This window comes from Phalangium opilio, unplaced genomic scaffold (genome assembly GCF_054372755.1).
Source record: "Phalangium opilio isolate 3A_F unplaced genomic scaffold, DU_Popi_V2 ptg001170l_1, whole genome shotgun sequence".
Classification (NCBI taxonomy): Eukaryota; Metazoa; Arthropoda; class Arachnida; order Opiliones; family Phalangiidae; genus Phalangium; species Phalangium opilio.
The window spans coordinates 11,428,838-11,500,926 of NW_028324255.1; the positions used below are offsets into that span (position 1 = coordinate 11,428,838).

The 72,089-nt window shown below is 38.9% G+C and overlaps 3 protein-coding genes and 2 long non-coding RNA genes across 9 annotated transcripts in view; 3 read left to right on the plus strand and 2 right to left on the minus strand.

The window, feature by feature from the left end:
* Nucleotides 1–15,007: 15,007 nt before the first annotated feature.
* On the plus strand, nucleotides 15,008–15,866 carry LOC149587272 (uncharacterized). Of its 2 annotated transcripts, XR_016380330.1 has the most exons (4): nucleotides 15,008–15,273; nucleotides 15,450–15,484; nucleotides 15,575–15,664; nucleotides 15,727–15,866. It is a non-coding gene; the product is annotated as an uncharacterized LOC149587272 (long non-coding RNA). The 2 variants fall into 2 exon arrangements; XR_016380329.1 differs by having other exon boundaries at nucleotides 15,450–15,664.
* A 12,743-nt stretch (nucleotides 15,867–28,609) lies between these two features.
* Nucleotides 28,610–31,021, plus strand: LOC149587273 (uncharacterized). The gene is made up of 3 exons (XM_089863737.1): nucleotides 28,610–29,430; nucleotides 29,497–30,443; nucleotides 30,542–31,021. The coding sequence occupies exons 2-3, from the start codon at nucleotides 30,201–30,203 to the stop codon at nucleotides 30,971–30,973; spliced, it is 675 nt and encodes a 224-aa protein (XP_089719863.1). The 5' UTR covers nucleotides 28,610–29,430; nucleotides 29,497–30,200; the 3' UTR covers nucleotides 30,974–31,021.
* A 231-nt stretch (nucleotides 31,022–31,252) lies between these two features.
* On the plus strand, nucleotides 31,253–35,880 carry LOC149587274 (uncharacterized). 4 transcript variants are annotated; one of them, XM_089863736.1, is made up of 11 exons: nucleotides 31,253–32,648; nucleotides 32,717–32,858; nucleotides 32,913–33,140; nucleotides 33,202–33,289; nucleotides 33,355–33,764; nucleotides 33,828–34,031; nucleotides 34,088–34,219; nucleotides 34,297–34,792; nucleotides 34,851–35,140; nucleotides 35,213–35,376; nucleotides 35,429–35,880. In XM_089863736.1, exons 1-10 carry the CDS (start codon nucleotides 31,305–31,307, stop codon nucleotides 35,344–35,346), a joined length of 3,468 nt encoding a protein of 1,155 aa, XP_089719862.1. In that variant the 5' UTR covers nucleotides 31,253–31,304; the 3' UTR covers nucleotides 35,347–35,376; nucleotides 35,429–35,880. The 4 variants fall into 4 exon arrangements, with proteins under 4 accessions (XP_089719862.1, XP_089719861.1, XP_089719859.1 ...); XM_089863735.1 differs by having other exon boundaries at nucleotides 33,355–33,386; nucleotides 33,450–33,764; nucleotides 34,851–35,376; XM_089863733.1 differs by having other exon boundaries at nucleotides 34,851–35,376.
* Nucleotides 35,881–42,156: 6,276 nt separating this feature from the next.
* On the minus strand, nucleotides 42,157–43,093 carry LOC149587275 (uncharacterized). Its single transcript, XR_016380385.1, has 3 exons — nucleotides 43,074–43,093; nucleotides 42,383–42,406; nucleotides 42,157–42,321 (listed from the first exon to the last, which is right to left on the minus strand). It is a non-coding gene; the product is annotated as an uncharacterized LOC149587275 (long non-coding RNA).
* A 23,942-nt stretch (nucleotides 43,094–67,035) lies between these two features.
* The window catches only part of LOC149587276 (uncharacterized), a 6,734-nt gene continuing 1,680 nt past the window's right edge, over nucleotides 67,036–72,089 (minus strand). Inside the window, exons 3-6 of the mRNA XM_089863774.1 lie at nucleotides 71,617–71,932; nucleotides 70,947–71,161; nucleotides 70,626–70,888; nucleotides 67,036–67,329 (exon numbers count right to left, since the gene is read on the minus strand). Coding sequence (XP_089719900.1) covers nucleotides 67,107–67,329; nucleotides 70,626–70,888; nucleotides 70,947–71,161; nucleotides 71,617–71,932 — 1,017 coding nt within the window. The 3' untranslated portion in view covers nucleotides 67,036–67,106. The remainder of the gene's footprint in view (nucleotides 67,330–70,625; nucleotides 70,889–70,946; nucleotides 71,162–71,616; nucleotides 71,933–72,089) is intronic.

A 72,089-nucleotide genomic window follows, 5' to 3' on the forward strand; every position in this document is an offset into this window, starting at 1 on the left:
CCGAGGAGAGATCAGCCACTGGCGTATTTGTTCTATTTTAAAAATGCCACGAAAAAACCCAAATTGGGTTTTTTCGTGGCATTTTTAAAATATGTGTTGCCTGAATAAAATGTGTTAGAATATATTTTTTACCTTAAATTGTTATATAAAGACTATCAGTTTGTCTCACTCTCTCACCAGTCAGTATGCCAAGATTATCACAGGAAGAACGCAATAGGCTCGTTGCGTTACATGAGGCTGGTCGGGGTGTTCCTTTTATTGCGCAGCAACTGGGCTGTTCAAAGCCAACCGTGAGGTCATGGCTAGCCGCTTATGGTGAAAATGGGCGATTGACAGACAAACCAAGACCGGGAACTCCACGCGTTACCACTGCAGAAGAAGACGACGTTATTGCTGCTCTTGTTGTGAATAATCCTACCACCACTGTTCGATCTGTAAAATCCATCATGGAATTGGAAGCGTCGGAAACAACGATTAGAAACCGATTACGTGACGTTGGGCTACACAGTCGTATCGCCGCGGAGAAGCCATATCTCAAACCAGAGCACGAACAAGAACGCCTAGCATTTGCGCGCGCTCACCTTCACTGGAGGAACGAATGGAATGAAGTTGTCATCAGCGACGAACCAACATTTTGTTCATCTACGGACCATCACGTAAGAGTGTGGAGAGAGAAAGGGACCCGATATGATGCGGCTAACATTCATTCAATCCAGAAGAGCGGACGGTTTTCTGTGCCAGTGTGGGGTTATATTTCAAAACATGGAATTGGCACCTTAGCGCGAATAGAAGGGAACCTTAATTCCGATAAATATATTGATGTATTGGAACATACCTTTTTTTAAGTTTCATTCCACAATTGTTGATTATATATTTGTGCAATATGGCTCAAGGCATTGATTCCGTGGGGGACGTGTATTCAGAAAATTGCAATTAACATCACTCTCCCTTTACTGGAATGCCATTCGGTAATTCGGACGAGCTATGCTCAACTGTTCACCTTCTCTTTAAAATCATCCCAATCATTCAAAACCCCCTATTTAGCAGTTGGAAATGGAAAGTGGAGAGTGCAAAAAAAACGCTTAGTAAAAAATTTATTGAAACAACAATATAAGATACGTTTTTTAATACCCATTGTATCAGATCAATAATTTGCGGCTTATGATTGAAACAAGACGTCGCGAGAGAGAAAGTTTTTAATTGCGGCGACTGTACTATCAACACCATCGTTAAATTTATTACTTAAATAATATAATTTTTTTTAAATATAATAATCAAATTAGCAACTTATAATTAGTTAGCTTTAAATGAATATGTTTCATTGATTAAAATTACATTTCTAAAAATTGTTAGGTAGATAGCAGTTTCATGTTTCATGTAGAAATTTCATATTTCCGTGGATTAAGAGATGAACACGTTGATTCCGTTTGTCGTTGATTGAAATTAGTTTTATTTTGATCATAAATTTCATTTTATATCTTTGAGTTGTTGATTTTATTGTTACAATTATCACTTACGTAACTGTTATTAGTCGATGAACCCAGCGAGAGCGGAAACTGCCAAAATGATTAGTTAATTTTGCAAAGAATCTGCAATTTAATTCTGTAAAAATCTACCTATTATCTTATTTCAGTTCCATTAAGTGATCATTTAATTTTGAACTTGCCAAACAAATAGTGAGCAATGATACCTCCGTCCCAAACTAGTTATCGTTTTAGGGTCATTCCTATTTTAGAGGCCGTTTTCCATAGTGGTAAAATTTTTAGTAGGATGGTAGTAAAAATAGTAGTATTCCCCCTACGAGGAAAAGCGGAACCTATGATGGAGAAAATAGTATGAATTGCTACATTGTGCTGACTAACCATAAATTGCCGCCTTTTCCAAAATATTGCTGACTAACCATAAATTTCCGCCTTTTCCAAATATTGCTGACTAACCATAAATTGCCGCCTTTTCCAAAATATTGCTGACTAAAAATAAATTGCCGCATTTTCCAAATTGTTTCTCACTAACCATAAATTGCCGCCTTTTCCAAAACATTGCTATATTACTGTCTTTTTCCGTGTAAAGAGGCGCATACTTAGCCTTTCGTGAATAAACAGGGAAAATTAAATGGGGTAATGCACTGGTCTTTTAACAAGGCGTTTTAAGTGTTCTAATTGCGAGGTCAATACAGAATGAACATGCAAAACGAAATGTTGGAATAATACATGGGCCTTTAACCTAATTGCGAGGCCAGTACAGATATGCCCTTACGTTCAAACGAGATTAGACCAGGTTAGGTTAGGTTAGGTTTAGGCGAGGCGGGTGAAATTCCATGTCGGGCCTTTCAAGTAGGCGTTGGTAGTGGCCTACTTGAGAGGCCATTAGAAAATAAACATGCAAAACGGAAACGTGTACAATTACACGCGCCTCTGAACTAAGCGTTTGTAGTGGCCTACTTGAGAGGCCAGTAGAGAATAAACACGCAAAATTAAACTAGGGACAATACATGGGTATCTTATCTATGTTTTTATCGTCGGCTACTTTGCCGTTCGTGAATAAATATTAAAAACGAAATTGAAGCATCACATTGGCCTTTAAAATAAACTAGGTGTCCTAAGTGGCCTAATTGCGAGGCCAGTACAGATATGTCCTAACGTTCAAACTAGATAAGTATAGGTTAGGTTAGGTTAGGTTGGGTTGGGTTGGGTAGGTTGGGTTAGGTGTCGGGCCTCTCATCTTGGCGTCAGTAGTGGCCTACTTGAGAGGCCAGTAGAGAATAAACAAGCTAAATGGAATCATGGACTATTACACTGGCCGCTCAACTAGGCGTCAGTAGTGGCCTACTTGAGAGGCCAGTAGAGAATAAACAAGCTAAATGGAACCATGGACTATTACACTGGCCGCTCAAGTAGGCGTCAGTAGTGGCCTACTTGAGAGGCCAGTAGAGAATAAACAAGCAAAATGGAACCATGGACTATTACACTGGCCGCTCAACTAGGAGTCAGTAGTGGCCTACTTGAGAGGCCAGTAGAGAATAAACAAGCAAAATGGAACCATGGACTATTACACTGGCCTCTCAACTAGGCGTCAGTAGTGGCCTACTTGAGAGGCCAGTAGAGAATAAACAAGAACTGGCCGCTCAACTAGGCGTCAGTAGTGGCCTACTTGAGAGGCCAGTAGAGAATAAACAAGCTAAATGGAACCATGGACTATTACACTGGCCGCTCAAGTAGGCGTCAGTAGTGGCCTACTTGAGAGGCCAGTAGAGAATAAACAAGCTAAATGGAACCATGGAGTATTACACTGGCCGCTCAACTAGGCGTCAGTAGTGGCCTACCTGAGAGGCCAGTAGAGAATAAACAAGCTAAATGGAACCATGGATTATTACACTGGCCGCTCAACTAGGCGTCAGTAGTGGCCTACTTGAGAGGCCAGTAGAGAATAAGCAAGCTAAATGGAACCATGGACTATTACACTGGCCGCTCAAGTAGGCGTCAGTAGTGGCCTACTTGAGAGGCCAGTAGAGAATAAACAAGCTAAATGGAACCATGGACTATTACACTGGCCGCTCAACTAGGCGTCAGTAGTGGCCTACTTGAGAGGCCAGTAGAGAATAAACAAGCTAAATGGAATCATGGACTATTACACTGGCCGCTCAACTAGGCGTCATTAGTGGCCTACTTGAGAGGCCAGTAGAGAATAAACAAGCTAAATGGAACCATGGACTATTACACTGGCCGCTCAAGTAGGCGTCAGTAGTGGCCTACTTGAGAGGCCAGTAGAGAATAAACAAGCTAAATGGAACCATGGACTATTACACTGGCCGCTCAACTAGGCGTCAGTAGTGGCCTAGTTGAGAGGCCAGTAGAGAATAAACAAGCTAAATGCAACCATGTTCTATTACACTGGCCGCTCAAGTAGGCGTCAGTAGTGGCCTACTTGAGAGGCCAGTAGAGAATAAACAAGCTAAATGGAACCATGGACTATTACACTGGCCGCTCAACTAGGCGTCAGTAGTGGCCTACTTGAGAGGCCAGTAGAGAATAAACAAGCTAAATGGAATCATGGACTATTACACTGGCCGCTCAACTAGGCGTCAGTAGTGGCCTACTTGAGAGGCCAGTAGAGAATAAACAAGCTAAATGGAACCATGGACTATTACACTGGCCGCTCAAGTAGGCGTCAGTAGTGGCCTACTTGAGAGGCCAGTAGAGAATAAACAAGCAAAATGGAACCATGGACTATTACACTGGCCGCTCAACTAGGAGTCAGTAGTGGCCTACTTGAGAGGCCAGTAGAGAATAAACAAGCAAAATGGAACCATGGACTATTACACTGGCCTCTCAACTAGGCGTCAGTAGTGGCCTACTTGAGAGGCCAGTAGAGAATAAACAAGCAAAATGGAACCATGGACTATTACACTGGCCGCTCAACTAGGAGTCAGTAGTGGCCTACTTGAGAGGCCAGTAGAGAATAAACAAGCAAAATGGAACCATGGACTATTACACTGGCCTCTCAACTAGGCGTCAGTAGTGGCCTACTTGAGAGGCCAGTAGAGAATAAACAAGAACTGGCCGCTCAACTAGGCGTCAGTAGTGGCCTACTTGAGAGGCCAGTAGAGAATAAACAAGCGAAGTGGAACCATGGACTATTACACTGGCCTCTCAACTAGGCGTCAGTAGTGGCCTACTTGAGAGGACAGTAGAGAACAAACAAGCGAAGTGGAACCATGGACTATTACACTGGCCTCTCAACTAGGCGTCAGTAGTGGCCTACTTGAGAGGCCAGTAGAGAATAAACAAGAACTGGCCGCTCAACTAGGCGTCAGTAGTGGCCTACTTGAGAGGCCAGTAGAGAATAAATAAGCTAAATGGAACCATGGACTATTACACTGGCCGCTCAAGTAGGCGTCAGTAGTGGCCTACTTGAGAGGCCAGTAGAGAATAAACAAGCTAAATGGAACCATGGAGTATTACACTGGCCGCTCAACTAGGCGTCAGTAGTGGCCTACCTGAGAGGCCAGTAGAGAATAAACAAGCTAAATGGAACCATGGACTATTACACTGGCCGCTCAACTAGGCGTCAGTAGTGGCCTACTTGAGAGGCCAGTAGAGAATAAACAAGCTAAATGGAACCATGGACTATTACACTGGCCGCTCAAGTAGGCGTCAGTAGTGGCCTACTTGAGAGGCCAGTAGAGAATAAACAAGCTAAATGGAACCATGGACTATTACACTGGCCGCTCAACTAGGCGTCAGTAGTGGCCTACTTGTGAGGCCAGTAGAGAATAAACAAGCTAAATGGAATCATGGACTATTACACTGGCCGCTCAACTAGGCGTCATTAGTGGCCTACTTGAGAGGCCAGTAGAGAATAAACAAGCTAAATGGAACCATGGACTATTACACTGGCCGCTCAAGTAGGCGTCAGTAGTGGCCTACTTGAGAGGCCAGTAGAGAATAAACAAGCTAAATGGAACCATGGACTATTACACTGGCCGCTCAACTAGGCGTCAGTAGTGGCCTAGTTGAGAGGCCAGTAGAGAATAAACAAGCTAAATGCAACCATGTTCTATTACACTGGCCGCTCAAGTAGGCGTCAGTAGTGGCCTACTTGAGAGGCCAGTAGAGAATAAACAAGCTAAATGGAACCATGGACTATTACACTGGCCGCTCAACTAGGCGTCAGTAGTGGCCTACTTGAGAGGCCAGTAGAGAATAAACAAGCTAAATGGAATCATGGACTATTACACTGGCCGCTCAACTAGGCGTCAGTAGTGGCCTACTTGAGAGGCCAGTAGAGAATAAACAAGCTAAATGGAACCATGGACTATTACACTGGCCGCTCAAGTAGGCGTCAGTAGTGGCCTACTTGAGAGGCCAGTAGAGAATAAACAAGCAAAATGGAACCATGGACTATTACACTGGCCGCTCAACTAGGAGTCAGTAGTGGCCTACTTGAGAGGCCAGTAGAGAATAAACAAGAACTGGCCGCTCAACTAGGCGTCAGTAGTGGCCTACTTGAGAGGCCAGTAGAGAATAAACAAGCGAAGTGGAACCATGGACTATTACACTGGCCTCTCAACTAGGCGTCAGTAGTGGCCTACTTGAGAGGACAGTAGAGAACAAACAAGCGAAGTGGAACCATGGACTATTAAACTGGCCTCTCAACTAGGCGTCAGTAGTGCCCTACTTGAGAGGCCAGTAGAGAATAAACAAGCGAAGTGGAACCATGGACTATTACACTGGTCGCTCAACTATGCGTCAGTAGTGGCCTACTTGAGAGGCCAGTAGAGAATAAACAAGCAAAATGGAACCATGGACTATTACACTGGCCGCTCAACTAGGAGTCAGTAGTGGCCTACTTGAGAGGCCAGTAGAGAATAAACAAGCAAAATGGAACCATGGACTATTACACTGGCCTCTCAACTAGGCGTCAGTAGTGGCCTACTTGAGAGGCCAGTAGAGAATAAACAAGAACTGGCCGCTCAACTAGGCGTCAGTAGTGGCCTACTTGAGAGGCCAGTAGAGAATAAATAAGCTAAATGGAACCATGGACTATTACACTGGCCGCTCAAGTAGGCGTCAGTAGTGGCCTACTTGAGAGGCCAGTAGAGAATAAACAAGCTAAATGGAACCATGGAGTATTACACTGGCCGCTCAACTAGGCGTCAGTAGTGGCCTACCTGAGAGGCCAGTAGAGAATAAACAAGCTAAATGGAACCATGGACTATTACACTGGCCGCTCAACTAGGCGTCAGTAGTGGCCTACTTGAGAGGCCAGTAGAGAATAAACAAGCTAAATGGAACCATGGACTATTACACTGGCCGCTCAAGTAGGCGTCAGTAGTGGCCTACTTGAGAGGCCAGTAGAGAATAAACAAGCTAAATGGAACCATGGACTATTACACTGGCCTCTCAACTAGGCGTCAGTAGTGGCCTACTTGAGAGGCCAGTAGAGAATAAACAAGAACTGGCCGCTCAACTAGGCGTCAGTAGTGGCCTACTTGAGAGGCCAGTAGAGAATAAATAAGCTAAATGGAACCATGGACTATTACACTGGCCGCTCAAGTAGGCGTCAGTAGTGGCCTACTTGAGAGGCCAGTAGAGAATAAACAAGCTAAATGGAACCATGGAGTATTACACTGGCCGCTCAACTAGGCGTCAGTAGTGGCCTACCTGAGAGGCCAGTAGAGAATAAACAAGCTAAATGGAACCATGGACTATTACACTGGCCGCTCAACTAGGCGTCAGTAGTGGCCTACTTGAGAGGCCAGTAGAGAATAAACAAGCTAAATGGAACCATGGACTATTACACTGGCCGCTCAAGTAGGCGTCAGTAGTGGCCTACTTGAGAGGCCAGTAGAGAATAAACAAGCTAAATGGAACCATGGACTATTACACTGGCCGCTCAACTAGGCGTCAGTAGTGGCCTACTTGAGAGGCCAGTAGAGAATAAACAAGCTAAATGGAATCATGGACTATTACACTGGCCGCTCAACTAGGCGTCATTAGTGGCCTACTTGAGAGGCCAGTAGAGAATAAACAAGCTAAATGGAACCATGGACTATTACACTGGCCGCTCAAGTAGGCGTCAGTAGTGGCCTACTTGAGAGGCCAGTAGAGAATAAACAAGCTAAATGGAACCATGGACTATTACACTGGCCGCTCAACTAGGCGTCAGTAGTGGCCTAGTTGAGAGGCCAGTAGAGAATAAACAAGCTAAATGCAACCATGTTCTATTACACTGGCCGCTCAAGTAGGCGTCAGTAGTGGCCTACTTGAGAGGCCAGTAGAGAATAAACAAGCTAAATGGAACCATGGACTATTACACTGGCCGCTCAACTAGGCGTCAGTAGTGGCCTACTTGAGAGGCCAGTAGAGAATAAACAAGCTAAATGGAATCATGGACTATTACACTGGCCGCTCAACTAGGCGTCAGTAGTGGCCTACTTGAGAGGCCAGTAGAGAATAAACAAGCTAAATGGAACCATGGACTATTACACTGGCCGCTCAAGTAGGCGTCAGTAGTGGCCTACTTGAGAGGCCAGTAGAGAATAAACAAGCAAAATGGAACCATGGACTATTACACTGGCCGCTCAACTAGGAGTCAGTAGTGGCCTACTTGAGAGGCCAGTAGAGAATAAACAAGAACTGGCCGCTCAACTAGGCGTCAGTAGTGGCCTACTTGAGAGGCCAGTAGAGAATAAACAAGCGAAGTGGAACCATGGACTATTACACTGGCCTCTCAACTAGGCGTCAGTAGTGGCCTACTTGAGAGGACAGTAGAGAACAAACAAGCGAAGTGGAACCATGGACTATTAAACTGCCCTCTCAACTAGGCGTCAGTAGTGCCCTACTTGAGAGGCCAGTAGAGAATAAACAAGCGAAGTGGAACCATGGACTATTACACTGGTCGCTCAACTATGCGTCAGTAGTGGCCTACTTGAGAGGCCAGTAGAGAATAAACAAGCAAAATGGAACCATGGACTATTACACTGGCCGCTCAACTAGGAGTCAGTAGTGGCCTACTTGAGAGGCCAGTAGAGAATAAACAAGCTAAATGGAACCATGGACTATTACACTGGCCTCTCAACTAGGCGTCAGTAGTGGCCTACTTGAGAGGCCAGTAGAGAATAAACAAGAACTGGCCGCTCAACTAGGCGTCAGTAGTGGCCTACTTGAGAGGCCAGTAGAGAATAAATAAGCTAAATGGAACCATGGACTATTACACTGGCCGCTCAAGTAGGCGTCAGTAGTGGCCTACTTGAGAGGCCAGTAGAGAATAAACAAGCTAAATGGAACCATGGAGTATTACACTGGCCGCTCAACTAGGCGTCAGTAGTGGCCTACCTGAGAGGCCAGTAGAGAATAAACAAGCTAAATGGAACCATGGACTATTACACTGGCCGCTCAACTAGGCGTCAGTAGTGGCCTACTTGAGAGGCCAGTAGAGAATAAACAAGCTAAATGGAACCATGGACTATTACACTGGCCGCTCAAGTAGGCGTCAGTAGTGGCCTACTTGAGAGGCCAGTAGAGAATAAACAAGCTAAATGGAACCATGGACTATTACACTGGCCGCTCAACTAGGCGTCAGTAGTGGCCTACTTGAGAGGCCAGTAGAGAATAAACAAGCTAAATGGAATCATGGACTATTACACTGGCCGCTCAACTAGGCGTCATTAGTGGCCTACTTGAGAGGCCAGTAGAGAATAAACAAGCTAAATGGAACCATGGACTATTACACTGGCCGCTCAAGTAGGCGTCAGTAGTGGCCTACTTGAGAGGCCAGTAGAGAATAAACAAGCTAAATGGAACCATGGACTATTACACTGGCCGCTCAACTAGGCGTCAGTAGTGGCCTAGTTGAGAGGCCAGTAGAGAATAAACAAGCTAAATGCAACCATGTTCTATTACACTGGCCGCTCAAGTAGGCGTCAGTAGTGGCCTACTTGAGAGGCCAGTAGAGAATAAACAAGCTAAATGGAACCATGGACTATTACACTGGCCGCTCAACTAGGCGTCAGTAGTGGCCTACTTGAGAGGCCAGTAGAGAATAAACAAGCTAAATGGAATCATGGACTATTACACTGGCCGCTCAACTAGGCGTCAGTAGTGGCCTACTTGAGAGGCCAGTAGAGAATAAACAAGCTAAATGGAACCATGGACTATTACACTGGCCGCTCAAGTAGGCGTCAGTAGTGGCCTACTTGAGAGGCCAGTAGAGAATAAACAAGCAAAATGGAACCATGGACTATTACACTGGCCGCTCAACTAGGAGTCAGTAGTGGCCTACTTGAGAGGCCAGTAGAGAATAAACAAGAACTGGCCGCTCAACTAGGCGTCAGTAGTGGCCTACTTGAGAGGCCAGTAGAGAATAAACAAGCGAAGTGGAACCATGGACTATTACACTGGCCTCTCAACTAGGCGTCAGTAGTGGCCTACTTGAGAGGACAGTAGAGAACAAACAAGCGAAGTGGAACCATGGACTATTAAACTGCCCTCTCAACTAGGCGTCAGTAGTGCCCTACTTGAGAGGCCAGTAGAGAATAAACAAGCGAAGTGGAACCATGGACTATTACACTGGTCGCTCAACTATGCGTCAGTAGTGGCCTACTTGAGAGGCCAGTAGAGAATAAACAAGCAAAATGGAACCATGGACTATTACACTGGCCGCTCAACTAGGAGTCAGTAGTGGCCTACTTGAGAGGCCAGTAGAGAATAAACAAGCTAAATGGAACCATGGACTATTACACTGGCCTCTCAACTAGGCGTCAGTAGTGGCCTACTTGAGAGGCCAGTAGAGAATAAACAAGAACTGGCCGCTCAACTAGGCGTCAGTAGTGGCCTACTTGAGAGGCCAGTAGAGAATAAATAAGCTAAATGGAACCATGGACTATTACACTGGCCGCTCAAGTAGGCGTCAGTAGTGGCCTACTTGAGAGGCCAGTAGAGAATAAACAAGCTAAATGGAACCATGGAGTATTACACTGGCCGCTCAACTAGGCGTCAGTAGTGGCCTACCTGAGAGGCCAGTAGAGAATAAACAAGCTAAATGGAACCATGGACTATTACACTGGCCGCTCAACTAGGCGTCAGTAGTGGCCTACTTGAGAGGCCAGTAGAGAATAAACAAGCTAAATGGAACCATGGACTATTACACTGGCCGCTCAAGTAGGCGTCAGTAGTGGCCTACTTGAGAGGCCAGTAGAGAATAAACAAGCTAAATGGAACCATGGACTATTACACTGGCCGCTCAACTAGGCGTCAGTAGTGGCCTACTTGAGAGGCCAGTAGAGAATAAACAAGCTAAATGGAATCATGGACTATTACACTGGCCGCTCAACTAGGCGTCATTAGTGGCCTACTTGAGAGGCCAGTAGAGAATAAACAAGCTAAATGGAACCATGGACTATTACACTGGCCGCTCAAGTAGGCGTCAGTAGTGGCCTACTTGAGAGGCCAGTAGAGAATAAACAAGCTAAATGGAACCATGGACTATTACACTGGCCGCTCAACTAGGCGTCAGTAGTGGCCTAGTTGAGAGGCCAGTAGAGAATAAACAAGCTAAATGCAACCATGTTCTATTACACTGGCCGCTCAAGTAGGCGTCAGTAGTGGCCTACTTGAGAGGCCAGTAGAGAATAAACAAGCTAAATGGAACCATGGACTATTACACTGGCCGCTCAACTAGGCGTCAGTAGTGGCCTACTTGAGAGGCCAGTAGAGAATAAACAAGCTAAATGGAATCATGGACTATTACACTGGCCGCTCAACTAGGCGTCAGTAGTGGCCTACTTGAGAGGCCAGTAGAGAATAAACAAGCTAAATGGAACCATGGACTATTACACTGGCCGCTCAAGTAGGCGTCAGTAGTGGCCTACTTGAGAGGCCAGTAGAGAATAAACAAGCAAAATGGAACCATGGACTATTACACTGGCCGCTCAACTAGGAGTCAGTAGTGGCCTACTTGAGAGGCCAGTAGAGAATAAACAAGCAAAATGGAACCATGGACTATTACACTGGCCTCTCAACTAGGCGTCAGTAGTGGCCTACTTGAGAGGCCAGTAGAGAATAAACAAGAACTGGCCGCTCAACTAGGCGTCAGTAGTGGCCTACTTGAGAGGCCAGTAGAGAATAAACAAGCGAAGTGGAACCATGGACTATTACACTGGCCTCTCAACTAGGCGTCAGTAGTGGCCTACTTGAGAGGACAGTAGAGAACAAACAAGCGAAGTGGAACCATGGACTATTACACTGGCCTCTCAACTAGGCGTCAGTAGTGCCCTACTTGAGAGGCCAGTAGAGAATAAACAAGCGAAGTGGAACCATGGACTATTACACTGGTCGCTCAACTATGCGTCAGTAGTGGCCTACTTGAGAGGCCAGTAGAGAATAAACAAGCGAAGTGGAACCATGGACTATTACACTGGCCGCTCAACTAGGTGTCAGTAGTGGCCTACTTGAGAGGCCAGTAGAGAATGAACAAGCAAAATGGAACCATGGACTATTACACTGGCCGCTCAACTAGGCGTCAGTAGTGGCCTACTTGAGAGGCCAGTAGAGAATGAACAAGCAAAATGGAACCATGGACTATTACACTGGCCGCTCAACTATGCGTCAGTAGTGGCCTACTTCAGAGGCCAGTAGAGATGGGGTTTACTGATTTCCGTGTAGAGACAGACGAGATTAGGAGTGGCCTTACAATAGGGCGACTATAGACACCTAGTTGAGAGGCCAAGATGTGGGGAAGTTCACTTTGGTGACATATGTTTCGTTATTTTGAGCGCATTAATAGTACAAAATGAATTTCTTTTGGGAAATTTCGCTGAGAACATTAGGTTAAATAATCAAAAACTGTTAAAACAGTAAAATCATACGAAAACGTTGCTTCTGAAATATGCCTAATGAGTATTCAAATAGAGCTGTTCATAGCATTTTCTCCGTCATCGGTCTAGCTTTTTGATCTAGGAAAAATACTACTATTTTTACTACTATCCTACTAAAAAAAATCCCACTATCGAAGGCGGCCTCGTAAATAGGAAAGATCCTAGTTTTAAAACGCTGACTCGAATTTCATTTTATATCTTTGAGTTGTTGATTTTATTTTTATAATTATCACTTACGTAACTGTTATTAGTCGATGAACCCAGCGAGAGCGGAAACTGCCAAAATTATTAGCTAATTTTTCAAAGAATCTGCAATTTAATTCTGCAAAAATCTACCTATTATTTTATGTCAGTTCCATTAAGTGATCATTTAATTTTGAACTTGCCAAACAAATAGTGAGCAATGATAACCCCGTCCCAAACTAGTTATAGTTTTAAAACGCTGACTCGAGTTTCATTTTGTTCATACATTTAATTTTTTTCATTCAGTTGATGATTTTTATTAGTAAATCAACCTAACGAGAGCGCGATATCTTAGAATATAAAACCTTGACCCTAACTTTTAAGCAGACGAGTCTTCAAAAACGATATCATTGGTGAAATTAAAAAATTCTCTCTGCTTAGCGCGCCTTCCGTCGGGGAAAAATTTAATTTCTTTTTTGATTAATATGATAATATTAATTGTAATGTTTAAGTTCCCAAGTAGAAATCTAATCTTGCCTAGGATTAAAAAGATATATAATAATTATAAACTGCAAAAAAAATTGCAAGCAACACAGCGCTATAGGCAGTCTGGCGCGCGTGCGAAGTCTGTCTGTCTCTCCTCTAACGCCATACGATACAATATATATATACGACTGCATCCAGTGGAGAGCGCGTCGGGGGGGGGGGTCCATATCCTTCTACCTCTCTCTTCTCTTGACTCTAACTTAACTCGCTCTCTGTTATAAGCGAGCGTAGCTACGTGGTAGCGCGCGCGGGCGGGCGTCTTCACTGACGTCTCGAGAGCGTTGACGTTGGTGTGTTCGAGTCCCTTCTGGGATTTGGAAATTTACGAAATAAAATAAAATGAAATTCAACTACCCAGCTCCATCTGTTCGCATTTTATTTCAGAATTTGAATTCCGCACGCGAAAAAAAGGGGAAAAAGAGGGGAAAAAAGGGGGAAAGGGGGAAAAAAGGCGCCCAGCGTTCCAGCAAGCATCAGGACAGTACTTTCGCTGATCTAAAGAGCGCAAAAGTAAAAAGAGGGTACGCGTTCAGTGCTCGAAACCACAATCTTCCGAATAAATGGAACGAAGTGTAGGAAAGTAATCAATGGGGGTAAGCAAAACGAAAGACTTTCCTTCTTTCCGAGCCATATAGTATTAAGGCATTTTTATATTTTTGTATTATTCAGCCTTATCCGGCAGGTGATACAATTGGGCCAATCACAGCGTCTTTACTATTGCTAAGGTCTATTGTTCTAGCAAACTCGGGCTCTGGGGACCAGGGAAACGCCGGAGCGGGGCGACTCACAACCAATCACAAGAGAGATGAACCGGATGCGAGGAACCGCTTTACAACCACGAAATAATCCCTCTTTGACGCGTTTGATATCAGATACTGACGACCAGGTTTGGGGGGGAAGGGGGTCGGCTGCCTTTTTCAAAAAAAAAAAGAAAAAAATCAACAGTCCGTCGACATTTCTGCAGTCCTTCAAGTGCTAGTATAATGCAAAAAAAATATGTCCCCCTATTGAAAGGTGGGCCGATCAAATAATATTAATTTAGTAATTAGCCAACTCACGTTTTTTTAAAACACGTTCGACATTGGGATTTCCATTCTTTTTCATGGGGAACGCATATAGAGTCGAAAAGATTTTTCTACGAGATATATGAATTTTTGGTTCAAAGGTTTCACACATGCCGAGCAATGTCGTAGCCTCTAACATTGTATAAACTGGAAAGGATGTAGTTAGTCGGTTGTTGATCAAAGCGTCTAGTTCCTCGATTAAGTGTGTTTGTCCGTGCACTTTAATTGAATTGTGTCTCTCTATATTTTCTTTCAACACTTTTCTGGGTAATCCCTCTATTGCATTCTAAAAGAAAGGTATGAGGAGTAAAAATAAGAGATTCGGAATGTTTTTCTTCGGAAAGAGTATCCAACTCGGCTCTTCAAGTGAAGAACAATTTTGCGTCTATAACAACTGCTAAGCATTTTCCTACACAAAATCAGCAGACCATCATCAAATTCTTAAAACTAAATACATCAACCTGAACTCAAACGCCGCACAATATACTTTTCTAAACCTAAGGTTAATTTAAAGTAAGAGGTCCGTTGACAGTACGTAACCTTGGCCTTTTTCGAAATATTAAGGAGAAAATATTAAAAAAAAATAAATAATCTCATAAAAAATTATTTAACATTTAATTAGTCTTAGAAACAAGGACTACTGCACCGCCTTTGGTTTAGTGGCGTCTTATAAATTCTACAGGGCCGGTAGGCCCTTGTAGATATGACTTGACACCCTTTTGTAACGTTAAAGCAAAATTCACATGCTTTTACTAAATTTCCTATGGAAATTAACATGGCGTTTTTCGTGATTTACCCCCACTTCGAACAGAAAAACTACAGCGAAGTTACTTTTCGGAATACTCTTGAATTAACAATTTAGTATTCAAGGTGTGCTATCGGATAGTTTAATTTAAATCAATTAACTCTAAGTATGTTAATTTTAGTTAATTCTGAAAGTACGTCAAAAATTACTTTTTGGTCAGACTATCTAGCAGTAGACGCTGACAAATTACTTTCATCCGAGCTTGAGCACCTTTATATGTATTTTCTAATTAACTGTAGCACCCTTAATAAGAAATACGTCGTTATCAGGTCGAATTTTCGTCTAGAAAAGTAATTCAGGTAAATGATTACAGTTAACAGAGGTTTTTATATCATTTAAAGTAAGTTTTTGAACGTTCTTTACGGCCAAGGCTTAAGATGTATTTTAGTTTGTCTATGTAATATAGTCTTTATAGTGTCTTTCCCCTTAAAGATAAAAAAGCTAATTTCCAGCTCTGTATTACAAAAATACGCAGTCTGCTTCGTTTTCTGCTACCAACAAATATAGGAGGTATACAGGGTTTCATTATTTGTTAATCTCACTAAAATGCTACTAATTGTGAAGATGTGTGATATATTTCCTTAAACTAAACCAATGTAGAGGAATTTCCATGTTTACATCAGCACAGATTCTCTCAACGTAACCACGTTGGAAACGATTCGTTAAAACAATTTTTTTCCTGGTGAAACAGTCCGTATATGATATTACGTTTTATAAATTATTTGTTACCAAGAGTGGATTGTTTAATTTAGAAATATAAGTAACAGTGGTGCTGGTTAATCCAGGAGAACATTGTCTTTACGTAATTAGTCAAATAAATTCCATGTGCAGATTTTTTCAACGTAACCACGTGGGAAACAGAGGGTTACGTTCGCTATTTTCACAGTCCTTATTGCCGTTTTTTTATATGTCAGAATTGCTATGAATTGTTTAGGTATTTGATTTAATTACTGGTATTTAAGCGAAACTATGGAATCACATCATTCATTAACATTGTAACCTTTGTAGTGATCCGTTGTAACCAGGCTTGGAAATAAGGTTTATTTCTGAACTAGTACTCCGGACCAGAGACCCCTGATGTCTTAAATATGAAACTGGTCCCGGGACCAGTGACCCTTCCCCTATTTATTTTTCTACTGGTCCCAGGACTTGTGGTCGTTCTCTCTTCTAAAAAATCTCTCTCGGCTTAGGGTTGTATACACAACTGGACTCCTGGAGTCGAAATTTATGTTAAAATGAAAATAATTAAAGAGGTCCCATATCAATTTTTAATAAAAGTAGGAATTAATAAACTAGTCATTGGGACCAGTGACCCTCACGTTTTGAATAAAAAAAAGTGGTCCAAGCTATTAATTAACTGGTTAGACCTGTAAACCTGTCTTATTTCCTAGCCTGGTTGTAACGGGCTCCCCGGTACAACATATTTAATTGTTAATCTTCACGTTACCGCAAATTTAGCACGGGGCACGATAAAAATTGAACGCCATGTGTTGGAACTAATCAAAAACTCATCTAAACATTAAAATTAAGGTTAATAATTTTTTGAAGCTCAATTTATAAGCTAAATCAATACTGTCAAACCACAATCCTTCATTAATTTCAACATAATTAAGTATAATTAGGGTGAATTTAAACATAAAATATACATATTTTGGATAAAAACTCGAATAAATTTTAAATGGACTACTTAATTAATATTTAAACTATATAGCTGTTGATAAAGCCTCGTATTTCTATTTCACACTTAATCAAGATAAACTTTAATTAAAGGTTTATCCGGATTAAGTTTAATTTAAAGTTTATCCTGATTAAGTTTAATTAAAGGTTTATCCGGATTAAGTTTAATTAAAGGTTTTTCCGGATTAAGTTTAATTAAAGGTTTATCCTGATTAAGTTTAATTAAAGGTTTATCCGGATTAAGTTTAATTAAAGGTTTATCCGGATTAAGTTTAATTAAAGGTTTATCCGGATTAAGTTTAATTAAAGGTTTATCCGGATTAAGTTTAATTAAAGGTTTATCCGGATTAAGTTTAATTTAAACTTAATCCGGATAAACCTTTAATTAAACTTAATCCGGATAAACCTTTAATTAAACTTAATCCGGATAAACCTTTAATTAAACTTAATCCGGATAAACCTTTAATTAAACTTAATCAGGATAAACCTTTAATTAAACTTAATCCGGAAAAACCTTTAATTAAACTTAATCCGGATAAACCTTTAATTAAACTTAATCAGGATAAACCTTAAATTAAACTTAATCCGGATAAACCTTTAATTAAACTTAATCCGGAAAAACCTTTAATTAAACTTAATCCGGATAAACCTTAAATTAAACTTAATCAGGATAAACCTTTAATTAAACTTAATCCGGAAAAACCGTTAATTAAACTTAATCCGGATAAACCTTTAATTAAACTTAATCAGGATAAACCTTAAATTAAACTTAATCAGGATAAACCTTTAATTAAACTTAATCCGGATAAATCTTTAATTAAACTTAATCCGGATAAACCTTTAATTTAACTTAATCAGGATAAACCTTTAATTAAACTTAATCAGGATAAACCTTAAATTAAACTTAATCCGGATAAACCTTTAATTAAACTTAATCAGGATAAACCTTTAATTAAACTTAATCCGGAAAAACCTTTAATTAAACTTAATCCGGAAAAACCTTTAATTAAACTTAATCAGGATAAACCTTTAATTAAACTTAATCCGGAAAAACCTTTAATTAAACTTAATCCGGATAAACCTTAAATTAAACTTAATCAGGATAAACCTTTAATTAAACTTAATCCGGATAAACCTTTAATTAAACTTAATCCGGATAAATCTTTAATTAAACTTAATCCGGATAAACCTTTAATTAAACTTAATCCGGATAAACCTTTAATTAAACTTAATCCGGATAAACCTTTAATTAAACTTAATCGAGATAAGCCTTTAAACTAAACTTAATCGAGATAAGCCTTTAAACTAAACTTACTCGAGATAAGCCTTAAACTAAACTTACTCGAGATAAGCCTTTAAATTAGACTTAATCGAGATAAGCCTTTAAATTAGACTTAATCGAGATAAGCCTTTAAACTAGACTTAATCGAGATAAGCCTTTAAACTAGACTTAATCGAGATAAGCCTTTAAACTAGACTTAATCGAGATAAACCTTTGAACTAAACTTAATCGAGATAAACCTTTGAACTAAACTTAATCGAGATAAACCTTTGAACTAAACTTAATCGAGATAAACCTTTGAACTAAACTTAATCGAGATAAACCTTTGAACTAAACTTAATCGAGATAAACCTTTGAACTAAACTTAATCGAGATAAACCTTTAAACTAAACTTAATCGAGATAAACCTTTAAACTAAACTTAATCGAGATAAACCTTTAAACTAAGCTTAATCGAGATAAACCTTTAAACTAAACTTAATCGAGATAAGCCTTTAAACTAAACTTAATCGAGATAAGCCTTTAAACTAAACTTAATCGAGAAAAACCTTTAAACGTAAGGTGAAATTAACCCAAAACACGATTTTTTGGTGAAATTCATGGATACCTATTTATATAAAATTAAAACTACACTTATCTTTCACCCAGTCTCAATTTTCCTATTTAATCTTTACAATTAAATGAGCACTTAAGTCCATATTTAGACCCATTTCAAGTCGATATTTAGACCCATTTCAAGTCGATATTTAGACCCATTTCAAGTCGATATTTAGACCCATTTCAAGTCGATATTTAGACCCATTTCAAGTCGATATTTAGACCCATTTCAAGTCGATATTTAGACCCATTTCAAGTCGATATTTAGACCCCTTTCAAGTCGATATTTAGACCCCTTTAAAGTCGATATTTAGACCCCTTTAAAGTCGATATTAAGACCCATTTCAAGTCGATATTTAGACCCATTTCAAGTCGATATTAAGACCCATTTCAAGTCGATATTTAGACCCATTTCAAGTCGATATTTAGACCCATTTCAAGTCGATATTTAGACCCATTTCAAGTCGATATTTAGACCCATTTCAAGTCGATATTTACCCCCATTTTAAGTCCATATTTACCCCCATTTCAAGTCCATATTTACCCCCATTTCAAGTCCATATTTACCCCCATTTCAAGTCCATATTTACCCCCATTTCAAGTCAATATTTACCCCCATTTCATGTCCATATTTACCCCCATTTCATGTCCCAATTTACACCCATTTCATGTCCATATTTACCCCCATTTCAAGTCCATATTTACCCCCATATCATGTCCATATTTACCCCCATTTCATGTCCCAATTTACACCCATTTCATCTCCATATTTACCCCCATTTCATGTCCCAATTTACACCCATTTCATGTCCATATTTACCCCCATTTCATGTCCCAATTTAATTTTTTACAAAATAGATGGGATTAATGCTCATTTTACATAACCACTCAAGTTAATCAGATGTTAACGGGCGTAGATAAAATTTTAATTTAAGCCATGATGTTTGTCCCATTAGACCAAATCCAAAACCGCCAAATTGCGGTAGTTTTCAGCCGAATTGGAATTCGGTCGTAAGGCAGGCAAGCGGTTAATTACCATAGTACAATTAACTTGAAATGGGTCAATAGGGCCTTAAAACGGAGTAAATAGGGTCTTTAAATGGGTAAACAGGGACTTGAAATGGTGTATTGACCGGTTTGTTTTACACCATAAAAGTTGTGCTAAATATGGAAAAAAATAAATATTTAACAACTATTTCACTTCACTTCGTTTAATAATGTGACAGAGGTAGCGTACTTTTTCCATACTTTTAACACCATTAAACTACGTAATATAGAAGTTCAACAGATTGCCTAACAAAGATGTTAAAAACCACTGTAAATGGTGCATAAATGCCTAATATTTCCTTAATACTTGCAAATAATATTAGCAAATGGCGTGAATTGATCATAAAAATGGAGTTAAAGTACACCCTAAATGATGTCTTTTTTGGCACCGGAAAAAACAGCATATATGGTGTTTGAATGCACCGTTATATTTTAGAGTGAAAATGTATGACGGTGAAGCAAACATGATTATTCAAAATTTAATTACATTAAGACTGAAGTGACAGATATTATAAAAAACCGTCTTGGTTTGGACCAAGGCCGAAAAAACAAACGATATGTTTAGGTTTATCAACTGACTGAAGTTTCAGATATTGAAATTTTTTTCTAGTTATTTTTATCCACTCAATCCTTAATCAATATTTAATTCAATCAACTGATTTTACAGTTAATCGATCTAGTCCCTCTAAATTAATTGAAAAAATTACATATCTACGCTTTTTCAAGAACAATTACATTTTCCGAAAACAGTTTATCATGAAATTAATTATTTTGAAGGGATTTCGTGTCGATGCTTACTAACTTGTAAGCACCTTGACCAACATAGTTTTAATTGTTGCTGGCTTGACAAATTTTCAAGTTTGCACCAAAAGAAGTTTAAATCTGTTTTAAGTTGTTGATAAGATGGTCGTTTACAGTGAATGTCGTCTACTTAAGACAAAGCAACAAAGTTTATCCTGTGTGGTTAAGGGTAAAGATCACATAAACAGAAATACTTCTCAGTACCAATGACTTGTTATATTCATTTCCCGCGGAGATAATATGGTTAAACACATCATTCATTACTAGTTATGCCAAGAAGGTCACATTTAACTCCGACACCCCCTCCCTTCCTCTATTTTCCCAATATATTGCATTTTATAATCACCAGTGGTTCCAGTGTATGGGTCATCTGAGCCGTCGCAACACACTATATTATATTACCATATAGATCGAAACCTTTTCACATTAGTAAACGGTACATGACACTCCGGACTTGCCCGCCAACCTTATTAACCTAACACTATAAAACATTCGTGTACATGAATGGTTATGGTTATGGCTTGACACTCGCTAGCGCCCGAACGACCGATCACTCAGTGTAATCGGTGTACAGTACATTTGTAAGTGAGTTTGGAAATTACATACAGAGAAACTAAAACACAGGTGTGATCCCGCCATTGGGGTGTTTTCTCTCTTTCATTTTCTCGCTCGCTTAGAAGCACCGCTATAGGCAGTGCTAGTTGACTAGCCTCCTGCCCGTAGTGAACTTTGGCACCGTCTGGCGATGACCCTTGGTGCGAGGGAGAATACACCCCAATGGTGGCCTCGCCCCTGTGTTTTCCGAAATGATTTTTACGCTTGCTAAAATGATTACACGTAATACGTAACCGGTGTAAAGTAGGGGGGTGATGTTTCAAATGAAGACTGAGTTATGACCAAGAAATTCTAAAGTATGGAAATGGAAGTTCCAGGGCAACTTTACCTTCATAGAGGCGACAATAGAAATGTAGCATTTCGATATACGAAATTTAATGTATAAATTCGCGCAACACCCTGGTTTGGCATCAATTAAATATTTACATTTTCCATTCGAGTCATGCCAAAGTTCGCTTGCTCTTTTCAGACATCCAGTAGAACATTTCAAATATTCAATACTGATCCCTCAACACGTACTCCCTTCTAAATAATAAATTTCATGATAAAATGTTTTCGGAAAATGTAATTGTTCTTGAAAAAGCGTAGATATGTAATTTTTTCAATTAATTTAGAGGGACTAGATCGATTAACAGTAAAATCAGTTGATTGAATTAAATATTGATTAAGGATTGAGTGGATAAAAATAACTAGAAAAAAATTTCAATATCTGAACTTCAGTCAATTGATAAACCTCAAACATTTCGTTTGTTTTTTCGGCCTTGGTCCAAACCAAGACGGTTTTTTATAATACCATTTGTGGCATGCTGGAGTACTAATTATAAACAATATTTATTGTTCCACTTGAATATTTAGTTTCTATATTCAGTTTCCTGATCACCTGATCACCAAAAATGTAACGTCGTATATTTTAAACACGTCACAAGTGTTTTGAAAAATTGCGCTGTCAATCGAAAACAATAGAAGCTAGGACGATGTTACAGTTATATTATTTTTAGTTATGAATAGTATCGAAAGTAAATTTAAACGTTTAGTACTCTTCGTATTCTTGTTAAAACATTTTCAACACTCCCATAAAGTGTCATTTTTAAAACTCATCAAATTAAAGTCGTTAAGCCTAAATGCATTTCTAAAAAGTCTGTATCATATTTAGTGTGCAAATATTCCATATCGGAGAAACAGAAACCGGAAAACACCTGACGCCCTCTACTGATTTGCTGGAGTCCCACCTCATATTTTAACTTGCGTGAAAAAGTTTGGTCCTGAACGTTAGACTCAAAATAGAAATTTGAATATTTTTGTGAGGAAAGTCACCCTTAATAACATTTTTTAAATTCAAATGTACAACTCTAAAGGTTGGATATAGGTGGGAGTTCTTTTATATGTAGCTTCTTGCTGCAAAAAGTAAAAAATATAATTTCAGTTCGTTACACCAAGAACGGATTCATGCTGATAAGAGCATAGGGCAATAGATTTATCCTCTGGTACCATCCTCGCATACTTGGTTGAGAAGATTCGTCTGCTAATATTTATGTCACGTGACTAAAAGCGTTCATTTCTATAATCTATATAGTTGCTGCAGACCGTCATAGATGGCGGAATGAAGTGACGCGAACCTACACCAAGTATGCTAGGACGGGGACAGAATATCTCGTACCCTATGTTCTGAGCATGAATCCGTTCTTGGTTACACATAATCAAGTGAATCAATGAAGGAGTGGAAAGTTTGAGACTACACTCCAGCCTTTGAAAAGTATAAACTTGAACTTATAATAATAATAATAATAATAATAATAATAATAATAATAATAATAATAATTCTTTAATGTACACAGCAACAATACAAAAGTACCTACAAGGTTGTGCACAGTATAAAATTATATTATGTTAAAACCAGAAAAAGAAACAAAACTTTCCAATATGGAATTCGTCCGCAGGGGATAAAATAAACTATATATGTTAAAATTAAGTATACATTAAGATAACTCTAAATAACTAAAATTATCTTAAGATATTACGTAAAAGTACCATCGATTTTAGTTTTCTTTAAGTTGAGAACACCATTAAACAAGTCTAAAGAGTTACCAAAGTCGTTATAATTAGTCATCATCCTATTTAGTGGGTTGACTTTCAAGTTCTTGTAAAATAGTAAACGACTTCTAGTGTTACAGTTCGATACATTAAAGCTTATCTGATCCAAAATATCCGTACAGGTATTTTTATAATTTATGATTTTAGACAAAAATATTATGTCAAGTTTTAATAAAACCAACTGTAGTCTTTCTAGTTGTAATGACAGTAGCACTTCGTCGTAATGGTAAGATTTCAGATTCGTGAAATACGTCTTATAGTAAAAGATAAATTTTCTTTGTACCGACTCCAATTTTTCTAGATTAGTTTTACAAGTCTGGCTATAGCTTAAGGAACCGAATGTCAAAATAGGACGAACAATAGTTTTGAATAGTAGTAAAAAACAGGAGTGTGAGCGGATCTCTCGTGATATGCTCAAGGCCCCTCCTAGCGTTCTGCGTGCCCGTGTAGAGGTATAGTCCACGTGATCCGTGAATAAGAGTTTATGGTCAAAGATTACCCCCAGGTCGGAAATACTCGTTTCGCGATCAAGTAGTTTATCATTGAGCTTATAGTCAAACAAAATGGGACTGTACTTTCGTGTGTAGGTAATTATTTTTGTTTTGGTTTCGTTTATTGGAATGTTATTGGAATTACACCATCTTTGAATATTTAGTAGGTCATTCTGGAGAGTTTCGCAATTTTTGATATCTGATATTGATAATGCGCACTTTATGTCGTCGGCGAATTGATATAGTTTAGAGTTAGATACGTAGCTTGGAATATCAGCGATGTATATGTTAAACAATAGCGGACCCAGTGCGGAGCCCTGAGGTACTCCACAGGTAACATCGAAAAAGATGTCAGAAAAATGGTTGTTGCATTTTATGAAGTTTTTGCGGCCTTTCAAGTAGCTTTGAATCCATAGTAGTAAAGGGCCAGATAAACCCATAGCGGATAATTTCTTAAGTGTTAGTTGGTGTGACACTCTATCAAAGGCTTTAGAGAGGTCTAAGTAAACCACATCAACCTGCCCAGAATTTTTTGTCAAAGGTTCTACGAAGCTAAGGAAAGATAAATGATTGGTGTCCACTGAGCGTCCCTTTACGAACCCGTTTTGAGTTGCAGGGAGATTTGGGGTGAACCATTTATAGAGGTACCCATGAATTATGTAGTCGAATACCAGTGCCAAGGAGCTAAGAATAGATACTGGACGGTAATTATATAAAAAATTAACATGAATAAAATATAATTACAGAAATGGCAATTATCTTGATTTAACCGATATACGTATCCAGTTCCATATCTCTGAGAGCCCACTCCAAACTTGTTTGTTTCGAAGCGTACCAGATTTCACCGATCAAGGTCAAGATGGACAGCATCATCAAAGCCCCGAACGCTATAAACATGACGCTTATATCATGGAAGGTCGTCTTCGAAAATTCCATATTTTTTTTTGAATCAAATATCTCGAGCACCGTTGTTGGTTCAAAAGGTAATTCGCTCGGACTCTATGTCCAGATTCCCAATAATGCATAACTCTGCAGTCAGAGTAGCAGACTTACATTACCAATGAGTCAGAAAGAGTCCCAAGCACCTGGCGTCAGTGGCGTCGCCAGGTTCTCGAATTTGGGAGGGCTTAAGCCCTCGCTAAAGTATTGTGTTGCCAATTTTTCAAAACACCATACCTTTATCATGACACTCTCTTGTTTATAAGGCGAATATTAGAGTAATAAAATAAGGAAAAGTAATTAAGGACTGAAAGCACTGTTTTATCACAAAAGCTTTCGCATCACACAAATTAATTTTATTACCGTTAAAATGTTTGAATATAACTTGACATTGACTATATCAGAACTAGACTAAACTCGAGTGTGACTAGTAGGCGTGGTTAATTGAGGGGGGGGCAGTTAATGGCAAAGTTTCAATTATTCGATTCAGTGATCCTAGGTACTTTAGTAGGTAGAGGACGGGGAGAAATTATTTTTTAGACCTTGCTTCGGAAGCCAGGCGATTGAGGCGAAATGGGGAAAATGTTGCCCTCAGTGCTCGGGACGGTCTAGGTATAGCTATGCGATAGAAAAATCGTGAAAATAGTCTGTTACGACTGTATACATACGCTCTAGAGGATATAAATATGAAATAGTGTTTCTATGTTTATTTCACTTTCATATAGTAAAAACTTCAATTCACCCCAACTGAATAATTAGGAGAGGCTTTCGGTTAATATAAGGGGGCGCTTTTAAGAAATTTAAGAGGGGCTTCAGAGAATTTTCAGGGGGCTCAAGCGCCTTCAAAAAGCCCCTGGCGACGCCACTGCTGAGGCTGGCGTTTCATTGAAATGGCTTTAATGAGCGTGCTAACCCGCTTTCCTTTGACAACACTTATTAGAAGACCCTGACGTGTATAATCGCTTAGCAAAAGAACCGAACAACATTCAAATATCAACTGACTGTCATCTCATCGTGAAAGACCAAGGAGGGAAAATCCGACACCGAAACCGAGTCCTTATTTCGGTTTTAAACTATAGATATTATAACAAAATAATAACCTTTGTATGTGTTTACCACTATATTAACATAGCAGACAATGGGGGCAATTCTCTTACTTTTTAAGCGAGTTATCGCAAGTGGTAACTATCGTCTAAACGGTTGGTGGCAACCTTGTGCATTCTATGAGAGCGCGATATCTAAATAGGTGATTAGTCATAGGTGTCATTGAACCTTGAACGAAAAGTGGCGAAGTCTCGCGAACAAAATGCTCTTTTCACCCGTTACGTTTGGAAAGAATCTATAATTTGTCTTATGTTAACGCTGTCGAATATCAGTGCATGCTGTTTCACGTTTAGGTTGAACAAGGTGACCCAAGAGCTGGGCTCATAATTTTGGCCACATCGTACCGAACTCAACAGTCGTACAGAAAATTTGAGTGAATAGCCCCTCGATGCGCTACTTTAAAGTTTGATATAATGATTACTAGTAATCCTAACTTCAATGCACTTACTTCTGTTGTAATTATAATAGTGCGACACAAATAGAAAACTTTAGTGATTACCCTCTCCATGCGCACCCTTTAACAGTGCAAAAACGATTAATCGTAACGCATAAGTAACCCTAAATTGAAGTACAGAAAAACAGACTGATTGGTCCCTCAATGCACTATCTTTCAAAGTGCTAAAATCATTACCCGTACCGTAAATCTGAGTGAATATCCCCTCGATGCGCTATCTTCAACTGTGATAAAATGATTGCCCGTAATCTGTACATCAATAATTTACTTTCTTTTATACTTGTAATTGTGCGACACAAACAGAAAACTTGAGTGAGTAGCCCCACGATGCGCAGCCTTTAAAGTGCTAAATTAATTACCAGTAACGCGTACCTAAACCTTAATTGAAGTACAGAAAATCTGAGTGATTAGCCCTCGTTTCCCTGACCTAAAAATTAATTATCTGGGCCGTAATCCTTACTTTCATAAATTGACCTATGTTAAAATTGTACTATACTATATTAAATATATAAAGATACTATATACTTTCTTTTACTTTTAAAATTATTCTCCCTTTCTTGAGAAACGCACGTAACTTCTGGGATAGTGATGAACACCGACATAAGACCATTCTAAATATACCATCTGTATATACTTGCTTTTGCATTTAAAGTTAAACTCGATTTCTTTGAATGTTGAAATAGGGGAGCGGGGTTGAATGCGTGAATTCCTTATTGTCGACGGGTGACAGAAATTTTAAAGGGAGAGTTTAACACCATCCATTATATTAAAGCAATCCAATAATCGTTTTAGATATATCGAGAAAGCGTAAAACGCAATTCCCTATCATTAAGCTCACTTGTAAGTGCAATGCTTAAACTTACTAATATACGGGATTTACGAGAGGTATTTCTGTGGGCGCTGCCATAACCTGTCGGCGGCCTTTAGTTAGTGGCTGACATTCCTTGTCGTCGAACGCGATCCGTAGCCTTGGCAGAACAACTCTCCGAAAAGGGGGCGGTAACCTCGTAAGTCCCGTATAATCCCCATCCATGTAAAATAAACGAACGAAAAATATCACCTCTCATTCACTGTCCCTTCAACGACGAACCAAACATTTTACTACTACTACTACTACGAGAATGACAACAGGTCAGGTCATACTAAGAACCTCATCGTAGATGTACATCATACGATGTGGCTAAAAACTGATACTTTAAAGCATAGCGCGGCTCCTGTGGATCCCCTAAAAGTTGACTTTCCTTACGAACTCCAGTTTTGGCTTGGCGAAGCTAGAGGCATTTGTGGGCGGGATTTATACGTGCATGTATAAATCCCGCCCACTAGCCTTTGCCAAGCCAAACCCGGAGCTCAGGAGGAAAGTCCCCATGTAGGGGATCCACAGGAGCCGCGCTATGCTTTAAGTTACAGTTTAGGTTTCCCGCGTTGTTGTTTTTGAGAAAATAGAGCCTCCAGTTCCCAACTTACGATATATATGTTCCTTCATAACCTTTGGAATATTTTACCTCGTGTTTATGACATTTTTGATGAAAGTTGACGCGTTATTTGACATTGATATAGTGTCAAACATCGATAAAAAAGGGTTTTTCCCGTAATGTAGTGCCTTTTTCTGTTTGTAACCATGAAGACAAAAATATTCCAGATGAGTTAGAGTGCTGATAAAAACTGCGTTTCCCTTGTTGAAGATAGAGTTCAGGTCATGGAATTTATTCCATCTTCTTCTCTTTTCTTTAAAGATATCCGGGCGGGCAACCTTTAAATGGATTTTTTTTTGTACACAACATAGCATTTTCCAAATTCATTTTAAGATAGGTTGGCATGATAATGTTTTATGGATTTTGGTCTATGCATCCTTTTGGACTTCAGAAAACGAGTTTTTAATTTACCTCTAAAGCCTTGCCAAATGTAAAAATGAGGATAACAAGGATTATGATATCTCCCTACCCTCACTTCAAAGAAACACCGAATTTAATGTGGCACTAAACTTGAAGCTACTTTATACCTTAACATAATCGTGGCTGGCTACATCACCATGTAAAAGAATACGCAAGTCCGGGTATTTCAATATATCGTCGAAGTTATTTATGTTGCGATCGATGTGGACCGTCAATTTCGTCAACAGGTTGGCCTTAAAGTTTTCTGCCAAAATAAAACAACCGACGAAATAGATCACAAATATAAGTCTCTTGGTAGTTTCGCATTTGTTAGCCAAAATAAGAGGAACCAGTCGTAATCCGGGCACAAATCGACTGGCATACGCAAACAAGTGATACCAAAGTTTGAAATTGAACAAGATGAGGAAAAGATTAATAAAAATCCACACCTAAAAAGTAAATAATAAACCTAAAATGTATAAATGGTTCTTTTCTGCCCATTGTTATATGAAATTCTGGAACGCAGAATTCAAGTCGTATTCATCCACTTGCTGACCAATAATGAAAATTGTAGAACAAAATACCTGAGGATGAAAGACTTCAAGGACTCCGGTCAATGATATTTGGTATTCGGCTTCGCGGAAATATGAAAGCATGTTGTGTTCTGTGTACCAAAATGGGTGCGTGCAAGTTTCATTTTCTGTTTTTATTGAAGGAATGAGTAATGTAAATATGAGAGTTCACAATAACGGGGTGCACAGCACCCCGTAGGAATAACATGGGGTTATCACCCCGACGGCTTTTTCAGGAGCATTTTATGCCGCGAGTCGGAGGTCTAAGCACGGGTAGGGATACATCGCCTCCCGTCGAATTTCGATAGATGGGGTGAACGGGGTGTAGAAATCCCCTAGAAATAATGGACTTTTTACGGCGATACCCTCGGAACCCTAAACCGTGCTTTTATATATGGAAAATCAAAAATTTCAACGCCGTGATAATTCTTCGCAAATACCGATAGCATTTTATCAGTCAACAACATAAAATCGCCCCCCAATTCGAACGAGGAACCCAAGAGAGCGAAAATTTCCCCCGGGAATTTGGTGTATCCATAAGCGGTAGCGTGAAAAGTTTATTTCTCGAGATTATAAATCGATTGTTTATCTATTGAAATGGAACTAATATAGTAAAGGCTGGAAGAATGGTTTTCAGATATTGCGACGGGGCTCTGTAAAATTACAGACTTATGTGAAAAGTCTTATTGACCCCTGGGGTGAACGGGGTGTAGAAATCCCGTGGAAATAACATGGGGTTATCACCCTGACGGCAGATTTCTACCGTCGATTTCAAGTGATCAGTTAACATGAGGATCACTGGGAGACCCTCGAAATTTTATATTAATTCTTAGCAACAAGGGGTATAAAAGGAGCATAAAGTTTCGGGTTATATTTATTCTCTCGTGGGTCTTTAAACGGATTCGAAATATATGTAAGTATAGGAGAATTTCTTTGTAAGGCTGAAACTTATCCTAATTTTTTTTTATTTCTTAAAAAGTGGTGGTATACCGATCAATAAACTGTCCGATATTCGATCGCCCCCTCCCCTGAAGTAACATGGATAACCCTATTCTAAGGAGATGTGTTTTAGAAGTGAATTTTCTACGGGCTAATAACGAATTCGTAATAAAAGAATTAGCGTATTATATAGTTGAAACAGGCGAAAACGGCACGTTTGTTTTCAAGCCGCCATTCCCATATGGTGAACTCAGCTTGAAGGACCGCCGATTAAATGGTTGGGTTTCGCGGAATATTTGCGCTCTAAATTGGAACGACGGGGAATACGAATTCAAGGACTTTATCAGCATTATAAGAGGGTTATCGGGGAAAGCTGATATCTTTTGGACGAAGGGCTTGGAGAAGTCGATCTTTCTTTCGAAATCTATCGATGACACCGTGGGAAATGCCGAGACTCTCGGCTGCCCCAAATTAAGTGGTTCTTCAAAAGAGCCCCCACCATCGAACTGTATTTACCATAGAAATACACACTATTGCTGCCTTTCAAAAGCTTTCAGATTAAATTTATGGTTGAAAAAATTTGATTGTGTGCATTTAACTTCAAAATAAAAATTTTATTCGAACTTGTGTGTTTTATTAAGTGGATAGAAATAGTATAAATAGCGTTCTGGATTTATGGGAAGTATCATTCTAACTTGACCTGCCGAAAAGTATCATCATTATAAAGTGAATACGGAAATAACTATGGAATCAGGAAAGCCTACCATCTGTAGAATCGTTTATACAGTGACGTTAGGGTTAATAGCCCCTAATTTCCTTTTAACATTTAAAATATTTGAAACGATAATTCGGAAATACCATCAAACATGGCACAACGGAATCTTTCTCGATGAACCAGCCGGACAGATAAGGGTTGATCTTCCTTACCACGTGAATTTAGAAAACATCAAGAAAAATGGACTGAAAAAGAGCCAGGAATACATTACAGTAAATTTCCCAAACTACTATATGTTATCGCTGTCTCTATATAGTATTTATTTATTTTTTATTTCTTTTTATTTTTATTTTTATTTTTTTTTCTTAAGGTGCAGAAAATTCCCTTACCGGTGGAAGGGGAGGTGGAAATGGCCCAAATCCTCAACTTCTTGGGGTTTGAAGTTACCCTTCCATTACCAGTGGTCCCCCCGCCGATATTGGAGAGTTCTCTTCAACCTGATATTTCAACATCTGATCTACCATTCTCCCAACCCATTCCATACACCCCGACTATCGCAACCGTACCGTCTCTACCATCCCCCTCAACTCATGAAATCCAGGGTGTGGAGACTTTAAACGAGCCGTCGTTTGTACCCGAATTAAGTTCCGTCAGCCAGAGGAAAAGACCCCAGTCTGCAGGGTTGGATGGACCTAAAAAGAAAAGGAGGACGAAGCCCATCATCGAGACGGACGTATTACAAAGTCAAATCAACCTCGATGAGATTATGGCTCAGATATTGGCTGATCCTGACGAGGATTAAATGTTTTTATAATAATAATAATAAATGAAATAAAAAGATAAGAAAATATATTCACCCTCCCTTTTTCATTTCTCAACTAAGCATACATTTTAACTTCAGAGATAAGATGGAACAAAATCTCGAGAGTTCCAAGTGGTTCGGGGAATATACCCCCCTGGCCCTTCCATTTGTTAATCAAGCATACATTTTAACTCCGAAGATATACGTGACGAGATCTCAATAGTCTCAAAGTGGTTCGAGGAGAAGTCGGTATATAAACCCCGAAATATTCTTAAATATATTACTCCGAGTTGCACCCTCCTTAAACGTAGTACTATTTCTTTAAATTAGAATGTTTCTGTGTAACACTTGTGATAAGCGGCATAAGAGTAAAAACGCGTTGTTGAAACACGTGTGCAAGCAGCATGACGATGTTAAATGCCATATTTGTGATAAAAAATTTAAGAGAAAATATACGCTGGACAGACACGTCCGCGAACAGCATGGCAATATTAAATATTCGCGTGTAACGTGTGGGAGAAGTTTCGCACGTAAAGCTCGTCTTAACCGTCACTCCCAGATACACAGTCGGAATCCGCTACCATCACATCGAAGGTCTAACGTCTCTACCCAACCTAATGATTCGTCGTCAGAGGATTATCCTATGATGTTATCTCCGGAAGAGCCCACCGATGATACTTTATTCTCTAACAATGCCGAGGAGATGTTAGCTCTGGGCGATGCCGTTCTTAGCGCTAGATATACCCCGCCGAATGTTCAAACCGACTTCGAACTCTTTATTACCCCTCTAATCCTCAGTTTAATTAAGTATCTGAGCGATCAATTGTTTAAAAGAAAGGGGATAAAGTGGAATCTATTGATTCGAGTGCGTTATACTAAAGTATTAGACGACGGTACAGAAGTTGAACACATCCCGTTCATCCGAAGCACAACGCGGACGACTCTATTAGAGGATCGGTTTCGAGATCAGATAAGCGAATGTATTCAACAAATTACAACTCTGATGGAGGAGTTTCAGGAGTTGGGGAGTAATTGGGTGATAGATAGGATTTTATATCTCCAAGTAGACGTAATCAAGTATTTACCTCTAGTCGCGGGTTCCTTTATAAACACCCCGAAAGTAATAACTGCCACGCGTAGTGTGCTCAACATCAAATCTAACGACGCGATGTGTATTAAATGGGCATGCTTGGCTCGCTTACACCCCGCTGTTCAAAACCCCAATCAAGTATCCAAATATGAGCCATATGAAAATGAACTAAATTGCTCGGACATAAGTTTCCCCTATACCCTCGACCCCATTACAATGAAGAAATTTGAAGTGAAAAATAATCTCTCGATTAACATATTCGCATGGGAGGACGGTGTGTTTCCGCGCTACGTGAGTGAAGAGGTGGTGAGTGAGGAGAGGGAAATTGACCTTTTACTTTTAACCGATGGTGAGAAGAAACATTATTGTCTCATTCGAAGTCTCAGTCGACTTTTATCACGTTTCACAAAACACAACGGTAAAATCTATATCTGCCGACGATGTCTCCATAGATTCTCGGGATTAAACGCGAAACGAAATCATACCGAACATGTTAAACATTGCTCGATTCATAAACCTCAGCGAATTAAAATGCCACATAAAAAACCAATTCTATCCTTTGATAAGTTTGAATGGATGCAAAAGGTAAATTACTATTTTTTATGATTTTAAATTCTTTCGGTATATCTTACCCATTATCATCAAATATATAGTGTCCATTTATAATATACGCTGATTTCGAGAGTATATTAAATCGTTATCAGACTTGTGCAAATAACGAGACTCTTTCCTCAACCACCAAACTCTCGGAACACATCGCCTGTGGATTCAGCTACGTCGTGATTGGAATGAATGGTACATCACCAAATTCTTATCTTTAATCAAATAATATCTAACGATAATCTCTAGGAGAGCCCAGGGCACCCGTAGCGTATAGGGGGACTGATGCCGTAGAAATTTTCCTTCAAAGTTTGCTGATGGAAGCTGAAACTATCGGTGAAGCTCTACAAGAAAACATCCCTATGGATCTAACACCCGCTGAATTGGCGGCTAGTAAGAGCGCGACTCATTGCTACCTCTGCTCTCAGATTCTGACTATCAAAGACTATGGCGTGAATGATCATTGCCATCTAACAGATGAGTTTAAAAATATTATCAAGACTTCTCTTATTCAGTATTTAATTTCCTTTTATTTTAAGCCGTTATCGCGGTCGTGCGCATAACTCCTGTAATCTAAAAATGCGGTTAGGGAAACACATTCCCGTGGTTCTACACAATTTGTCAAAGTAAGTAATCATCCCACCTGGACGCGGGTACTTAAACAATTATTAATTACCCTTTCTATTTGAAGGTACGATTCTCATCTGATCCTCCAAAAAATCGGTCTGTTCAAGGAGGATAATATATCGGTCATCCCGAATAATACCGAAACTTACATCAGTATAGGGCTAGGGAAGTTACAGTTTATTGATTCAATGAGGTTTATGAGTGCGTCCCTAGACACCCTAGTTCAAAATTTAGCCACATGCGGAATCGACAAATTTAAAATCCTGAGTGCGTCGTATAACCCCGAACAAGTAGGGTTAGCCCTCAAGAAGTTGTCTTTCCCTTACGATTATATGGATTCGATGGACCGTTTCGAGGAGACCGAACTCCCGCCAAAGGAGGCATTTTACAATGCCCTAACCGACGAGCATATCACCGATGAAAACTATCAGCACGCTCGCGATGTCTGGGAAAAATTCGGAATTAAAAATCTAGGTACTTTTAACTTTGTAAGAGAGGGTTCCACTTCCTATATTATAAGCTAATGGAAATTTACAGGCGATCTACACGATACGTATGTGCAAATTGACACACTACAATTGGCGTGTGTGTTTGAGGAATTCAGGGCTATGTGCCTGGATGTCTACCGATTAGACCCCGCCCATTCCTATACCGGACCTGGCTTGGCTTGGCAGGCAGCTCTCTTGATGACAAAAGTAAAACTGGATTTACTTTTAGACCCTGATATGCATCTGTTCATCGGTAATCAAATAAACATAAACAATATTTTTACGATATTTACCGATTTCAATATTAAGAAAGGGGAATACGTGGCGGTGTAAGTCTGATTTCCAATCGTTTCGTCGAGGCTAATAACAAGTATTTAGCCGACTATGATCCAAACAAGTCCAGTAATTACATCATCTATCTAGACCTGAATAATTTATATGGTATTTTCTAACTCATATAAAACCCTACAAATTCTTAATAAGCTAGCAATATATTGTTTTCGTACCCATAAAACTAGGTACCGTTATGAAGGACTATCTGCCTATGAATAACTTGCAATGGATTGACGATAATGATCTTCTGACTTACACCGAAAATACTATTCTAAACACGCCAGACGATTCTCCGAACGGGTACATTCTCGAGGTTGATTTAGAGTACCCGAGGGAATTACACCGTTCCCATAATTGCCTCCCACTCGGGCCGGAGACGCGGAGAATAACCACCGATATGTTTTCCCCGTACTACAAAAACCTTATGGAGAAGAATGGACTTCCTATAAAAGATACTTTGCCTAAACTAGTTCCGAGTCTAGAAACCAAACTCAACTACGTGATCCATTATAGGAACCTGAAATATTACATTTCCAAGGGGTTGAAATTAGTCACAGTACATAAGGTTTTACGCTTTGGGCAAGGTCCTTGGCTTAGTCCGTATATAGACCTAAATACAGAGAAGAGAAAGTTGGCTACCAATACATTTCAGAAAGATTTTTTCAAACTCATGAATAATAGGTAACCTATCTACTAATCATGTGTTTAATTATCTTCGACTTATTTAAAATCTCTCCAGCGTATTTGGGAAAACAATGGAAAACCTTCGAAATCGGATAGATTTCCACCTCGTGCAAACCGAGGATATGGCGGTTAAGAAAGCTTCCTCCCCAGCGTTCGAAAAATTCATAATGTATCATAATGACTTGGTTGGAATCCAGATGATGAAGAAGACATTGACGTTAAATCGACCTATATACACCGGCTTCTCTATATTGCATCTCTCTAAGCTATTTCTCTATAGATTTCACTATGATTTTATCAAAGTGAAATACGGTGATAAGGCCATACTACAATTCACTGATACCGGTCTTTTTATCTATCACCCTATCCATGTTTTTATCCCCCCATACGCTAACTTAGACTTTCATTCACAAATAGTCTCATGTACAATATCAAAACCGAGGATCTGTACGCTGACTTTAAGGAGCACGGGGATCAGTTTGATTTCTCTGGATACCCTAAATCACACCCCCTTTTCAGTGATGCTAATAAAAAAGTGTTGGGCAAGATGAAAGACGAAATGGACGGAGTTCCAATAAAGGGTACTATTAGGTTCATTGCTGATGTTAATTGAAATTAACCTTTACACTCTAGAGTTTGTAGGGCTCAGACCGAAGCTCTATTCCATTCTTTCTGGATCTGGAGAGAAGAAGACGGCAAAGGGGGTCTGTCGTCGCGTTGTGAAGCGGGACATCCATCATTCGGATTATCGCGAATGTTTATTCGGTGCGAAGGAGACAACATGCGTCATGAAAAGGATTGTTAGCGTTCATCATGATCTGTACACCGTCAGACAAACCAAGAAGGCCTTATCGGCTTGTGGCAACAAGAAATACATCCTTCCAGACGGAATTAAAACACTCGCTTACGGCCACCATTTCATCGACACATTTAATAGAAAATGTAGAGCTCTAGAGTCGGAAGATGAAAACAAAATTTGAAAAATAAACTTTATTTTGAAAAACATGGTATAAAATATGACGACAAGCCAAAGCTATCGAAAAACATACGTAATTTAAATGGAAAATAAAATGTTTTAAGATAGATTTATTGAGAAATTCTTGTACATATATTCGGCAATCATACGATCATTAACATTTTTATTATATCAAACATTTTAACTCCCCTACATCTATACAATGAAAAGTAAACGCAATACCCGCCACAAGTTTGACTTAATTCCCCCTGTAGTTGGCGTGAATTAAACGTAACAGTTAGGCTATTTCGCTCTACAAAATCATTAAATTTAAATAAATCCGGAGGATTTCCATAGCTTTCAAAGAATTCAGTATTTTTTCTTCTTGAAATATATATGGCCGTCCAATGTTTTCCTTTCCCTTTTGAGGTGTCAGTATTCACAATGTACAGAGAGGGGAACGTTTTAACAGTCTTTGGTAGTTTATCCGCCGCAAAAATACCCCTAAACAGATTTTTAGCGTATGGGTCGCGCCTTAATATTCTCTCAAGTTGTTGAGAGTCCATTATGAGCTTTGATCAAATAAAACAGCTCGGTTTTTGTCAATTTCAATCAAAGATTGGAATTCGGAATAGTAAACGACGGCAATTGTAGCCGGTAGCGCTTCGGCAAATATTAACTCCAATCGGACACTACCGTTCTTTATAAAGTTGAAACTTTCAGTCGAACTACCATTCAGGTCGGGGGTCAAGTCGAATACGAAAAGAGCATTACCATTGGCGAACTCGTCACGGTCAATGAAATTACCCTCGTCGATATTCCATTGTCCGGTTTGAAGAAAGAGATTGGCGTACGATCTCATACATAGGTTATCCTTAAAGTTGGGGTTTAAGGGTTTATGGGGTACGCTAACCCCATCAACGGATAAGGTGATTTGAGTCACCGCTTCATTTTAAAAATTAAAAGGCGACATTTTATAATCACCCAAAAACGCGTTCTGGTCTACAAATCCAATTACAACTTTATTCGGTTGTTGACCGCTAAATAAATTGTCTTTGACTGCTATTTTACTTCCTTGAGATATGGAAAACGTATTACATTCCGTACGTGTTATGGGGTATTTCATCGTGGCCAATTCCAGGGTTTTGGCGTGTGATATCATAATCTCAGGGGTTAGTTTAACTCTTCTTATGAATAACGAAGCGTGGGTAAATATAACTTTCGCTTTAATTCCATCCGCATGTAAGCAGAATTCGTTGGGACTTTTGATAAATTTAAAATTCACATCGACCAGATTGGGGATGAAGCGATTTTGCTGGCATATATCGGCGTGTACGACACCGATCAAGTCTATAACCCCATTTTGGGCGAATTTACTCCGTTTCTCAAACCCTTCATTTTCGAAAAAGTCGTCAAAATGCCCTGCCGTATCTTTGTAGAATAGTGCCCCGGTCAAAAAACTCTTTTTCGCTGGACCACCAAATGTCAATAGCGTTTGAATCATGCTCTTGAATGCGTATTGTTGAGGACATGATGTAACTGATCTATCATTCAATGATACGTGTAGTTCACTAAAAAGACTGAAGAGTAATAGGTTTTCGGGTCCAACTTTATCCGCCTGAGTTGTCAAATTACCATCCGCATCGTACACAGCGGCTTTAGGTAGAGACCCATCCGCTTTAACCACTTTTACTTGTACTTGCAGGAGCGTGTTTTTCAAGTCCATGTATGACTCGGAGTTCCCGGTGACGGGAAATATAATAGCCTGATTTTCATCCACGTTGGAGGTAGAGTTATACTCCACCCATTGACTTCCTATTATCCCAGTTTGGGTATAGGGTACGTGAAAAACATTTAGTTCCGAGCTGACGCTGTTCATAGAGTTTGGGTGTGCGAGTGACATTATGAAAATATATCCGGGTGTAAAGATGATGACCTTCTCTTCTTCTTAGTTCGAACAGAACTGATATTGGGTGACACTTTGCGTTTCCTTTTACGCCCGTTTCCAGTTAGCTTGGTCACTTCTTCGGCTGCCCTTCTCAATGTTTCTTTACCCGCTTCTTTACCCCTAGTTCTCAGTGATTGTTTAATGGGTACACCGCTTGTATAATCCGTCGCAATTTTCGCGCCAGTATTCAAAAACTTTCGACCTAGGTACGTGGCACCCCTTTTAAGTAATGGCATGGCTGATCTGAACGCTGACGAGATAATTGACCCCAGACCATAACCACGTTGCACGGCCAAACCTCTATATACTGGGATGGATCCATGTCCAATTTGATTTAGATAATAATCCTCATAATCCTTAACAGAAACGTGACTCGTATTATATGGAGACATCCTTACACTTTGACAATCACGTCATAAATGGGGCGGAGCTTGAATTCAACGTAGTTCTTATAACAAGTGCCAAGTTCTTCTGGGTCTGAAATGTGAACTTTCCCACGTTCGAACTTAACCGGTTTACCCATTTCACTCATAATGTTAATTTCAATTGTTTGGAAGTTGTTTTTCGCTATTGGCATGTAATGTGGTTTAGCAAACTCCTTCTCGACCGTGTCTCCATCCTTTCCATTTATACTTATAATTCTTAAGAGAGGGACGTCGGAGTCTCCTACCGATCGAGACTGAATTATATCAGAATACACGAATAAGGAGTGCATTCCAGCATCCATATCGCAACTGAATGGGGCGGTCATGGAAGTGAACACAGTGAAGTCTTTTTTGGAATTCCTCGTGAACCCTAATATAACGGCAATTTCGCTTGGGATATAAAGTTGATTCGTCCCTTTTAACTCGACCATCACCCGTCGATTTGGTTTGTTGTATGAAAACTCAACCCTAGATTTTATTTTTTCAGTAGCACCAGCATCGTCGTCGGCTGACAATATTTCGAGTAATTCCTCTACGGAACCATAATATCCGGGAGGTATAATTATCGATATACCCCGGTTTTCATTCACTCCGTTAATTGTCTGTCCACTTTCACCAAAACCAGATCCCTCTTCTGGGAATTCATCCATTGCATCTGAAGCAACACCTACGAACGAATTATCCCAAATGCGAACTGCGCATTCCCTTTTTACCTTATTCCAAGTTCTAGGATAGCTTATTTCAGCAAGAGCAACCTCGTGAGATCCCTCTAGTGCTATTGATTCTGGTAGATACGTTCTGAACGTGCTTATAGTATTTCCTTTGAAATATTGCGCAGAGGAATCGGAAGGTAATGTAATATAAAAACTCATTTTACGTCGACTTCTTGCACCCAGGAATCAAAGTCGGAACTATACCCTCGCCACCGTACGAGTAGTTCTTTAGAACCGTCTGGTTTTTTCCGTTTTCGTATTACTCTTTCAATTTTAAATGTACAGTTTTCCAAGTCCTTGCCTACTTTCTGTATTTTCTCTTTGTAGAACGTACCTGAAATGAGCTCGGAGTTCAAATCTTTCAGTTTATATACGGGTGGATCTCTCGGGATACGTTCTGTTACTTTGAACAGTTTTTCGGTATAATTGGGTAAATACCCCTTTTCAAACGTTCTTTTATTTTTGCTTATTCTAACTAAATCATCAATTTCAAATGGGTATGAAACTGGCGGCGAAAAGTTAACTTTCCCGTATAAATTGAACCAGATTTGTTTCGAATTTTCCTCTGACACTTCAATGGGTTTGCATTTAATCGATCTGTGGTAGTTGTTATTATACGCTTCTAATAATTCAGGTAATACGTCAATGTATTTGTAGGTGTCATTTTGCGTAAAATAGCGGTACATTCGCTCCTTCAAGGTTCGATTAAATCGTTCAACGATACTACATTTCACCTCCGAGTGTGTGGCGAAAAACTTAATATCCAAACGTTTCAATTCACTTTGCAGTTCTTTATTTAGAAATTCATTTCCATGATCTGACTGCACAATCTTGGGTTTTCTACCAGACTCTAAAACGGATCTAAACGCCGCAACCATCGTAGATCCTTTCTTGTCTTTAATAGCAACGGCGAAGGCGAATTTACTGAATACGTCAATACAGCACAGTAGAAATCTATATCCGTCGTTATGACGTTTGATGTTTTGCATGTCTGCCAGATCGAGTTGCCATTGTTCATCTATACCGTACACAATAGTCTTGTTTCGTCTGAAGTTGCGCCTTGCGGGTTTGTGTAATGTATACGTTTCTTGACGTTGTAGGAACTCAATAACATCATTTAAGGAAAGGTGAATCCCCTTTTCCCTCGCAGCCCTATATAGACCCTGCACACCTCCGAAGCTTCCTGGATCTTTTTCATTGAAGTATATTTCTTCTAGTTTATCCATTAGTCGTGCAGTTTAAGGTTTTTTGAGTATACCAGTAAGCGAAATCAGATAGTTCGATAATTATTATAAGAAATAATATCAAAAGCGCCGTAATAACTTTGGGATTACTTAAGTATGAAATGGATGGAGAGGCAAGAAACCCTGTGGGGGAAGGGTCGTTACAACCTTCCATGATAACTCTAAAGTAATTTGTGAGAGAAATGAAACGGGGTGTTGGTTTTTATTCTTTATTTTAACTTTATCCAATTACGAAACCCATTACCATACATAGATTCCGGGGTTGGGGGTGTGTAATCGATGTTTGGTACATCTAGGGAGGTACTTGATACATCCAGAGGTACAGCACTGGTAGAGTATTCAAATGGGAACTTATTTTTAACAAGAGTTTTGGGTACATTTTCCTTTTATAAGCAGATCTTAAAATTTGTCTAATCCAGTGACATTGTATCTCGATTTGCTTTTATATGCTTTAACAGTTTGGTGTAAAATATCCATAATATTCGACCCGACGATTGTTTGTCCCCTGTATATAAGTTCCCCGTTGGGGGACCAATTAATCTTGGAGTTGATATCAATCCACTTGTATAAGGCAATGGCCGGTTTGAGGTGTGAATCCGGTATTGTCATGGCTATTTCAGAATACCAATCTTTCTTTTTCTGTTGTTTAACAGGTTTCTTCTTTTTTCTTTTATTAATAGCACTCGTTAGTAAATGATTGTACATGTTAACTTTTTGCGTCTGGTTCAATTTGCTATCATCCAAAACAGTCTTCGTATCCGAATTTTCACCAAGTTCAACTTTTGGTTGCGAGTTTAATCGACGGTAAACCTCTTCAGGTACCAAAATCATCTTTCTAGCCATTTTTAATTGCTCTGCTTATAGCCGCACCAGCAGCACTGCTAACAAGTGATAAGAGAGGGGCTAACAAAAGAGGTAAAAATTCTCCCTTTTGAATAAGGATCTTTTTTCGTTTTGCTACAGTGCTTTGTTTAGATAACTTCCGTAACATTAGACAGTGCTTCTTCAATCGTTTCTTCTGGTCATCTGATAACTTCACGTTACCGCGTAGGACATTTATACAACATTCCACTATAGCCTTGATAGAGTCATTACTAGCGTGTTTGATAGCGTATTTTCTCTGACACGCATTACAAGTAGTCAGATACTGAATTTAGATAACTTACTTGTATAGTTGTATAAACTAAACTTAATTTGACTTTTTAAACGTAATTGAATTTTTGATTTGATAATTAAATAAATAAATAATGGCATATTCGGACAACAAAACATGGAGGTCTCCTCGAACATCTGAGGATGAGGAGGATGATTCAATATTAAAGAAAAGGGAAGAACTAGCAAAAGAAGATCTGTTTGCTTCTACGGAAGACAATGGCGACGGAGAGGATTCTGATTCGAGGAAGAGGACTGCAGCCTCTTCAGAATTGGAATTTTCTACCTACCAATTATTCCCTCATAAAAGCATTCCTGCCCCCAAGGGAAGTTCAACTCCCTCTAATTTCCCTCCTCAAACTGGGATTGATTCCCTTGTTCCTCCTAAATCAGCGTCCAAAAGTGATAAGCCTAAAGTTAGTTTTTCAAACACCTTACCTAATCCAAGAGTTAGAACTATCGGAACCCAAATTTCTCCGTCTCGAAGAATCCCTCAATTGGGACCAGACACTCCCGACGAGGAATTAAAAGCCTTTATATTACCCTTACTCCAAACATTGGCTGATAATTCTACCCAAAATGTAGCAATACATAAAGCTATAGCTACTAGTTTGGATAAATTAGTTAGAGATCTACCTACGTTAATAAATAGAAGTTCAACTCCTCAAACGGGAAAAGTCCCTATTGAACCGCCAGGAAGGTTAGCCTTTATGGGATCGTCTAGCGATAATGCCACAGAATTTTTAGCTGCTTTTGAGGAGTATGCTAAATTTCACAAGCTATCAAATGAAGACAGGTTAGCGGCATTGCCTCTCCTATTACGAGGGCATGCCTTGTATTGGTACAGGAATTTAGTCCGTCAATATGACGATATGTGTAGTTTAAACCCTTCCCATCCTCATTTAGCTTGGAAGACATTTAAGAGACACTTTAAGGTTCAGTTTAGAGACTCCGAAGCTGACTCTAAGCTTAAGATAGAGATTAACCATAGAAGTCAGAAAGATAAGGAGTCGGTAGAGGATTTCTTCGGGGAAGTTATGAAGTTGAATTTAGGGATGACCCATCCTCTGTCCGAAAAGGAGTTAGTTCCTATAATTAAGAGCAATTTGAAAGATGAACTTAGAACTCCCCTCCTTTTCTTGCAATTTACCACTATGGAACAGTTAAGAAATTCCTGTAAAACAATAGAAAAGGATATTGAAATTAGGAAAAAGAATGCTGAGAAAAGGGAAAAGAGGAAATCACCCCCAAAACCTAAGGTTAAAGCTGAGTCTTCTTGCCCAGCTAATAAGGGCTCTGCCCATAGTCAGTGTTCCCCCGGGCATTGTCAAAGCCCTTGTAATCCTCCTACTTCTCCATCACATCCTAAATGGGAATATCCCTTGAAACCCTTAGACTCTAAATCGAAAGCTAGAGCTCAAAATACTTCAAATAATCAACGATCTTATAACAGATATTATAATCAGAGATCTAAGTCCCCTGGTCGTCAGTTGGCCTTGTCTTACCCCTCTACACGTACTATCACTTGTTATAGTTGTCAGGAACCAGGTCATCTTGCAGCCGACTGTCCAAACAAAAAGATTATCAAGTCGGGGGAAGCCCAGACGGGAGAGATCCCTCGTGGTCCCTCTCCCGGTGCCCAATAAATTCCCCTAACAAGATGCGTGTCGCGTTTCCCTTGAGGATTGTCCGGAAGGGTTCAGTTTATAAAAGGGTTACTATCCCCGTTACTTTTGAACACGCGACGGTTCACGCTAAGTTAGATAGTGGGGCCGATGCCTCTTTTGTCAGTTTAGATCAGTGGGAAAAAATTTGTAAATATAGAAATTCTTCAGAATTACCTGAAGATGAACAACTTGATTGTGTAGTTTGGGGTGATGGCCGTTATACATTTACCAAAGGTTCTCACGAATTAGAGTTTACTCTCAAATCAAATGAAAGTGAGAAACATTTCAAATTTAAATTCTACATAGTTCCTTCCCTAAATAGTGATTTTATATTGGGTCAAGATTTTCTTGCAGAAAACAGGGTCAAGTTAGACTTTGAATCATCTCAATGTTTAGTGGGTAACTTAAAGATCCCTTTTTCAACTCCATCTGAAAAGGATCCTATAGATAAGGAGATAGTAGAAAACATTAGGGACGCAGTTTCCGCAGCCCCTATCTCTGATGAACAACGTCATCAATTAGAAACCCTTTTATTGAAATTTCCTGAGTTATTTTCTGATAAAGTAGGAAGAACAGGACTAATCTTCCATGAGATTCATACGGGTAATAGTCCGCCCATAAAGTCTCAGCCTTATCGTGTTAATGACCAGAAAAGGAAAATTATTGAACAACATGTTAGGGAAATGTTAGATGACGGGATAATCAGACCCTCTGTATCTCCTTGGGCTTCGCCCGTAGTTTTAGTTGATCAAACAAAACGGGGTAAACCCTATAGGTTTTGTATTGATTACAGAAAACTAAATCAGGTTACCATTAAAGACCCTTATCCCTTGCCTAATATAGAGGACATGTTAGCTAGGGTTGGAAGACCTAAATTTATAACAACACTTGACCTTAAATCAGGGTATTGGCAAGTGGAAATGCACCCTAAAAGTAGGGAAAAACTGCTTTCGTGACTCATATGGGAAAGTACGAGTTTAATGTACTTCCTTTTGGGCTGTGTAATGCCCCTAGCTCCATTCAGCGCTTAATCGACGAGATCTTTAGAGATGCCGATAACTTCCAATTAATAGACTATTTAGATGATTTAATCTCGCTTAGCGAAGATTGGGATCAACACTTAACGTGTTTAGAATATGTCCTAAATAGATTAAAGGAAGCGGGTCTCACCCTACAGTTAAAAAAATGTCGGTTCGCCCAAAAAGAAGGTACCATATTCGGTCACATAGTTAATGAAACAGGAGTGCATATAGATCCTTCTAAAATAGAAGCCATACAGAAGTTCTCTCCTCCTAAAAATGTTAAGGAAGTACAGAGACTTTTAGGTATGGCAGGTTGGCATAATAGGTTTATTAGCCACTATTCTCAAATAGTAGCCTCTATTAATAAACTTAAAAGGAAGGATCAGAAATTTATTTAATAATAATAATAATAATAATAATAATAATAATAATTGTTTATTCAGTTCTCCTATGTTATTGGTTACAAAATATTAGAGAGGCTAAGTCGCAAGTCGACTTTTATGCCTCGTTATAAATACCTTATAAATAGAACTCTCTAATTGGACAATAGCTAAGTACAATAATATTTTTGTTATACAAATTATCTTTTATTTATATACATCTTGGCCATTTTTTTAAATTGAGTTAAGCTTAGATTACACGCAGGGTTAATATCATTATATATTTTAACAGTTTTGTAGAAGATAGAATTGTATTTGATCTCTGTGCGTGCGTATGGTAATTCCAAAATATAGGGTTTGCGTGTGAAGTAGAAGGAAAATTTACTGATGTTAAAGGGGTTGTATGTTGTTGATTGTAATGTCTTGAAAACCAGGATTAAGCAAGTATAGTCATATAACTTATAGATATTCAATATTTTAAGGGATTCGAAGATAGGTTCGGTATGGGCTAGGTATGCTTGTTTGCCAACTATTCGCACGGCTCTTTTTTGCAGTAGCATTAGGCGGTTTAAGTTGTGTTTCCCCATATCGCAAGGCAGTACGTGAGATTGGGGTAGATAAACGAATAGTATAATTGAGTTCTGGTTTTTTTGTTAAAGATATTTCTGTTCTGACTTAAAGTGTAGACACCATATGCTACTTTTTTCGCTATATGATCTACATGGTCGTTCCACTTCAAATGCGGGTCAAACAATAACCCCAAGTATTTGTACGTTTGTACCTCTTTCAATGGTTTATTTCCGATCATGACTTTGTTTTGATATAGTCGGGGTTTATTCAAGCTTGTAAAGATCATAAAGACTGTTTTTTCCAAGTTTAGTTCTAAAAAGTTCTCCGTTAACCAGCGATCGATATTATTTAGCACTGCGTTAGTTTTTTGAATAAGTTGATTAAGATTTGAATCACCGTTTAAGTGGAAAGTATCGTCCGCGTATAATGTTAGAGAGTCTGGTTCAGTCACCATTACGAGGTCATTTACGTAGAGGTTAAATAGTAGAGGGGAAAGCACTGACCCCTGTGGGACTCCTTTATATGTTATTCTTTCCGATGAGAGATTACCATTTAAACACGTTTGATTTTTCCTCTCTGTAAGGTATGTCTGGAGCCATTCATAACTTGGTCCCCTAAATCCCATGCGGTATATTTTGGCTAGTAGTCGTTCATGATTAACCGAGTCGAACGCTTTTTTAAGGTCGAAAAATATACCTATGGCGTAATTATTTTTTTCAAATTGATCAATTATTTGTTTGTTTACTTTTAATTGCGCCATTTCTACACTCAATTTTTCTCTAAAGCCATATTGGCTGGGGGTGAGGATTTCATATTTTTCACAAAAGCTATTTAGGCGGGCTAAAAAACATTTGTCAAATATTTTTGCGAACACAGAAAGTTTCGTAATCGGCCTGTAATTAGTTGGCTGATCTTTTTCTCCTTTTTTAAAGATTGGTAATATTATTCCTTTTTTCAGTAATTCAGGATATTTTCCAGTCCTAAACGATAAGTTAATTAGAAAGGTCAGCGGTCCGACTATATACGGGGCAACCTTTTTCACTATCTTTGTAGAGATGTCATCAAAACCGGTAGAGGAGTCTGTTTCAGATTCGTCCATATCAAGTAATGTTAGGGAGTTTGGGAGGTTTTTTACATTGGATAAATTTTTGTCTATGCTTTCTTGTTCCTTTGATGTTCCCCTATCAGGGTTGAAAAACTCGTTAAAGTAATTGGGGTGTAGTCCTCTGTATGATGGCTCTCTAATTTTCGCTCTGTTAAGTAGTTCATTGATAAGTTTCCAGGATAATTTTGGGTTTCCGCTAGCTTCCTCCAGTGCATTTTTATAAAATTTAGCTCTGGCATTTCTTATTACATTGTTACAATAATTTCGGGCTTGTTTATAATTTACAATATTAGTTTCTGTTGGGTGTTTGAGGCTAAGAGTTCTTAATCGTTTTCTATTTTTAAGCAAGTTTTTTATATTATCCGTTATCCATTTGTGGGAGTCACTTTTCTTTACTTCGTAGTATGGGAAGCAATTGTTGTACGCTTCTGTAAAGATTTCGTGAAAACACTTGAAAGCAATAGCACTGTTAGCCGTTTTTTGAAGGTCCCAGGTTTGGTTTTTTAAGACATTAATGAATTTTGAAATATTAGAACTAGATTGGTTTCTGACTTTTATTATTCGCTTCGCGGAGTCTGGTAACTTTAGTTTTACGTAAATTAAGCCATGGTCTGATACTTGCACGTCCGGGACAACATATGTCTCAAGTGCAAAGTTTGCGTAACAATGGTCTATTAAGGTGGCTGTTAGTGTGGTTGTCCTAGTTGCACTAGTGATTAATTGATTGAAGCCATAGGATCTCGTTAAGTCTAAAAGTCTATTGGCGTCGTTTGACTTTTCTAAAAGATTTATATTTAAGTCACCAAGTAGTATTTTTTGGCTTGATAGTGGGCCAATCTTTTCTATGGTGTTCTCTAGTAATTCAAGAAAATCTTCTACGGCTCCCCCTGTTCTATAGATTACCGATACGTAAATTCCTTCAATCTTGATTGTAAATATTTCACCAATGTCTGTACAACAGCATGCATTTTTAACAGTTTCAAAGATTATTTGGTCCTTGATATAAAACCCCACACCTCCCCCTTTTTTCTTCTCCCTGCCTCGTCCCACAAATTTAAAGTTCGGGTACGCCTCCCCAAAGTCATTTTTGTACCAGGTTTCTGCTAAAGCAAAGATATGTATTTCATTTTTTAACAATGTTTGACAAGTAGTAAAAAGGTTGGAAAAATTAGCGTGAGCACTGCGTATGTTATTGAAGATTAAATTAAACGTAAATTAATTTTTAAAGGTTTCTTAAGTTAGTATTATTTGTTTTAGATTTTTGTTATTGTTTGCGTCTCGTAATCGTACTTATAAGTGTCACTTCCAATCAAGATTGAATTCGTTGACTTCCATTTAAATTTATCAGGTTAGGTTTTTGCAAATTGCCTCAGTTTATATCTCGCTAGATGTTGGTTTTGAGTGTAATCTTGCTCAAGGTATATATTTGTACCTTTGAGTTGGGTGCTTTTCGAAAGAAGACTGATTTTTTGATCGTACTTTTCCATTTTAAGTATTATATTTCTCGTTTTTCCGTTAACAAATGGGTCATACTCGGGGTTGTCGTGATCGAGGAATTTAGTTTCTGGGTAATTAAGTTTTGAAATTTTCTGTTTAGCGCGTTTCTATCCTCCCCGTCGGCGTCATCTAGTCCCCTTATTATCAAATTGTTGCGTTTTAGGGACACTTCCATTTGGTCAATTCGTCTTGTGTTGATCTCTGCATTGTTTTTAGCTCATTTTTCAACTTGTATCATCTCGTTCTCAACCGTTGTTAGCCTAGCATCCATGGCCCCTATGTCCTGAATTGCTTTTTGCATCGTGGTTAGGGAATTTTCCATAGCTTGTTGTCTGGCATCCAAGGCTGCCAATGATTTATTAGTATCATTCACGGTGGTTGTTAAATTGTCTATCTTCTTTGTGATTGCTCCCAGTGCACCTATGATACTCTCAAGGGAGGTTTTCTCATCAGTATTTGTCTCATCGTTGGATTTCGAATTGGCTCTTGTGTTTCTATTACTCATAATTACTTGTTTGCTATAAATTTGACTTTTCAGTTGTCCAGCACCTGGCACAATTGACCGCGTTATCAGTGGTCGCCCGTACCGCCACGTAAGCACTAACTGACGAAACCGATCGCGATTTATTATGAGTTCAAGATGATGCTTTAGTTAGTTTGTTTATTTATTACGTTACTTTTTGCGTGCATGTCCATCGGTGGTACAAGTAGAGTTGTGTTTAATTACCGTTGCAGCGGATAAATTTTGAAGTTCGATAGCCGAGGCTTAACAAAACTAGATACTGCCACTGAGATATATTTAAAGTTCGATAGCCGAGGCTTAACATCCACTTTTCAGGAGAGCCGAAAAATGCGACCGTTCCCTACGAAAGCAGTCCGTTTCTCGTTTAATGTCTAGAGTTAATGATAAAGCGACTGTCTTCAAATTTGGGGTATCGAACAGCAACAGGCGTTCGAAAGAATCAAGGAAGAAATTTGTAAGGCTCATCCCTTAGCCTCCTTTAGAAGGGATTCCCCGTGCATTTTAACTACCGATGCTAGTGATGCAGGGTTAGGTGCCCTTCTTTCCCAAATACAAGATAATGTCGAAGTTCCCATAGCTTACGCTAGCACAGGTCTTAAAGACGCTGAAACTAGGTACTCCACTAGCGAGAAAGAGTGTTTAGCCATATTCTGGGCGGTTAAGAAGTTTAGGCCCTCTCTAGAAGGTCGTAAATTCACTGTCCTCACTGACCATCAGGCTTTACAGTGGTTATTCAATATTAGGGAACCAAATTCTCGTCTAGTTAAATGGGCAATGTACCTTCAAACCTTTGACTTTACTATTAAGCATAAAAAAGGAGTGGAAAACGTAGTATCCGACGCTTTATCGAGAGCTCCGATAAACGTCCTTAGCATAAACCTTAGCTCTTCTACTTCAAATTCTACTAGTAATCTGGATCCAACTAGTAGCAGTACCAGTCAAAATTCTACCGGTAGTAGTAATTCAACTTCCTCTAGTGAGTCTGTTGAAGGTCGGATACGTCCTCCAGGTCCTAGAGCTTTATATTCAGTCTTTACCATAGAAGACGTAAGAAAGTCTCAAAGGGAAGACCCATTTGCTTCCCCTATTATTAATTCCTTGCAAGGACCTAGCCCCGTTAGGCATAAAATGTTCGAAATGAAAAACGATCTTCTTTATAGAAGACCTTACAGGAATTACCCTGAAAAAATTTACTTACCTCCTCGTTTAAGGCTAGAAGCCATGAGGTTGTTACACGACCACCCACTATCAGCTCACAGGGGCAAAGATAAGACCCTTAGTAAAGTGACTTATAGATATTGGTGGCACACTATAGTTAGTGACGTCCAGAATTATGTTAGAGGATGCTCTTTATGCCAACAATTTAAGACTAGAAATAGGAAAAAGCCAGGGCTAATGCAACCCTCAGAAATAACAAGTCCTTGGGACCAAATTAGTGTCGACATAATGGGACCCTTCCCTTCAAGTAGACACCACTATAAATATTTAATAGTTTTTGTCGATTACATGACTAAATTCGTGGAAATGATTCCACTAAAAACTATTACTGCTAAGACCTGTGTGCAGGCTTTCAAGTCTATTATTACTAGGTGGGGAGCTCCTAAAGCTATCCTTAGTGATAGAGGGGTACAGTTTACCTCGAAACTTTGGCTGCAAACTTGCAGAGCTTTTAGAATTAATCCAAAGTTTACCACCCCATACACACGTGACACCTAAGGGAAATCCCACCGAAAGAGTAAATAGAGTAATAGGCGAACTAATATCGTTTTATGTAGGGAATCACCATGATAGATGGGATGAATCCCTTGACCTTCTTCAATTCGCTATGAATTCCGCACCCCATGAAACCACGGGCAGATCGCCTTTCTTTTTGAATTTAGGGCGGGAGCCACGTCTCCCTTGGGATTTAGACATTGAAGAACCCATTCAGGACAATGATGACCCTAGTCGTAGTAAGGCTTTGAAGGTTCTTAAGGAACAATTAGCATTCAGTAATGAATTGTCTAAGATAGCTAAAGCACACCAGAAAAAATACTATGACCTCCGCCATGACCCTCTTGAGTTTGAGGTAGGAACATTAGTATGGATGGAAACACATCCTTTATCAAATACGACAGGTCAGCTTATGAAAAAGCTTAGTCCTAAATGGGCAGGTCCCTTTAAAATAGTAGCAAAACACTCTCCCGTTGTCTACGAGTTAGAAGATGCTAACTCAGGGCAGAATATAGGGAAAGTTAACCTAGAGCATTTCAAACTCTATTGGACTAATGTAGCTGTCTTCGACAATGCCGAAAATGCCCCCACTTCACAGTCGAACGTTGCAGATGATCCCGAGCCTAGTCCCGCAACTAATGGTGGTACCATGGACCACCCTCCTGCGGAAACTTCCTCAACTACGTCATCTGAATCATCATATTCTCCGTCACCGTCACCTCAGGACGGTCAGGAAGTCGATCAGCCGATCATTCCTGCTATCCCAGATGTCATTCAAACCTCGACATCAACTACTCTAGAAGATCAAGCAGCGGATCAACAGATCCCTCCTGCAGTTCGAAATGATTCACATCAACCTACAGATTCTGATAGTGAACCGGGCTTGGCCCTTTTTGAAGACCCTCCTCTCCTCCTTTTTACCTATCATGATATGAGGGCTTTTCAGCTCGATCATCCCACTAACGATAGTCCGCCTTCTGCGGCAGGGGAGGCTTCCCCGTCTGATCATGAATCAGCCGCGGGAACTAAGCTACATACACCAACTTCCAGTTTCACAGAAGAAATTCTAACGCCGGAAGATAAATCAACGTCTTCTGACCAAACAGTATTGGAACCGGCGTTACCCCATTCGCCTTCTTCTGGTTTTTAGGAGGAAATAGTACCTCCTGAACCGATTTCTACTCCTTCGGAGGAAATATCTACCCCTGAACAGATACCTCAATCGAAATCCCAATCACAGCGTGTGTCTGATAGTTCATCGACCACGTTGTCGGAATCCATGAGAACTCCTCGTCTAAACAGGGCTAGATTACCCGACATTTATTTAGAGCCTTTTAAATTGGGATGGCGACGAGAGGTATGTAAGAGGGCGACGGTTCAGCCCGGAGGTAATGAAGTTGACATCTATTACCGACCTCCTGATGATAAAAGATTAAGGTCACTTTATGAGGTTCAAGTTTACCTTAATAATAATAACGTTCCGAACCTAAAAAGGGAATATTTCTGTTTTTCCCGAGAGCCAATCTCTGTTTTCCCTTGGGAATTTATTTCCCAAGCAACAAAAAGAAAATACTAAAAAACTAATGTTAGATGACCGAAGGAAGACGTCCACTACGCATATACTTTGATCCTCCGTAAGGAGAGCCTAATATCACGGTAAAAGGGAAGCCCTTCGGGTATGAAGATGGAACAGAAGCTCAGGCAGCACCAATGAAGAAAAAATCATCATTCATTTTTGTGAAGGAACTTAAATATACCTATACCCCTGCTAATGATTTTTAGGGTTCCTCGGGGTAGCCCTAAACTGAAAAAAAAAACTTGTGATACTAAATAGGTGCCGTACCCCTGCTAAACTGTTCCGGGTTCCTCGGGATAACCCTTTCTTTTTCCATTTTGTTAAGAGTTCCTAAAGAGGGGGGGATGTAACATGGCTGCCAGATTCCTGGAGTTCTACTCCTTGGATCTGGCAGGGTATTATGCCTCCATGTTACATGCTCCTCCTCCTAGCCTAATCTCTGTGATTTTTCTGTTAATACAGTTACTAGTCAGCTCTCGGACAGAGCGGTTGATATTTTGTTTTGGTTGTATAAACTGTCAAGTGTACGGTTAAGTTGGGTTTATCCGTTGTTTTCTTTATATTAATAAAATATTGGAAGACTTGTCTTCTACTTTGGATATTTAAAGTGAGTTGTCTTTATTCTTTTTATGGCCCTCGGGAGCTTTCTCCCTTAGTTAAATTATTCTACGGAGGGTTACAATTCTCAAAATTGTTTTCCATTATCCTTTCAGAAAAGTGCTTTAACTAATCCAGCGTTTGCGGAAGCAATAAAGCGGGCAGAAGCGCATCCAAGAATTCAGAAAAATAGAGAAATGATCTGAAATTCACTCGGGAATCGAAAATCGAGAAACATTTTACATTTCAGTGGACGAGTAATCAAGACCATGTATGCCAAGACCGGAAATATCAACATGAAACTAAGAAAACCTTTATTGATAACCTATTCGTCGACATATTTTAATCAAAACATTAACAAAACTCTGATTCAGACCGTCAACTGAAGGGTATCAATATGGAGATTTGGGTTTATGATAGTATACAGCTAATAGCAATAATTTTACCCTCATATATCGCGTGTTAATTTCTGTGCTGGTTTTGTGGGACACGCTTCGTCCCACCGCATAACTTTCGACGCCGTTCAACCTGTTATTTCATTGGTTCCTAACAACGCGAGATTATTTGATAGGTTCATAAGTCGTCACACCTAATGATGAGTTTAGCTCTCCCCACAAAATTTGCCTAAATACGTTGAGAAAATGGGTACACAATGATTCTAATTAGCTTTATGTATTCCGAAATTGTCCGATTGCGCCAATTTAATGAAGGTGACTGTTTGGTGGATCTGAAACCATCTTTCAATTCGGAGATGCATCCTTGTCAGAAAACGGAAACACCAAATGAATTCGTTGAAATCAACGTGTCCGCTTCCATGATCATTTTACGTGTCAGTCTCTTAGGAGTTTCTGCAACTCTAATCAGTCTCATACTTAAACATGTTTTGATTATGTTTGTTTTAAACGAGTTTAAAAAGCATAATTCCTCTAGCCTCGTTTATTTTAAAACTTGGTTTTTATTCAATCCCAGTTGCATAATTCGTCAGTCGCAAAAGAATTGTGAAACTGTAACCTATAACTTCTGAATCTTAATAACGTTTTGCAAAATAGTGTGTGCGATTACAGTTGTCAATAATACTGTTAATACAAGGTGTAACATTTTTCAATTCTGTGTGGTTCATTTATGGTTAGCATTGTTGTGAAAAAGACAGTACGACGGTTTCCCAACTTTAGCCTTACTTTAAATATTGAAACGCTTGGATAATAAAAATATTTAGGACAGTTTTATCATCTTTGTAGGATTGAAGCAAAAATATATTTTTAGTGTATTTCGGTTCAGCTTTCTAAGCACTGGTTGGTTTTCCTTAACTTCTTGAGAAAAGATGAGGGAACCAGAACAAACTTTCAATCTCAAAACATGCATTGACAACAAATATTGAAAACCAAGGACTTGGTATACCGAAGTGAAGTTCGTGATGTCGAAGACTTACGACAAAGGATAATTGATGGATGTGATAGCATCCGTAACACGCCAGAAATCTTTGAACGTGTTCGTGAATCTTTCAAACGACGCGCGCAAGTTTGCTTAAATGTTGATGGTGCCCATTTTGAACAATTTTTGTAGAACAATGTAATAGGGTTTCATTCGAATTATTGTAAAAGTAATGGGGCTCGATTCGAATTATTGTAAAAGTAATGGGGTTCATTAAAATTATTGTAAATGTGATGGGACTCATTCGAATTATTGTAAACGTAATGGGGTTCATTCAAATTATTGTAAATGTAATGGGGTTCATTCGAATTATTGTAAATGCAATGGGTTCGATTCGAATTATTGTAAATGTAATGAGTTCGATTCGAATTATTGTAAATGTAATGGGTTCGATTCGAATTATTGTAAAGTTAATGGGTTCGATTCGATTTATTGTAAAATTTATGGGGTTCATTCGAATTATTGTAAAGCTTAAGGGGTTCATTCGAATTATTGTAAAACTAATGTGTCTAATTGAAATAAAGAATAAAAGACTGGTCAGTTACCAGTACATCTGAACAAACAAGTAACCGATATCTGAGCTACTTTCCTTACCTTTAATTACAATCATTAATAAAAACAAAGGGATTAACGCTTTTGCCCGTTTAACACGTTCACGGTCTTCCACTAGGTTTGAACTAATTTCGATCATTGCCTTATGCTCAATAATCGAAAACAATTGGGTCAAAACCCCAATAATAGTGCTTTAATTCTGCAAAATCACCTTGTTTTTCGGCCTACTTTTGAGAGCCCATAACGTCGCAACGGAGCGCTTTACCCCAAAACGTCATAGGACGTTTCGGACTAATTTTGACCCATGGAACATGCCTGTTAATTTGTGCCGGACTTTCCAGAAACACCCTGTATTAATTAATTGGCAACAATAATGATTCTTTTTAAAATTTAGTACTTGTACAATTTTTTTTAACTTTGAATAATTGACGTTTTGCCATAACCATAAAATATCTTTAAAAACAGTTATTAAAACTAATCAAGTCCATTATGTTGAACCTTTTAATCGTTAGACGAATTGTATTAAAAAAATAGCAAATTATCTAAAGGAGAGAAATTAATTTATTAGATAGTGCAAGAAGTATATCACTGTGGAGTCTGCCCATTCAACCGAATACCATTGGAACGAATCCCATTCGTCCGAAAATTTCTAGCCAGTATTTTAAAATCTAGCCCAATGGCGGTTTTCTATAAAAAAGGGATTTTTTTCCCATTCAATCCAATCCCATCGAATCCCATTGGAACGAATTCCCTTCAACCGAAAGTATATTAGTTTTATAAAACGTGGCACGATATAACCCGATCAATACAGCGAGGAATATGAGAAAGTACCTTACTCCAACGAAATAAATAGTCTATATGTGGTAACTTAAAACTTACTTTGGCCCAACCATAACCCTTTAATCCTTAAGTATGGGTCGATAGGTTATTTGCTACAACATGGTTGACACAGGAAGAGTCAGGGAATTAGGTTGAAGTGGCAGACCAGTACTTACGAAGTTGGTTGATATTGATGTTTAGCTTCATTGACTTTTCAAATAATATGCCTTTTCCAAAACATTACTGTTAACTAGGTTAAGTTAGGTTAGGTTAGGTTAGGTTAGGTTAGGTTAGGTTTGGTTAGGTTTGGTTAGGTTTGGTTAGGTTAGGTTTGGTTAGGTTAGGTTTGGTTTGGTTAGGTTTGGTTAGGTAAGGTTTGGTTAGGTTTGGTTTGGTTTGGTTTGGTTTGGTTTGGTTTGGTTTGGTTTGGTTTGGTTAGGTTTGGTTAGGTTTGGTTTGGTTTGGTTTGGTTAGGTTAGGTTTGGTTTGGTTAGGTTTGGTTAGGTTTGGTTAGGTTTGGTTAAGTTTGGTTAGGTTTGGTTAGGTTTGGTTAGGTTAGGTTAGGTTTGGTTAGGTTTGGTTAGGTTTGGTTGGATAACCGATTTTCCATAATATTTTTATTTTCATTGAGGTCTTTGCATAATAAAAGCGGGCCTTTTCCAACAAATTATTTTTAAAAAGATTCTGTAGCAATTAACGCTGCATTTATTAAGTTCCTTGAACAATAAATATATGCCTTTTCCAAAATATGGATTGTTTTACGGGTCATTTCAGGTTGGCTTTGATTCGGCTCGGTTACAATAGAGGCATCCTTTTAAACTTGGGATTTACCATCACAGTATAATTATTTATATAGGAAAGTGTATTGATAGACGCAAGCTTAAGGACAAGGGTATTTTATTTAAACCAAAAGAGGTATTTTTTAATTCAGTTTTAAAATACGGCGTTAAAAATATATCTTTTAATAGCAATGAAAATTTTAAGATAATAAACCCGCACATTTTGGCTATATGCGGTCCAACGGGATTCGGTTCAATGGGACATTCGGTCTAATGGGATTCGGCCCAATGGGCCAGGAGCTATCACTGTTAGCATACGATGTTTCAAATTCTAGGAGAGCGATAGCTCTCTTAGATAAGACTTCATACCGACTTTAATGTATAAGGATGGTTTTTTGATTGGTTATAACTTTTTTTGTATCGTATTAACTGCTTTGAAAAAATTCCACTGAACTACAATTCGGGCCCTCAATATGTGGTTAAAATTTCAAGAAGATCAACCCATTAGTTTATTGTATAAAAAATAAAGTTGCTAAGGGTGGTTTTCATTTCCATAAAATTAATCAGCCCTTTTGGTGAAAAAGTTAAATTTTCCCATAGAAATAACATGGAGTTTTTTTCAAATTTAGCCATTTTGTCGCCACCCTTTTGAAATGAAATATTCGTTTGTTACGTTTGGGAACGGTTTTATATCAAAATTTAAACCTTTTTTTAGGACCATTTTTAAGGTTTTTGAGAAAAATTAATTTTAAGTATGTTTAATTTTAAATTTTAGAAACTACCCCAATCTGCGATATTTTAGCATGGATACGCTGTTTTATTGGTAAATATCAGCGCGACCAATATTGGCCTTTTTTTACGTATAGTTGCGTCATATTAATCTGATTGTTTTTTCTTAATGCCTTTTGGTTGAAATGGCCTATCGATAGTGAGATAAGACTGCTTTAATATTGCCGCCGTGACAAATTACCCCGTTTGTGGCCGCCATTTTTTTAAGGGGAAAAAAATTTTAGAGTGGGTCCTTTTTCGTTGCCATTTTCATATTTTTTGAGGATTTGCTCATGGATGGATTTTAAATATAATATAAATTAGGTTTCAAGCTTTAATAAAAGCCTAATTTCATAATTTTCCACCTTTTCATTGTTCCACAATCTATTTCTAAACTTGGCACTTTCTTTAAGGCGGTGAAATTGCGCTAAGCCTTGGCTTACCGTTAATTTTTGCCATTTATAAAAATGTTTACCTCTTGTTGTTACTTCGCCTTCTCGTATCGTCGTATTTTCAAAGTTTAGACTTTGAAAGTAGTGCTTAGTTTTCTTAAATATTACTTAATTGTATAAAATTTCAATATTATAATTGCCTAAAACGTCCGTATTAACGAATTCAATGTTTTTTGTTGAAGGGACGCGCCTTGCATTTGAATTTTGTTCCCTCGAAACTACCCCCTTTAAGAGACCGGCCGCCGGAGGCTTTTTCTTTTACGCCCTCTCGGTCGCTCGTTCAGCCCCGAAAACAGCTGTATTTACCAAAAATGTATGCGGTCAGTGTGTTGTTTTTGCATTTTAATGCACGTCGAGGTTTACGAATCCAACGTGTGTTGCGTAATGAAAATCAAGGGTGGATACTATATGATCTAATGATCTATGCTTTAAAAGGAATTTGACGGCGACAGTCATGCAAAAACGGTATTAGGCCTTGCCAAAAGTTGACTAAGCTATAGTGAGCCTTCGTCAGTCAATGATATAAGAAATTGACCCTCGGATATCTCTGACTAGGAGATGGTTATAAAGTTACTAACTCTCGATTTTGGAGGTAGATACTGTCTAGTGACACTTAAAGTAACGACTTAATCTTATAAACAGACTAACATCATAAGCCCATATCGTAAATTCACCGATGTTGATATCTAAGCTTACTTGAAATACCATTACCAATTTTTTTAACTCAATGAATCTTAAATATCAACATCAAAAATTATCTTCTGAAAGAGATATCTACTTATATTCCATTCAAATTTCTCGCAACATTTCAAATTAACGAATAGAAATGTGCAAATGAAGTTCAAACTGATTAATTGGGCAAATTGCTATATTGGTCACCATTACCGATCACAGATAGATTTGCGCCCTTCAGTAGTGTTTATTATGCTTGTGAAATGGTAAGCGAAATCTGTGATTAAAGTTTAAAACAGACATGAGCAAAAACGGCTTTATTCATATCAACTCGATTACCGAATATCTAAATTTGACTAAAATTAACAAAATATTCTATTCATGGTTAAAAATCTTGTTTGAAGCAGCAAGACATCTAATCCTTATTTACCTTCTATTGAAAAAAAAAATAATTGGTTGATACCTCTTTCAGTAGATGATTCATTGATATTTCAGTTTCATTGAGTTTAAAAAAATTAGTTCCACCATTGGTTGATTTTCAATATTGACCAATCGATAATCACAAATTTTAATAACTAAATCACAAAAACCGGTTCAAAACCATATTAGTTTTGAAACGATTAAATTATAATTTTAAACATATATACTACAGGGCTCGCACCATGTCCCTAAAATACCTAAAACCCCCTACTTTTTTTTGAGGTCCCTAAACCACCATAGAATTGTGATTTGGTCCCTAAATCACCATATTCCTAGTTTAATGTGCCATCAGCTTATAATATTCAACCCAAAGTCCAATTTACACATTTATATTTCTTATTTCGTTGAAAAACGAAAAAAGAATGATTGTTAAGTGTGATAGAATTGTGATAGATAAAACGTAGTAATGTAATAAACAAAAACTAAGTCAGTTTTATGATAAAATATTTTTACAAATATCTGACTTTGTCATTTTGTGAAAATATAAGTTCAAATAAAGATTCCATTTTGGTTCCTATTTGGTCCCTAGTTTAAAAAATTCAGTGCCTATTTCACCCTATTTCTAGCCTAAAAAATCCCCTATTTCCCTACTTGTTTTTTAAGATTTTGGTGGGAGCCCTGATACTAGTTAATTCCTCGTAGTCGTAGGTAATTAGTTTATTTCCTTAGTGAAATTAATGCTGAATATTATATACACAAAGTAAATAATAAATTAACTTAAAATTTAAATGTAAAGTGTGTGCATTATTTCCCAATTAATAAAAGATATCCACCTATTTTCATTCAAATTAATTACTAATTTGTGGATAATGGATAGAAAATGTCGAGCTCTAATTGCGATATAGCTAAAATCAATCCCACTGGCTATTTATAATACAATATAACCTTTGCCCTATGTTTACTGTTTTGAATTTTATTTGCAAAATTTAAAACATAAAATAGTATTACAATTTTTTTAATTAAATAATTATTAATAAATTTCAATAAAATAAATTCTGGTTAAATACATAACACTACTTTTTATTAATTTTCTGAAATTATCAGAGCTAAATATCAAAGACACATATTTAATTGCTCTCATTTCGACACAACTGCAACTGCATAGATTTATTCATTTAATAACATTTCTCATTTCTAATTATTTAAATTCAAAGGGCTGTATTAACTTTTAAAGGTGAAAACCCAACTGACTTAGAAGTAAAAAAATACCAGGCTGCCAGGCTGTCTCTTACACAACAGAGTTGGCCATTCTCGCTTATGAGAAATGAATCCTTGTCATATGCATCTCTGGACTTTAGGAGCTCCAGGACTCCCAACTGAATCAGGGTGGGAAATAGGGATTTTTTTAAAACTAGTCATTGGGCCAGCGACCCCCTGCCCAGGAATAAATGAACTGGTCCATGACCATTGACCAGGGCGCGGCGTCTGCTAAACTAAAGAAGTGGGTAATTAAAATAGTTGAGATAATGTCTGGACCCTGGTTACCCTAGAACAGGGATGTCCAACCTTTATTTATGGTTCGCCATATTCAAAATTAGAAACCATCAAGCGGGCCACATAATGAAAATTCACCTATTTTCATTTATTTTTTAAATTTTACAATTGTTTTTACCAGTTTTAGTGAGAAACCTGACTATTCTTTTGTTTAATTATCTATCTCTTAAAATTGCATTGTGACTACAGCATCTGAGTCCTTGCATATTAAGCAAACTGGCCTACCTTGAACAGAAACAAAAAAGTAGTTGTACGTCCATTTTTCTTCAAAAACGCGATAACTCTAGCTAGGCTTTCCTTTTTGGGAACTTGAACCCATATTTTAACTTGCCCTGTGTTACCGCCTTATTTCCCACGCTGGCGCGAGTTGCTTTGCGTTGTCGAGTGCGTGATGGAGCGGGCTATGCCTGGAGTCCCAACCCCCGTTACTTACTACCAAAATACCCACTAGCATAGCCCACTCGATCACGCTCTCTTTTCCCCGGCTACATATTTTGAAGAGGGCACTGTTGTGTTATCGACTTCTTAATAACACGACTCATTAAAACATAATAATAATTATATCGACTTTATTCAGTGCTCGTCGTATTAACATATTTACAGGTTAAGGAATGACTCACTCTCTTGTTAGCTCGTACTCTTATTATATAGGCCTGCCTGAGGTACAAAGTTCAGTTCTATCATATAAATCAGTTCAGTTCAGTTTCTACATTATACAACATCTTTTCTCTTAAGCTAATTTACATATCGTTAGGATTTTATCAATTTCATAAATTAAGCTTGAGGATCTTTTTCACCACTCGGCCACTCTTCGTTCTTACTGCTGGTGGCTTGTCAACGATTGCGATTGGAGGTGATGATTCTGACTCATTGCTGCTGGACTCTGCTGCTGTCGCCATTTGTGGCTCAGGACTACTTGACTCTGTTGATGTTGAGGATCGTGGCTCAGGAGCATCGTAGTCGATTGGCATTGAAGGTCGAAACTCGCAGTTTGACTGTGGCTCTGGTGCAGGAATACTAAGGCGCGTTGACGCTGACAGTTGTGGCTCGTAGCTATTGAACTCTATGGACTTTGATGGCATTGCTATTAAGTGATACCGGTTTCTTCGGATTACGCCCCGAGGAGTATCGAGGATATATGATCTCGGTTCTTCTGCGTGACACTTGACAGTTCCTTGAGTCTTGAGATCAGTTATCCACACGCTTTCCCCTCTTGAGAGGGGGGGTAATATTCTGGCTCTATGTCGGTTATCGTAGTTGTCCTTCAATTTCCTCTGGCGGCTTTCTTCCCGTTTTCGGACTATGTCATAGGGCGGAATACTGGGTAACAGATCCTTAGACGTTATTGGCAATGTGGAGCGAAGTTTGCGTCCCATCAAGAGCTCCGCTGGAGTATAACCGTTAGCCAAGGGGGTTGTTCTATAAGACAAAAGGGCTCGACAAGGATCGTCGCCTTTCTTGAGGGTTTGCTTTACGACTTTAACGGCCGCTTCGACGAAACCGTTGCTTTGTGGGAATCTTGGACTTGAGGTTATGTGTGTGAAACCATAAGTTTTGGCGAACTCTCGGAATTCTGAAGTGATAGTCTTCTGAAATTGTGGTCCATTGTCACTTTTCACTACTTCTGGAATACCGTGTGTCGCAAAGATTTTCTTGACGGCGTTGATTACCGTTCTGGTGCTCATATCACTCAGTTGCTTTATCTCAAAATATCTGGAGTAGAAGTCGGTTACAAGTAAATACCATTTTCCTTGCAAATAAAATAGGTCCATCGCTAGTATCTTCCATGGACGATCTGGAAACGCACTGGGACGTAGCGGTTCATGAGGGTTGCTGGACTCTTTGATGCATGTTACACAACTCTTGACCTTGTCCTCAATGTCCTTAGAGATCCCTGGCCACCAAACAGCGGACTTTGCTCGTGCCCGGCATTTAGTAATGCCCTGATGACCTTCGTGTATCTTCTCTAGAATATCCCTCCGAAGGGCATCCGGAACCAGAATCCTTGGGCCTTTCATGAGTAAGCCCTGTTGAATTGTTATTTCATCGCGGAACGGAAGATATTTTCGAAGAGTTTGTTGAACATCGTTTGGTATAGGCCAACCGACTTGAGTATATTGTTGAAGTTTCTTACAGGTCTCATCTTCCTGTTGTGCAACCCATATCTCTGACAAGCGGACATCTGATACTGGTATGCTTGAGGTGACTAGTTGCATATGAGCAGTGACTTCGTCTTCAAGCTCAGTGGCTCCTACCTCTGGTAACGGACGTCGAGATAAGGTGTCTGCAATTATTAGCTGTTTTCCGGGAACGTAGCTGACTTCATAAACATATCGCATCAGACGGATTCGAAGGCGTTGCAAACGAGGGGATAAGTCGTCAAGTGGCTTTGTTTGCATAATGGCAACCAAAGGTTTATGATCGGTCTCTATGTCTACTTTTACCCCGACGATGTAGTCCTTGAATCTCTCACATGCCCACACCATGGCTAGCGCTTCCTTCTCAATTTGTGCGTATCTTTGTTCAGCCGGACTTAATGTCTTTGATCCATACGCCACTACCCTGAGAGAGCCGTCGGGCTGCTGTTGACGTAGTACGGCGCCAATGCCGAACGATGATGCATCAGCAGAAAGGATGGATCTGTTCTTAGGATCAAATGGAGCCAATACCGGTTTCGAGGAGAGGATTCGTTGAAGTTTGGTAAAAGCGTCTTGCTGAACGTCAGACCACAGCCACTGATTTTTGATGCTCAGCAACGCATTTAGCGGTCGCGCAATCTCCGCCATGTGTGGAATAAATTTTCCTAGGTAATTAGCCATCCCAAGAAATCTTCGTAGTTGCGTTGCGTCTTCCGGTGGCTTCATTCGTGTGATGGCTTTTATTTTGTCGTCATCCGGCTTAATTCCCTCTCCATCAATCGTGTGACCCAAAAACTTGACACTTGTGACAGAAAACTCGCATTTTTCGAGATTGAGTGTCACACCCGCCTTTTCCAAATTACGTAACGTATGTCTCAGGCGAGCGTCGTGGTCATCTTGATCCGTTCCATATACTAGTATGTCATCTTGGAGGTTCACATTTCCAGAAACCCCTTCGAGTGCATGGCTGATTTGACGCTGGAAGTGTTCTGATGCTGAACTAAGGCCAAATGGTAGTCGATTGAAATAAAAACGTCCAAATGGTGTGATAAAAGTTGTAAGTGGTGCTGATTCCTTATCCAATGGGATTTGCCAATATCCACTGTTCGCGTCCAACTTTGAAAAAATCTTGGCTCCCGCCAGCTGCCCCAAGACGTGATCCACTGCTGGCATTTGATACCGTTCCCGACGGATATATTTGTTCAGATGGGTGAAGTCGACGCAGATACGTAAACTAGGTGTTTTTGCTTAATCGTGCATAGATGTTTCGTTAGCACTCGTCTCTGCATCTTTACGGAACCCTTTCGGTTTATTCTTCAGTACTATAACCATTGGAGCACACCAATCTGTGGGTTCTTCGATTAATGATATCACGCCACGTGCGACCATTCTGTCTAATTCTGCCTTGGTTTCTGTTAAGAGAGCTATCGGAACTCTTCTTGGAGTGGTCAACGCAAAAGGCTTGGCATTAGGATCCAATCGAATTGTATAGGGAGTTTTCATCTTGCCCAGGCTCCCGAACAGATTTGGAAACTCTTCAAGTGGATTGATTAAGGTGTCCGGTTTAATTTCTTCAATCATTTTTACTAGTGATAAGTCTTCACTGTCGGATAAGCCCAATAACGGTATTTGAAGGTTTTGAATGACATAAAGATAGGAGTCTGTCACGACGTTCTTGTATCGTAGCTTGGCCGTGATTTGCCCCGTAGTGTTTAATCGAATTTTTCCTGGACCATACAATAATTTGTCTGACGTGAGCAATTGGCGGTTCTTCAGCGTAGACTCATACAGTTCCATGGGAATCGCGCTAACCTCAGCACCAGTGTCGACTTTGAATTCAATTAACCTCCCGTTGATTTCTACTGGAACCATCCAGTTTACATTCCGTTCGCTTGCCACTGGCATGAGGTAAATTTCTTCCATAGGAATATAATTCCGGAGAGAAGCGTCCTGATCCATCTTCTGGCCCTTGATCCTAGTTGCGTTCATTGCCGTGATGGATCCCACATAGAAAGAATCGACCTCTACCTCATGGATTTGTGATGGACGACGGCATACCTTGGAATAATGGCCGATATCGTTGCAATTGTAACATTTGGCACCCCTGGCAGGGCATTTGTCTCTTGGATGATTGTCCTCGTCTCCGCACCGATGGCAACTTAATGTGTGGACGTTTGAAAACCTCCTGTTTGGTTTTCTGGACTGTGACGTATTCTTGAAACGTGATCGTTGGGTTTGCGGTGTAAATTTTCTACGATCGCGACTTCTCAGTTGGTCAACTTGACTGGTTTCAGTGGCTAACGCACCATTCAACTCCAGCTGCTCTCTTCGTCTGTCTTCTGAGCTTCGAACTCTCTGGATGGCTTGCTCCAGCGATAGATTTTCGTCATCTTGTAACCTCTCTGACAATGCCTTGTTAGAAATGCCCACCACAATACGATCACGGATTAATTCATCCTTAAGAGCGCCGTAGTTACAATGTTCTGCCATGGCATATACAGATGTGATGAACTCGTCGGCGGTCTCGCCCTCCTTTTGAAAGCGAGTGTTGAATTTGGCCCTCTCATAAATGGTATTCCGACGAATAATGAAATGACCTTCAAACTTGTTAAGGACCAGTTGAAAGTCGGTCTGAGCCGCGACAGCCAGACTGAAGGAACTGAATATGTCATCTGCTTTATCGCCCATGAGGTAGATGAGTGCGTTGACCTGTTCTTCGTCATCTTTCGCGCTGAGGCCCGACGCTTTCCGAAAGCGCTCAAAGCGTCGTTTCCAAGAAGGCCAATCATTCGGACAAGCAAAGTTAAATGGCTCCGGAGGAGTAACTTGAAAAGCCACCGTCGAAACGACTGGATACGCTGGTAGAGCCATAAAGGTTTTAATTAACTGGGTTTAACACGACTCGGAAAAGAGGACTCGCGACTGTGAAAAACACGTCCACGACGCGGGCAAAACAACACTAAGCCTCGGTCGATCGTAACGCGAAACGCGAACGCAGGGCGCGGGGAAAACGAAACGTACTTATAAACCGGTCGAACAAACGTCTGACACCATGTTGTGTTATCGACTTCTTAATAACACGACTCATTAAAACATAATAATAATTATATCGACTTTATTCAGTGCTCGTCGTATTAACATATTTACAGGTTAAGGAATGACTCACTCTCTTGTTAGCTCGTACTCTTATTATATAGGCCTGCCTGAGGTACAAAGTTCAGTTCTATCATATAAATCAGTTCAGTTCAGTTTCTACATTATACAACAGGCACTTTTTAGGCGTATTAACAATCTTGGATCACCTTTGTGGACTTTTAGGGTAGCCCTTATAAACTGAGTCGGCATTGCCCTGACTATATTGTGTTTAAGGTTTATAAGCTTAATATCAAACAGACGTTAGTTAATGCTACAAAAAAGTTCGAAATTGATAATCTCGGATCGTCTTTGAGAAGTTTTAAGGATATCCGAATTTCATATTGGGCTTTTGAAAAGTTTGAGCTAAAGGTTAAACAGACATAAATCAGCGTTTTAAAAAATTGTGTAAAACTGTCAATTTGGTCCTCTTTGTGGAATTTTTAGGGGAGCGCCTCGCGTTTCAATAAAGGGTTGTAAAAAATTGTATTATGTTAATTACAATAAGAATACAAACTTTCAATGAGTTACGTTTTTATTTTTTGGAGTATCATTATAAATAAATGACTGATTGAGCTAAAGTTACGGTCCCCTTTTTATATGTTTCTGCTTAGTGTAGATTTTGAAAATGTAAAACAGTTTCTTAACAATCTTAATTAAAATGAAGACTGAAGGAGCAGATATTAATCAAAAATGTCTTGATTAGAATCAAGTCCTAAAAAGTATCGATAAGACTGAGACTATCACTTGTCTGAAGGATCAGATATTAATTTTTCTTTTTAATTGAAACTTAAAGGCATGCTTAAGAAAAAACAACGTTCCATTACCGTTTTCCGTTGAAATAACTTATTTTACAGGTAATCAATTTCAAAAATTTACTTATCTCGGGTTTTCGGGCACAATTCCATTCCCCCAAAACATTTTATCATTACATTAATTACTTTTGAGAGATAACGTGCTTTAAAACAATAAAAAACTGAATGAGCGGTCTGTTTAGCCATGACCAAAACCTTCAAATCAGTGTTGCTACTGTTAGAAAGTGGATGTTCCCACTTCCATTTTAAAAATTTGCCGCATTTCCCACACCCCCTTTTTTACAGTCATATTTATCTGGACAATATGTACAAACGCTATAAAGCTTTAAAATTCTCAAAATATGCTTTGTTTTTTTTCAGTGCCAAACTTAAAATCACCGAATTTATTTCAAAATGTCGCTTGAAATTATTAAACCGGATAAAATTTTCGAAAATGCACTAATTTTAACTGTGCAGTTAAAATTAGTGCATTTTTGAAAATTTTGCACTATTAACCCTTGAACAGGAAAATTCCGACATTTGATTGATTTCGGAAAAATATTACTTTTTCCCCACAGAGCCTAAAACCAAACCTAAATCTCCCACGATGTGGGAAATTACCCACACATTGGCAACACTGCTTTAAAAACTTACAACAAGCACACTTTCGAGACATGTTCTGAACAAATTAGTGCTTAACCCTCTAATAGTACGACCACGGAGAATTGATGTAAACTGTAGTTGAAATATATTCATGTGCGACCTGCGGCACTGAATAGTCTCTAACCATTGTTTGAAACTAGAGAGAGAAATAGTGAGCAGCATTAATCATGTCCTGAACTATGAGAATGAACAGTATGACTGTTGACAGAAGTACACTAGACATTACATCATTTTGCATAACCACGAGTAAAAATCTAACTGTCCCTACTTAATTTTCCGCCATTGTTTTAAAATGTTCCACTGCGAAGCATGCCGGGCACAAATGAGGGAACCTTTTAAAACTCAATGTCATACACGTACTCTCTCAAAAGTAATTAATATAATGATAAAATGTTTTGGGGGAATGGAATTGTGCCCGAAAACCCGAGATAAGTAAATTTTTGAAATTGATTACCTGTAAAATAAGTCATTTCAACGGAAAACGGTAATGGAACGTTGTTTTTTCTTAAGCATGCCTTTAAGTTTCAATTAAAAAGAAAAATTAATATCTGATCCTTCAGACAAGTGATAACCTCAGTCTTATCGATACTTTCTAGGACTTGATTCCAATCAAGACATTTTTGATTAATTAATGTAAGGCTTGAAAATATGATCCTCCTTGGTAATTTCCAAATTCTAATAGATTCAACATTTTTGTCAACCTCCCACGTCCAAAGACTGACCAATAACAAAAACGGATTAATGTTTTGATGGGAGTGGCTTATAATTTCAAAACTCCGAATCAATTATTTAACCTGGATAATAGGGATAAGAATGACATTTTTGACCACTAGAACTCGCTATGTACAAAGTTTGTGGGTAGAGTCAAAATATAAGCAGACGAGGTTTCTCAATGAAGATGGTTCTCATGACATTAATCAGTTTTTGACAATAACCATTTTATGATTTTCTACCAAATAATCAAAGTTGATAAAAAAATGGGTACATTATAGAAGCCAGCCCTTAAACTAATCACGATATTGTGAATGAAGATTTATATTTTAAAACTTCCTAGAACCGTCTAAAGTAAAATCCCAAAGAAACTTCCATGACAAGTGCACCAATTGCCAATAAATGACCAAAAAGGTATATTTTGAAAAGAGGTTTAAGTGTTTCAAAAATCATTGTAGAAAACACAGCTTGGCTCTTTCTCTCCTTCAATAACTTATTCATCTCATATCTAGCTTGGATCGTCTTCCTTGTGTGTTGACTGGTTTCAACATATCTCAAAATTCTGTAATCAATATAAACGTCATCATGATTTAACATCAAATATTAGAAATTTAAAAGTAATAGACGAAGTATCATGCTTTGTAAAATGTAGCTGGGCTTATACTTTCTCAAAGTATGGGTCATGCATAGTATATTTTCTTATGCCCGAAACCAAAGTGTTAAAAGAATATATATTAACTAATTTTTTAACTAAATTGGAAAAACTAATACTACTGCGGCCCTTAATGCACTTTTCTGCAAAGGAAAAGAGAGCTATACGTCAATCTCCAAATCGTTTTGCCACATCCGCCTGAAATGATGTAATTGTTCCAAGGGAGCATAATCACAGTACTATCGTTTCCCATTCACGAATTTGAGGGTGTTTCTCTCTTAATAGTCGTGCGTGGGACCATTTAGTTATTTTTCTCCTAATTAACCTTCGCTGCTGTTCTACATATTGTTCGAAACAAAAAGGGCTAAGTCTGTATCTTATTGGCTTTTTATTCGTTTTAGATGCAAATTCTCTAGTCCTCGTCATGTCCTTGCGTGGATGACTACTAGATCGGTGCCTTAATTTGTTTGTCTTCGTTACCGAATCTACGCAGAGTACCTCCTTATGTACCTCAAACCCATCACGTCCTGTGGCACAACTATTTGTGTTCATTTTCATGGTTGTCATCCATTTAGAGGACGATAGGCCTTTCCCGTTGTCAACCACCCGTTTGCTTAGGATATTATGAAAATTGTTGCACCCCAAGACCTAAAGCCGGTATAGTTTGAACTATTCCTCAAAAGCGTTTCTCCGTAGAATGTCCTGTAGTTTTTGTGACGATATTGCGTTGGTAGACTCATCCACCTGGATGCATAGTTGCTCGATACGTTCCAGTAGCTCGTTTGATAGGTCGCTACAGGCATAAAGTAAGGGGTCCTGAATCGCTACAAGTTTGTCAGCTATTTTGTAGGGCTGAACTTAAGCTTCTTATGACGCCGCACCATTTCTAGACCTCGTACTTCTCTTGTTGCATAAATCGTAGCATCCGGATTGCCTTTAGATATGAGTAGGATTTGTTTAAAACCGCCATGAAGTTTTTCAGATCCTTCAGAAACTGTTTTTTTTTGTTTTTTAAATGGTGTGCTTTTGGATAAACCACAGTGGGACATATAAATTGATTAATTATATTGTATTTTCGTTTAGAGTGTAACTATGGACTCGAAACTAGAACAGACCCCCTATCGAATAGGCTCACAGAGCTAGCATACCACACTAGTTAAGGCTAATTGGCGGCTTTGGAGCGACCATTCTTCTTATAATTTGGAGTGACTTGGTACAGACTTGCGAGAAAAACTAGCCAAATAGCTGTTGGAAATGTCAGCGATTCCGGCTGGGTGGGCAGTAAGTTCATAAGTATAGCGCGCTCCAGTTTCGTGATAATGAATTTGGTCTTTCTCTTGCTGTTCACATGGGCAAGAAGGCTTTCGCATTGAGCTCTATCATATACTCCCAGTAGCGTTCCTTTTTTCAAATACATTTTCGTTGTGCCATGGTGAGAGAAGAGCGGGCGTTGCGATAGTCATGTTGGGATTGTTGGACCTATATGTCACTAGCTAAGCGGCGCTTGATGCGGAATTACCTTTTTATGCGTAGCGGCTTTGCGAAAAAAATTACTTTTGAGATATCGAACAGACTTAGACGGATAAAAAGGGTGAATGTTTCGAAACGGGACAAAACAGTCAACGCCCATTTTGATCACGGCGAAGAAACCGTCCCAGCACTCATCAAGAGAGATGGCCCAAAGGCTGCGAGATAGGCGTTGAACGCCAACGAGTCCCCTTTGAAGAAGTCACGTAACGGCTTTTGCGACTGCTATATTAATATAGGAGGCGGTGGCGTGGCAGGCGAGGTGGGGAAAGCGGTTTGAAGGAGCAGCGTATCGTGGTCGCTAAAGCCCAAGGGGCTACGATAGGTGACTTTGAAGGCCCAAGCACAAGGTCCAGAACACTGGGACGAGAGTCAATGGAACCTCAATATGCTCGTGGCTTATATTGTCAAAGGCTTTCATGACGTTTAGATATATGATTGCGCAGTCCATGGAATTCAGTTTGATCTTTTGCAATGCCCCGTTTATCCAAGAGAAGTTAACATGTGTTCCCAGTGTAGCTTCGAACCCGTGTTGAGCTTCCCAAGGTTGAAACTGTTTTCTAATCCGGCTGATTAGAAAATTTACGATTGAAAAAAATCATTATAGAACGCTAGTTGTTCAGGTCCTTTTCATCGCGCCCATTGTATTTGAGGACAGCACGTTTATGGGACGCAGGAACTCACGATAATCTATCTATCAAGGTGGAAATAATAGTGATTAAGTTCCGACTGTTGGTCTCTTTTACCGCCCGCATTAGAACATGGTTGGGACGAGAAGCGATATCTATAGCTATACCCTTCATTGCTGTGGTGATATCTGGGTCCGTGAATGTGATATCTACCTCGTGGTCATTGATTTCTTTTGTGTCCTCATGCTGTTGCCGAGAGGATCCATTGGGACTCGATGGAAGGTTTTCGAAAAGATCGTGAACCTCCGCGATAAGTATTTAACACTAATTCCATTTTACTGTGTTTGTTATTGTTCGCCAAACTTTCCTCCGACGATTATAATAGTCAAACTGTACCTTTTCAGACATGTATTCTTTTCGACTTTTTCTCCTTCGGTTTTTACGGTCTTTCTGTAGGTTTGAAGTATTTCTATACCCTTTACCAAATGTGGATGAGAGGGAAAGTATGACGATGGCCATAGAGCCTATGTTAAAAAACGCGAACATCAAAGTTTCGACAATAACTATTTAGTTTACTAGTGACTGATGGACTTGCAAACTCGCGACTGAAAGTAGTTCAGACATTTATGCTCCTTGGTTTAACCATAGCCCACTCGATCACGCGCATCACGACGCAAGTTGCTCGCGCTATAGCTAAATTACCGAGATTATACAATAGCAGACGACAGTAACCGCGTAACCGCGAATTAACACAAGTCCCATTTTAAGGGAGTGAACAGTCCCAGTATAGCTACGCCAATAAAACGGTCAACTACGGCGAAACTCTGATGACTCGCGACTTTTGGTCATTTTCATACTTTTCCTCTCATCCACTTTTGCCTTTACCATTCTCCCTCGATTTATTGTGCTTCCTTAACTGATAATATCTACTAGCTGGTTGTTTAAGAAATTTTTGATATATTGAAATTAAGGGGCACCACACAAATGAGATAAAAGAGAGGTTAATAGAAGCCCTTAAGTTTTGCCGCTAAATATAACATATGCACTTACATGTAACTGGCGCTTTCCATAACGATTCGAGGCGTATGTTTGTAAAAATACATAGCATAGAAAGTAGAAAAATATTTCTCAGTTCCCAAGTGACATGAACAAGAGGAAAACGGTGGAGTGGCAACAAGGTACATCAAATAGTCAAAGTCGTGAAAAATAGCGTGCTTACCGCAGACAAACAATTTAGTTAGTTCTCCTGGAGGAATTGTTTTCAAATTCTCCATCAACTTAATAAACATAGCGTCGTTTAATTTCTGCAATTCCTTTAGGAAGTAAAATGTAATCATGATTATTTGCAGATTTATAAGAACCGAAACTCACTTCTGCTCTATATAAAGCCACTGATCCTTTTGCGGTTATTGGTGTTAGTTTTTTATTCGATAAGAGATCCCCAATGGACTCAATATATCTTGATCTGTCTGTAACGACATCGCTTTTCAAGTTGCCATTATAAGCTTTCATTATGATGCTCGATAGGAGAAACCAAGTGCCAACAAATATTCGGGTAGCGAAATATGTAGTTTGTAAATCACTTCCTGTAAGTAAAAGAGGTGGATTCAAAAAATTACATATCGTTATCAAGAATTACATTTTTAATGAAGGACTAGAAAATATAGATAAATATCGACTTGAGATTGCCGCGGATAATACAGGGTTCCAAGTTGGGTAGTGGAACCAAAGTGTTCTATGAGCGATTTTTAGTGGAATTTTGATGTCCCGGGTTACCGGGTACCGTTTAAAATTTATGATTACAGTTTTTTAGGGTTGACTTCTTAAATTTAATATAAAGACAAAGTTAATTTACTAATTTTTCATGAAATACTCTTATCATAACTCCTAATTGGTGGCATAGACGAAAAAATATAACACCATAGTTTCAACTTCAAATCACTCATAGAACCCTCTGTATTTCGGTCTACCTCCCTTATTCGAAAAGTTGGTAAAGTTTTTGTCTCTAATAACACTTTAAAAAATCAAAAATATTTATCACCATTAAGAAGGGTTGCTACGAAATACCAAAGTACGTTGGCAAATATTTGCAATTTGGATTTAACATTTGGAAATGAAAACTCCTGGAAAATTTTTGAAAGTAACGCCATCAAAATTATAGTTATAACCAAAACAAGCCAGACTGAATCATGCAATCCTTGAACAGATAATTCTTCAGATTCACGAGCCACGACTCCTTTTTTAAGTGGGTCGCAAGTTAATATTCCCACTTTAGTATAATGACTCGGTGGAATAAAAGAATAGCTCAACACAGATGATGGTCTTGGCTTCGTAAACGAAAAAATAGTGTGAATAATCTGGAAGCAAAGATAGACTAATTTAATTAAAGGGCGTCTTTTAGGGTTCAATCGGAGTGGAGTCTGCAACAATTGGCAAAAAATATGGCAACGAAGATTTGTCCCCCAAAGAGTGGCCCCTAAAACAAGGAAATAGTCATAAATGAGAGAAAGCGTA

Coding starts and splice junctions, on each gene's coding strand:
- LOC149587273 (XM_089863737.1), top strand. CDS start 30,201: ATGGAATCAGGAAAGCCTACCATCTGTAGAATCGTTTATACAGTGACG. Junction 30,444..30,541: donor AGAGCCAGGAATACATTACA/GTAAATTTCCCA, acceptor TTTTTTCTTAAG/GTGCAGAAAATTCCCTTACC.
- LOC149587274 (XM_089863733.1), top strand. CDS start 31,305: ATGTTTCTGTGTAACACTTGTGATAAGCGGCATAAGAGTAAAAACGCG. Junction 32,649..32,716: donor AGTTTGAATGGATGCAAAAG/GTAAATTACTAT, acceptor TCAAATATATAG/TGTCCATTTATAATATACGC. Junction 34,793..34,850: donor TTCAAACTCATGAATAATAG/GTAACCTATCTA, acceptor AAATCTCTCCAG/CGTATTTGGGAAAACAATGG.